Source organism: Salmo trutta, chromosome 33, assembly GCF_901001165.1.
Source record: "Salmo trutta chromosome 33, fSalTru1.1, whole genome shotgun sequence".
NCBI lineage: Eukaryota > Metazoa > Chordata > Actinopteri > Salmoniformes > Salmonidae > Salmo > Salmo trutta.
In genome coordinates this window covers 16,459,052-16,530,729 of record NC_042989.1, presented here as the reverse complement: position 1 = coordinate 16,530,729, position 71,678 = coordinate 16,459,052, and the positions used below count along the sequence as shown (strand labels likewise).

Genomic DNA, 71,678 nt, shown 5'->3' with positions numbered 1-71,678 from the left:
TTCACAAGGTCCTTTGATGTTGTTCTGGGATTGATTTGCACTTTTCACACCAAAGTATGTTCATCTCTAGGAGACAGAACGCATCTCCTTCCTGAGCGGTATGATGGCTGCATGGTCCCATGGTGTTTATACTTGCGTACTATTGTTTGTACAGATGAACGTGGTACCTTCAGGCAATTGGAAATTGCTCCCAAAGAGGAACCAGACTTGTAGAGGTCTACAATTTTCTTTTATGTCTTGGCTGATTTCTTTTTTTCCCATGATGTCAAGCAAAGAGGCACTGAGATTGAAGGTAGGCCTTGAAATACATCCACAGGTACACCTCCAATTGACTCAAATTATGTCAATTAGCCTATCAGAAGCTCCTAAAGCCATGACATCATTTTCTGGAATTTTCCAAGCTGTTTAAAGGCACAGTCAACTTAGTGTATGTAAACTTCTGACCCACTGGAATTGTGATACAGTGAATTAAAAGTGAAATAATCTGTCTGTAAACAATTGTCGGAAAAAGTTCTTGTGTCATGCACAAAGTAGATGTCCTGACCGACTAGCCAAAACTATAATTTGCTAACAAGAAATTTGTGGAGTGGTTGAAAAATGAGGTTTAATGACTCTAACCTAAGTGTGTGTAAATTTCCGACTTCAACTGTAGATATATATATATATATATATATATATACAGTTATATATATATATACATACATGTATATATATGTATATATATATACATATATACATATATATACATATATATATCCATTGATTCTTGAAGAATATAATTTATTAATGCCTCATGAGCTTAGTTCACCTCATAAGCTTAATTCAACTGTCACACCATGATAATCCAAATTATAAGCTATTTTTTCATCAATGTTTGTAAACATTGTAAATGTAAACAAACACTGTATATATAGCCTCATAACATGGTTAAAACAATCATTTTGATATCATGGATGGTCAGTCCCTGCATCCATAGCTCTGTCTATTAATCTGAAAGTGGTTACATTTCTCCAGGCCATTCCTCAGCTTTTTACCAAAACAGAGGCTGGGCGACCGTTTTGTTATTGCTTCATCTGTGGATTTTCCCTTTAAACAGCTGCATATTATCAAGATATCAAAGTGTCACCAACAAAAAGTTAAACAATAGGCCTATAGCAAATGCAGCATATGGCATTCATTTTTCACATGTAAATAGCACTTTTCAGGAGTGCTCAAAGCATGCCATTCTATGAGCGTAGCATTTATTTTTCAACTCAAATCAATGAGCCCAATTAGTCCTCCATGACAACAAAATCATAAACAACAGAGGGCTGGCTAATAAGTCTTTAGTTTAGGAGTCATGCTCAGGTAAAACAATTTGGCTAATCTATTCTTCCATATTTCCAAGTCCTTTTCTTGAAGATCAAGGGGAATAACATTTATTGGAATGACTGGAATTCTATTAGACTTTGGTTTTTAATGTAAAGATATAATTGAATCCTATTATTATATGTAGTAGAAAGCAATGGGTTAAAAGAAGCCTACATAACCAACCCATAAAGTAAAATTTAACATCCATATATGGCCAGCTATGTAAACTTTAAAATTGATTTATCCTGCAATAGATGTCGTTCAATTGGTAACATACATTTTTGTCTTGTTCTAATGTCTCTTAAAGGGAAAGTAACGGAATGTAATCAGATGACGTTACTGAGTTTCTGTAATCCAACAGCTACGTTACTGATTTCAATTTTGGACAGGACAGGATTTTAAGGGGTCGTGGGACTTGTGCAAGAAAATGTTAATAAAATAAACATTATTTTGAAAGGTAACCGCCGCACCGATTATTGTTGTTGACTTTACACGTGCAGTGAGTCCGCAGTTGTGAAATGTTTGTTGACTTTACATTACTTTAAATGTCTAGCTAATTGACAAATACATTAATGTTCTAGCCACCCACACACACACTGATCCAATGAAATGTCAGATTTCTCGACACACACACACACACACACACACACACACACGCAAATCCAATAAACATTTCATTATGCCACATTGTTTAGTTTTAAATGTGACACGTCCAATCAGATAATACAGATCTTCTTCTGACAGCTAGCTTGAGTGACAGCTAACTATGCAGATTTGTTCTGCAGTTATTGCACATGTGGATAGTTAGCTGTCATTTAACTCATGTAGGCTAGCTGTCAGAGTAAAATCATGGACAAGTTTTTAAAACGTGCAGCTCCCTCATCTACTGCTGCTTCCAATATCAACAACAAGGCAGACAACCCGGTCCCAGTCAAGAAGAGAAAATACGACCCCGACTTCATCAAATGTGGTTTAACGTAGGGTGCATTCGTAAATTCGCTCTTACTACTCAGATTTCAGAGCACTCTCGTCTGAGTGCGCCAGAGCGCAGAATAACTGATGAATTTACGAACACACCCATATATAGAAGACAGACAGGGTGAGTAGACCCTAGTGCGTTCAATGCAACGAGCTGTTAGCTAATGGGAGCATGAAACCCTCCAAAATGAAACCGCATCTGGGCACCAAGCATCCAAGCCACAAAGATAAAACAACAGACTTTTTAAAAAGGAAATGTCAATATCTGGAGGCCTCACAAGATTCCTTGAACAAGGTATGCATGGTACATGAAAAGGCATTTTGCGCATCATACCTTGTGGCCCAGCGCATTGCTGAGTGCAAAAAAGCCCACATCAGCGCAGAGAATCTCATACTCCCTGCTGCGATTGATATGTACATTGAAATCTTTGGAGTCAGCCGCAAACAAACTTAAAACCATCCCCCTATCCAATGACACCACGAGGAGGAGAATCCAGGACATGTCTGAGGACATTGCGCGCAAGACCTCAGAGAGCATTAGTGCAAATGTCCATTACCCACTGCAGCCTGATGAATCCACAGATGTGGCTAACCATGCCATTCTAATGGTCTATGTCAGACACCAACTGTCACGTCCTGACCAGCAGAGGGAGTAGTTGTGTAGTATTTTGGTCAGGACATGGCAGAAGAAGTCTGTGTATGTGTGTTCTGGGATGTCTGTTTCTATGTTGGTCTGTGTGGCTCCCGATCAGGGGCGCTGGTTATCGTTGTTCCTAATTGGGAGTCATATATTAGGAGTGTGTTTGTCATCTGGGTTTGTGGGTTGTTTCGTTAGCACTGCTATTTTTGTAAGTATAGCCGGTTAGCCTGTCTTGAGTCGTGCTTGTTTATTGTTTTTCCGTGTTTGCGTGATTCTTTACCATTAAAAGATGAGTATTCACATCCCGCCTGCGATTTGGTCACTTCAACACGGCTATTTCTGTGACAGAACAACCCACCAAACCAAGACCAAGCAGCGGAGAAAGGAGCGGCAGGTTGAGAAAAGGGACTTTGAGTTGGACACTCGTGAAAAATGGACTTGGGAACAGATTCTGGCCGGAGGGGGCCCGTGGAGGAATGCTGGTGAGGACCAGGAACGCTACCGGGGTACACGACTGGCGAGGAAGCCGGAGAGGCACCCCCAATAATTTTTTTGGGGGGGGGGCACACGGGTAGTTTGGCTAGGCCAAGGAAGAGCCATAAGCCAGCTACCCGTGAGTATATGGAGGAGCGTATGGAGTGGAGGGCGCCCTGTTTCGCTGAGGTGCGCACTATCTCGCCCATACGCACGCACAGTCTGGTGCGCGCTATTCCAGCACCTCGCAGATGCCGTGCTAGAGTGGGTATCCAGCTTGGGAGGAGGATGCCTGTGCAGCGTGTCTGGTCACCGGTACGCCTCCTAGGACCAGGCTACCCTACGCCCGCTCTACGCACGGTAACCAGCAAGCCCCTGCACAGCCCAGTTCACCCTGTACTAGCACCCCGCTCATACAGGGCTGGTAGTTCCACCCAGCCAGGACGGGTTGTGCAGGAGGTGCGGTCAAGGCCACCTGTGCGCCTCCAGGGCCCAGTCTTTCCGGTTCCCGCCTCTCGTGCTGACCCGGAAGTGAGTACCTCCAGTCTGGCATGACCAGTACCAGCACCACGGATCAAGCTTCCCATGAGTCAGCCTAGTCCTATTCAGCCTGTTCCCGCTCCTCGCACTAGTCCTGGGGTGCGTGTATCCAGCCTGGTAGCTCTTCTACCAGCCCCACGCATCAGGCGTCCAGTGCGTCAGCCTAGCCTCGAGAGCTCGGCAACAGTGTGCAGCCCAGAGTATCCGGCAACAGTGTGCAGTCCAGAGAATCCGGCAACAGTGTGCAGTCCAGAGAATCCGGCAACAGTGTGCAGTCCAGAGTATCCGGCAACAGTGTGCAGTCCAGAGTATCCGGCAACAGTGTCTAGTCCGGAACCGAGGGAGTCTGCCTGCGACCCGGAACTGGGGGATTCTGCCTATGACCCGGAACCGAAGGAGTCTGACTACGATCCGGAACTGAATAAGTGTATATTTAACTGTGAACTAAATGAGTCTGCCTACAGCGTTGACCGGAAAGAGTCTGCCTACGATCTGCTACAGAGTGAGTCTGTCTACGATCCAGAACCCAATGAGTCTGCCTACAGTCTAGAGGGCAGTAGGCCAGAACCAGAGCCACCTCCAGGATAGGTGGGTTGGGGAGGGGGGGTGTAGCACAAGTCACCCTCCCTTCCTTCCCTTTTTGTTTATGCGGTATTAATTTTTGTTTTTTTGTTGTGGTATTGGGGATTTTTGTGGTTTCTTTTTAGGTGCATTCGGGGTATGCACCTTTAGGGGGGTGGGTACTGTCACGTCCTGACCAGCAGAGGGAGTAGTTGTGTAGTATTTTGGTCAGGACGTGGCAGAAGAAGTCTGTGTATGTGTGTTCTGGGATGTCTGTTTCTATGTTGGTCTGTGTGGCTCCCGATCAGGGACAGCTGGTTATCGTTGTTCCTGATTGGGAGTCATATATTAGGAGTGTGTTTGTCATCTGGGTTTGTGGGTTGTTTCGTTAGCACTGCTATTTTTGTAAGTATAGCCTGTTAGCCTGTCTTGAGTCGTTCTTGTTTATTGTTTTTCCGTGTTTGCGTGATTCTTTACCATTAAAAGATGAGTATTCACATCCCGCCTGCGATTTGGTCACTTCAACACGACTATTTCTGTGACACCAACTCTGCAGAGCCTGTCTTTAACACAATGAATATGTACTTTGGCTCCGTGGGACTGGCCTGGGATAGGAGCGTCGGTGTGACCACTGACGGGGCAGCTGCCATGACGGGAAAGCACTCCGGGGTATTAAAGCGGATCCTGGACAGAGCACCGAGTACGACGTGGAACCCCTGCTTCCTACACAGGGAGGCATTGGCAGCGAAGGACATGGTGCCTGAGCTCCACGCCCCGCTCCAGCATGTGATCAAGTGTGTCAACTATATCAAAAAGAGTTCCACGAAAAGCAGTTGTTTCCAGGCCTTATGTAGGGATATGGGGAGTGTGCACCAGCATGTGGTTTATCATGCAGAGGTCCGCTGACCGAAAATTTTGATTGTGAGGAATGGTTCACGCAAATTGCCTACCTGGCGGATATTTTGATCATCTGAATTCTCTCAAAGTGTCAATGCAAGGGAGGTGGCACAATCGATTTGAACAGAGGGACAAAGTGGATGCCTTCAAGATGAAGCTTACCATTTGGACAAATCATGTACCTAACGGGAGGACATTCATATTACATTTTATTGAACGGGTTAAAAACGTACACCTTTAAAAACACTTTTCAAGGTTGTGAAACTATTGACATGATAATTGATGATTAAGAATTCCTAATGATTTGTTGTTTTTTCAATTTTAAAAACTGGTATGTGTTACTGTTCATTAACATTGTTGGACTGGTATTTGTTACTGTTCATTAACATTGTTGGACTGGCATGTGTTACTGTTCATTAACATTATTGGACTGGTTTTGATGTCATGTTCTGAGTCTGATAATGTATTACATCCCACTCCTGAACTGGTCGCCTAATTAAATGGCTTATTTTCTTGAATTGATAATAAATGTTTTCAGTTAATATGGCTGTGTAATGACTTTCTTTAATACCATAATTGAGACAGAGTATACTTAGCAAGGGAACATAAAATGTAATCATCAACAGTCCATAATATTGGGTCGCGACTCAATTGTCATTGTCAAATTTGGGTCCCCGGGCAAAACCAGTTGAGAACCACTGTTCTAGGTGATTCTGTGCTTCCAACTTTGTGGCAACAGTTTCCTATTTCAGCATGACATTGCCATATTGCCATTGCCAACTCCATATTAATGCCCATGATTTTGGAATGATGTTTGACGAGCAGGTGTCCACATACTTTTGGTCATGTAGTGTAGCTACATGTAGTGTAGCTAGCTACTCTAACTTGATTGATAGCCGGAAATGGCTTCTTGGTAGCTATTTGTGTGGTTGGGAGTTGGGAACCTATCTGGGCTAGCTAAAGCCAACTTCATAAAATTGCCAAGTGGCTAGCAGTATTACAGAGACAAAAACATCTGAGGGGGCACGTGCCCCTGTGCCCTCTATGGGTATGGGGTATGAAGCCTCTGGGGGACATTATCCAATATCCTGATTGTGATGCACAGTAATGTGCTTTTTTCACATACATACATTGAATATGTGTTCAATTAGATCAAGCCTCACAAATGCATCTGAATTAGATTGTAATAATTGTGAGCTGCAAGATGATAGTACATTAGCTTTTGGCACAGGATCAAGCAACAACTCCAAACCAGAATCAATGCTAGGTCAAGAGAAACAAGAAAATGTTCTTCCCCCATCCTGTGCTCATCCAAAATATTCAGGCTATACCTCTTCTTTATGGATCTCATCCTTCTGAAAAGCACAGGAAGGAAAACATAACCTCATCTTGATCTAACAATAATTTATAATATCCTTAATGTAAACCCAGTTTAAATTCCATAAAGCCATTGTCACTATGTAGAATGTGGAAAAAAAATACTGTGTGCAGCTATGCAAAGTGTATGTGTCTTTAGCTCCATAGAGCAGCATATGATGTTACACGGATCAGTTCCAGAAAACCTCCTGTAAAAAGGTTGAAGTGTGTGGGATCTTGTGAGGAGATGCTCATGGCTCAGAGAAAGGTCACACAGGAGGGATTGTATTTAGGCACACAGTAAACAAACCTGAGGTTCCCAGACATATTGCCATCACATTACATTTGTAGCCTACAAAACACTGAAAACACCTCTCATGTACACAGATACATACTGTACCTATACACTTATACAAACAATTCCCATCCATGACTACCCCATTGGAATCTGGGCACCATGAGAGCATAAGTCATGCATATTTCTGCTTTTTCCACCGGTATCATAGAGGACACCCTTTTGTTTGCTATTTAAGCATAAAATCAATGCTATGCATCCCTTTCTGCATCTCTAGTCTCAACTTAACACAATGAAGAATCAGAAAGTCCTTCATGGACCATCTCAACAATAATGCCCTCGGTGCCCATAATACCCACATGAAAAAACACTACAGTTTACTATAGAATAATACAGTACTGTCAATGGAATTTTTCGATCCCAATGATAATAATTAACAATCAATAAGCCTTGACTAATTCCCAAGGTTTGTAAGACACTGGGTAAAGAATAATTAGGCAAGGACTCAGCTTTCTGCAAAAGGTCTGTACAGTTTATTCAGAGAACGTTCTGAGGTCCATTACACAAAGATGTTAATTTTATGCTCACTCCCAGCTTACGCACATACCTACACACAAACAATAGATATCCTACGCACATACATACACACGAACAGTATGTGAATTGTATCCTTCCCCGGACTTCTCACCACTGTTAATCACTACCCAGCGCTGCCTGTTCCTTTCCCCTGAGATTAGGGGGACCTTGAAGGTTACACCCTGTTTTCTCCTAAGTCTCTCCAGGTCGGGTCAAACACATGTCTACGGTTCCCTTAGGCCCACTAACACACACAACTAACACACACACATTTCCCTTCCTTCCGGGTCTTCTACTAGACCTTATGGGACGTACGTTTAGTACTTTAATTATTCATTACATAACTATTAATTACTAATCAGTTACGTTTCAGGGATGGATTCTTTATTCATTTACCTTTATTATATAATTCCCTTATCAAGTACTTACTATAGAATTCTTCAGTAAGCTGTTGTATACTGTAATAAATACTATAATACTGTAACGAGTGCGCTGAGAGTCGGGAAGCAAGTTCAGGGAGTGAGTGTTTTAATAAAATAAACAGAACATAATACAAAACAAGAAACACTAACAGCACACAAACATGGAACAGACACAATAATACCTGGGGAAGGAACCAAAGGGAGTGACATATATAGGGAAGGTAATCAGGGAGGTGATGGAGTCCAGGTGAGTCTGAAGACGTGCAGGTTCATGTAACGATGGTGACAGGTGTGTGCTATACCGAGCAGCCTGGTGACCTAGAGGCCGAAGAGGGAGCACACGTGACACTACCCCCTCCCCGACGCACGGCTCCAGCCGCATAACGCCGACCAAAATGACGATCCTGGGGACCAGGAGCGGACCGGTCACCACTGCTGAGGCGCGGGAAACCTGTCAATCCGGCTGAGATGTGGGAGCATGGCGACCTAGAGCGCCGGAGAGAGAGCATACATGACAAATACTATAGTACACACTGAGGTATCCCTTGTGTAGTACTTACTATAGAGTGTTGTAGTACACTGTAGAATAGTGTAAATACTACAATATTATCCGCAAAAAAACACTGTAGTAAATACTGCAGTAAATACTATGGTAATGCCCGCAAAAAAAAACACTACAGTCCGCAAAAACACTACAGTAAATACTACAGTATACTACAGTCTGCAAAAACACTACAGTAAATACTACATTATATACCACAGTTTTTTTTTTGTAAATAATACAGTATACTACAGTCGTGTCAGCAAAAACACTACACTGAATACTACAGTAAAGTTCGCAAAAACACTACTGTGAGTACTGGTTTTTCATGTGGGAAGACAGAGCTGCACAAAACGGTGTTACTCTAGGAAATTAGCTTTAATGGAACACCAGAAATACTGCATGCAATTCACATTGGAATCCTTGTCAATATAGAAAATCAACGATGTGGTTCTGTTTACTTTTCTCAGGTACATATGGTATAACTGCCCATGTCCTCACGGGAAATGATATATATCTGATGGTGCAGTAGTTGGACATTGTACATGTGAGAAAGCTGAGGCAGAGAAAGGTCAAATGAATTCTATCTCTCATTCCTCCATTTCCATGCTTTGTCTCCACATCAAACTGATACAGATCTGGGATTTGCTCCCTCACTGACACAATGTAACCCCTGTCCTGCGACTTACAATGGAATTGCAAAAGGGATAAAGTGAAAACATTAATTAATCCACCATAGTATTTTTTCTCTGCTTGGGACTTTGGAAGGGCAAGGTTCCATTACATGGCCATGCCAAGTATTTTAAATTAAAGAGCGATAAAGCATTGTTTATGTTGGTTTAGTGTAATGAAAAACATCTTAATCTTGTAATGCATCCAACTTTTTATCAGTGAGTGAAGACCTATAATGGTTAAAGTTCCAAATAAATAGGTAACGTATAGATAATCCTACCATTTTCTTTGGTTGGGTAACATCCCACTGGGCACAAACTGGTTGAATCAACATTGTTTCACCTTCATTTGTCAACGTGGAATCTACGTGGAAAATGCATTGGATTTGAAAAAAGGAATCAAAGTAAACGGTTGTTTTGAGGGTGAAATTTCAACCACAGGATTATGTCATCATGGTAACCAAATTTCAACATAGACAAACCTTGTATAAAATATGTTAAAACAACATCAGATCTTCAATGTTATATCCACTATCAGAAAATAAACTATAGACTGGGCAATTGATATATCTACAGCCACCCTTCGGTCTCTCATCCAGAGTTTTACCAAGCCCAGCCCTGCTTAGCTTTATTTACTATTCCAATTACAGCTCTGAGTTCACATGGCATGCCTTAAATGAGCTGGGGTTGAGGAATGCCAAAAATATTGTTCTTCATACTGTCTATCAACAAAACCTGAAAAGAAAGACTAATCATATCAGTCTTGTCAGCCTGTCTGTAAGCAACTGTATACTGTTACTACTAATTGACCGTAGGGTTTTGATTTTAACCATGTGGATGGATATACATATTTCCTCCCAAGTAATTGTTCTCATTATGTCAAACCATAAGAGTAGAGTCAGGCTGTGTATTTATTTCCCAATGTCTCAGGGCAAACGGAATTAAATGAAATAAAATAAATGTTTACTCACAGTAAATGTCCTTGATTGCTTTACCAACTTGAGGCCAATACATTATTCATCACCAGTCATTTTAAATAATATACAGTATCTCCCTATGGAGGGTCAAATGTTCATGTTGGGCCTGTCTAGTCATGTCTTGACAATCAATTATTACTTTGTCGAGTAGGCCAGTGTTACACAACTGTGACTAAAACACACATCTTAGAATTTAGGGCGCCCTCTGTCGGTTTCAGTTGCGTCTAGATTTTCGCTGTCAATGCACCTGCGTCAGGTAAGGTTAGCTCTGGGCTCCTACGCAATCTCTTCGTCATCGGAGCGGATCCAAAACAGTGGGAAGTAGTGCCGCGTTCAAAACAACTGGGAACTCGGAAAAAAATACGATGTTAAATCATGACGTCATTGATCTTCAGGTCGGAAAGTCGGAGTTGTATAGGCCCGAGTTCCATAGTTGGAATTTGGTTTGATGACCGTTCAAATCGTTTTTTTCCCAGTCGAGCTCGTTTTTTTCAGAATTCCCAGTTGTTTGAAACCCACTGAAATCGGAAGTCGAAGATTTCCGAGTTCCGAGCTCCCAATTCTTTTGAACGCGGCATAGGCTATTGTTTATTATCACCTTCCGGATTCTTAGAAACTTCCCCTGTTACAGACCCGCCACCGGTAAGGAATATTTACCCTGTTTAGAGGTCTCTCAGCTAAAGACTTCGTAGGATCTAACGGTGTAGACCTATCCGATACACTGTATCGTGAGTGTAATGTAGTACGTGATATGTTTTTTTCAAATTAGTTCAGTCTAACAACGGGTTAGCATTATATGTAGGTTGAGTTTCTTGTTTTATTAATCAGGTTTGTATAATTATCGTTTTAATTTGCACACATGCATGTTTTTGTGGCTATCATTACACTAATTCACTTCATGTCGTGGTTCTATCCTCTATTACATGTTGCACCGTATTATTATTTAAGTGTATGGGCTGCACAGGAAATCATAACAATAGAGAGGGAAGTCACTGATGGCCTTCTTATCGTCACAGTATTGCCTGATCAGTCCAGAAGTTGGGGGCGTCTGTGGATGTGGACGGACGGATAAATTGTAATTTCTTCCATTATCTGATCCTTGTCCTAAAACAGACTTATCTGTTCAATGGAGGAACCATTATTTTTTGCTTGCGGGGATTTGGACGACTGGTCTGTCCAAACTGCTTGGGAACAGAATGACGCCGAGGTGGACAGTGCGTTTGGAGACTGGAGTTCTGCCTGTAATGGCAACAAGTCGGATGCAGTTGAAAGATCATCATCTCTGTCTTCACCCATGAACATGGACATCTCTAAACTCTCAACAAAGGTGAGAGTGCTCCAGTCTTTTTGATCATTACAAGTTTACTTTACTTAAGAGGAAATTATTACCTGTGAATTGTGATCTATATAGGAGCTGTCTTAATTGCCATTTTCCTAATGTAGGCTAATATATAAACAATGTAAAAATATGATATATGTGATATATTTTTCTATACAGCTGGAGAATGGCAATGTGAAGAAATCATGTGTAGTTTTCCAGGAGTGCTTCCAGGTCTTGGGTGAATCTAAAGAGGCCAACTGTACTGTACGATCTCTGTCCCAGCTGATAGAAAACACGCAGCCTTTTCAACCGACAGCTACAATATGGTGTCTAATTCATCTTTTTTTTTTACTGTAACTAAAAACATGCCTCTGTATATGTATGAAGCTTCACTTCTGTGTTCCATGAGATTGTATCTGACTTCTCTTCTCTCTTGCTTAGTGACTGTGGCAGCTTGTGGAGCCATCTGGTGGCTGAGCCCAGCAGGCTGAGGCTGTCAGAGCCAAAGCCCAGCTTACACTGCCACAGCCACAGCAGAATGGTTTCTGCCCTCAGAATCACACCTTCAAATTGCATCTCTGACCAGGTGAGATGGGAAGGTGGGGAATGGGGTCCTTAAAATGAATACACCCAGCCTAGTTGGATGAATGTCTTTACTTTTTGTGAAAGAATTGTGGGTTATTAATTGGAAATAAGATAGTCAGGTCCAAAATAATTGCCACCTTTTTGATAAAGATTTGCAAAAAATCTGAGCTATGTTGTATCCGGCCCAAAAATAGAAAATTATAGGATTTTATACTAATACAATTGCTGGGAGATCCTCTTAAGGATCGGCCCCTTTTTTTCAATTTTTGCTTAAAATGACATACCCAAATCTTAACTGCCTGTAGCTCTGGCCCTGAAGCAAGGATATGCATATTCTTGGTACCATTTCAAAGGAAATACTTTGAAGTTTGTGGAAAAGTGTAAGGTATGTAGGAGAATAACACATTAGATCTGGTTAAAGATAATACAATCTTTGAAATGCAAGAGAAAGGCCATAACGTATTATTCCAGCCCAGGTGTAATTTAGATTTTGACCACTAGATGGCAGCAGTGTATCTGCAAAGTTTCGGACTGATCGAATGAACAATTGTATTTCTGTTCAAAATTTTGTATCAAGACTGCCCAAATGTGCCTAATTTGTTAATAACTTTTCATGTTCGAAAATTTGCACTCTCCTCAAACAATAGCGTGGTATTCTTTCACTGTAATAGCTACTGTAAATTGGACAGTGCAGTTAGAGTAACAAGAATTTAAGCTTTCTGCCAATATCAGATATGTCTATGTCCTGGGAAATGTTCTTGTTACTTACAACCTCATGCTAATCGCATTAATTTACGTTAGATCAACCGTCCCACAGGGGACCCACTAATCCTGAAGAAGTTTTAACAAGTAATAAAAACTCTCAAAAAGATTGGGGTAAATATTATTGGCATCCCTGTTTTCAATACTCCAGGACCCTCCCCTTGTAAACTTAACCTCTATGGGCTAGGTGGCACCAAATCGTCCCACCTACGTAACAGCCAGTTGAATCCTGTGGCGCGATTTTCAAAACGTTTGAAATGCTATTACTTCAATTTCTCAAACATATGACTATTTTACAGCTATTTAAAGACAAGACTCTCGTTAATCTAACCACACTGTCCGATTTCAAAAAGGCTTTACAACGAAAGCAAAACATTAGATTATGTCAGCAGAGTACCCAGCCAGAAATAATCAGACACCCATTTTTCAAGCTAGCATATAATGTCACAAAAACCCAAACCACAGCTAAATGCAGCACTAACCTTTGATGATCTTCATCAGATGACACACCTAGGACATTATGTTATACAATACATGCATGTCTGTTCAATCAAGTTCATATTTATATCAAAAAACAGCTTTTTACATTAGCATGTGACGTTCAGAAAAAGCATACTCCCCGCAAACTTCAGGGGAATTTACTAACAATTTACTAAATTACTCACGATAAACGTTCACAAAAAGCATAACAATTATTTTAAGAATTATAGATACAGAACTCCTCTATGCACTTTATGTCCGATTTTAAAATAGCTTTTCGGATGAAGCACATTTTGCAATATTCTAAGTACATAGCCCAGCCATCACGGGCTAGCTATTTAGACACCCGGCAAGTTTAGCCTTCATCAAAATCATATTTCCTATAAGAAAAATGGTCTTACATTTCCTGTTCTTCGTCAGAATGCACTCCCAGGACTTCTACTTCAATAACAAATGTAGGTTTGGTCCCAAATAATCCATCGTTATGTTCCATCAGCGACGTTTTGTTCGTGCGTTCTAGACACTATCAGAATGGTAAATCACGGTCGTGCGCATAGCGCATAACGTGACAAAAAAATTCTAAATATTCCATTACCGTACTTCGAAGCATGTCAACCGCTGTTTAAAATCAATTTTTATGCAATTTATCTCGTAGAAAAGCGATAATATTCCGACCGGGAATCTGCCTGTCTGTAAACAGAGGGAAAAACCGAAAGCCGGGGGCGGGGCAGGTCACGCGCCTAAGCCTTTGTCCTCTGATAGACCACTTAGCAAAAGCTCTCGTGTGTTTCAGCCAGGGCTTTGAATTACGTCATTCAGGTTTTTCCCGGGCTCTGAGACCCCATTGGAGACGTGGGAAGTGTCACGTAACAGCAGAGATCCTGAGTTTTTGGAAGAGATGTCAAAGAAAGCAAATAAATGGTCAAACAGGCCACTTCCTGTAAAGGAATCTCTCAGGTTTTTGCCTGCCAAATGAGTTCTGTTATACTCACAGACACCATTCAAACAGTTTTAGAAACTTTAGAGTGTTTTCTATCCATATATAATAAGTATATGCATATTCTAGTTACTGGGTAGGATTAGTAACCAGATTAAATCGGGTACGTTTTTTATCCGGCCGTGTAAATACTGCCCCCTAGCCCCAACAGGTTAAATGGTCATCTCTATTCTATTATCTATATTTCTATGATTTCAATTGGTTTCCTATGGAGGATTGACTGTATAATTGAAAATAACAGATATTCCCATTCAAGTCAACATTATCTCATGTGTGGGCCTCCAACCATCTTTGTGGTACCATTTGAAAGTTGAAATTTCAATTTGATTCCCATTTATCAGCCAAACATGACACCCACCCTGTATTCAAGAGCATGTTGTGTTTCAACCGATGGCGGTATGTTCCCCAATGCTGGAAGGGGGGCCTGAGTAAAAAAGTTGTGGAACCCCTGCACTAGATGATGCTCCAAGATTCCACACTGGAGGAAATATATTTGCCAAGTCGTCTGCCTCGTGTTCTGCATAGACAATGCAGTGCCTTCAGAAAGTAGTTATACCCCTTGAATTATTCCACATTTTGTTGTGTTACTGCTTGAATTCAAAATGTATTACTTTTTTTTTTCTCACCCATCTACACACAATACCCCATAATGACAAAGTGAAAATGAAATACAGAAATGTCATTTACATAAGTATTCACACCCCTAAGTCAATACATGTTAGAATCACATTTGGCAGCAATTACAGCTGTGAGTCTTTCTGGGTAAGTCTCTATGTAACCGATGTGAAATGGCTAGTTAGTTAGCGGTGGTGCGCGCTAATAGCGTTTCAATCAGTGACGTCACTCGCTCTGAGACCTGAAGTGGTTGTTCCCCTTGCGTTGCAAGGGCCGTGGCTTTTGTGGCGCGATGGGTAAAGATGCTTCGTGGGTGTCAGTTATTGATGTGTGCAAGGGTCCCTGGTTCGAGCCCAGGTTGGCGCGAAGAGAGGGACGGAACCTACACGGTGACATCTATGAGCTTTGCACAACTGTATTGTACAATATTTGCAAATTATTATTTTTTTTTAATTCTTCAAGCTCTTTCAAGTTGGTTGTTGAACATTGCTAGACAGCAATTTTCAAGTCTTGCCATAGATTTTCAAGTTGATTTTAAGTCACAACTGTAACTAGGTCATTCAGGAACATTCAATGTCGTCTTGGTAAGCAACTCCAATGTATATTTGACCTTGTGTTTTAGGTTATTGTCCTGCTGAAAGGTGAATTTGTCTCCCAGTGTCTGTTGGAAAGCAGACTGAACCAGGTCTTCCTCTAGGATTTTGACTGTGCTTAGCTCTATTCCGTTTATTTTTATCCTAAAAAAATCTCCCAAGTTCTTGCCGATAATAAGCATACCCATAACATGATGCAGCCACCACCATGCTTGAAAATATGAACAATGGTACTCAGTGATATGTGTTGTTGGATTTAGCCCAAACATAATGCTTTGTATTTAGGACATAAAGTTAATTTCTTTGCCACATTTATTTCAGTATTACTTTAGTGCCTTATTGCAAACAGGATGCATGTTTTTGAATATTTGTATTCTTAACAGGCTTTCTTCTTTTAACTCTGTCATTTAGGTTATTATTGTGGAGTAACTGCAATGTTGTTGATCCATCCTCAGTTATCTCCTATCACAACCTTTAAAGTGTAACTGTTTTAAAGTCACCATTGGCCTCATGGTGGAATCCCTGAGCTGTTTCCTTCCTTTGTAGTGGCTGATTGTATTCATACACCATCCAAAGTGTAATTAATAACTTCACCATGCTCAAAGGGATATTCAGTGTCTGCTCCCCCCCCCCCCCCCCCATCTACCAATGTGTACCCTTCTTTGTGAGGCATTGGAAAACCTCTCTGGTCTTTGTGGTTGAATCTGTGTTTGAAATTCACTGCTTGACTGAGGTGCCTTACAATTATATGTATGTGTGGGATACAGAAATGACGTAGTCATTCAAAAATCATGTTAAACACTATTATTGCACACAGAGTGAGCCCATGCAACTTATTATGTGACTTGTTAAGCAAATCTTTACTCCTAAACTATTTTAAGCTTGTCATAGCAAAGGGGTTGAATAATTATTGACTCAAGACATTTCAGCTTTTATTTTGTAATTAATTTGTAAACATTTCTAAAAACATAATCCCACTTTTACATTATGGGATATTGTTTGTACTACAGTGACACAATCTACATTTAATCCATTTTAAATTCTGTCTGTAACACAACACAAATTTGAAAAAGTCAAGGGGTGTTAATACTTTCTGAAGACACTGTATATCAGGGTTCTATATCTGTGGTCTTTCCCTTCCATAGTGTGAGTCAGACTTTTTGGAAGATCATGAAGGAACTACAGAGACCTCTTGCCCCCCTGCTGCTGCTCTCATCAAAACCAAGGTGTGTGCATCCGTGTGTGTGTTGGGGGGGGAAGCTTCTCCTTTTTAGGAAGTGGGCATCACTGGGCATCTTTCTACTCTTATTGGCAGGGAGCACACCTGTAACCTCACCTCTGGCCTTACTCTCATCTCCACTCAGCTGCTGGCCCCCTCCTCCTGCCATGGTGACACCCCAGCTTTCCTCTACCAAATCTCCCAGCAGTGGCTGACTCAATGCAGCATCCAGCTGCAGCCTCAGCACCACAAGAAGCCTCCTGCACAGAACTATGGAGAAGGATAAGATGAAGATGCTGCTTAGCATAGCCCTACTGTACTGTTGTAGATGGGTGAAACGGGTTGGGTTGTTACCCGGGTGAGAACAAAGTATACACTTTTCGCAACATTTTATTTATACAGATTGTAAAGAAAATACATTCTATGATATTGTGTATTTAGTTTGCAGGCGTGTTCCTGGTTTTATATATAATATTTTGATACAGAGTGTAGTTACAGTGATACTATAAAATGTTCTATACATTTATTGAGTTATTTATTCAGTGTAACACCTGTTTTATACCACTATTGTCAAGAGCAGAGGGAACAATGCAATTCTTTGGAAGACTTTGGAAGTCACAGTCACAGCACTCCACTAGAGGGCATACTGGCTTCCTCATAAGTCCCAAACCCCATTTTGCAAACATACAGTGCATTCAGAAAGTATTCAGATCCCTTGCCTTTTCCCACATCTTGTTACGTTACAGCCTTATTCTAGAATTGATTACACATTTTTTTTCTCATCAATCTACACACACTACCCCATAATGACAAAGCAAAAACAGGTTTTTAGAATTGTTGCCAAAGGTATTAAAAACAGAAATACCTTATTTACATAAGTATTCAAATCAAAAAATCAAATCAAACTTAATTTGTCACATGCGCCGAATACAACATGTGTAGACCTTCAGACCATGCACCTCAAAACAAGCTTTGTCCATATATTTTGTTTTGTAGAATACCCATCTCTAAGTCTCACTGTAGAAACCTGGCTTGCAATCTAGGGCAGTGCATGGTCCAAAAAAAAGTAATTGTGTCTTCCCACTGTGGATACATTTTTATGGAAATTTGGATTGCTTGTGCTTTAACTATTTATGGCATTATTGGTTATTGGTGTCCTCCACTTCTTAATATTTCCATAGTTTGGTCCTCTGTTTTTCTTTACCTGCCTTAATACTCAAAACCATAGACATGTTTCATGTCATTGGCCATTTTGTAAGTAAGACTGCAGGGTATCATTGTGCTAATCAGCACAAACCAGTATAACAGAGAGGTTATTACATGTGTACAACTGCATCTCAGACAGTTCTCTTCCATTTCAACCACCAGGATTTGCTTTTCCAGACAGAGAAAACAAGGGGTTAGTGGAGATGCACACTCCTCCCACATGTCACTTGTTTGGCTGGTGGGTTGAGTCTATGAATAGAATTGAAATACAGAGAGAAAAACCATCACCTTTTTCCAAGTAGGCCCCTCCTACATGACAAGTGATGTAGCCCTACACTTCCCTCCCCCTCTCTCTCTCTCTACTATCTCCTCTCAGCTAGTGCACTAGCGGGATGTCAGAGTGAATTTAGATTACATCTCGTTGCAGTGCAGTGGCGGAAAAAAGGCAAAGGGACATGGAGGAAGGAAGGAAGGATGATCCTGGGTTGTATTGTGCCTTATATGTCACTCACACACACAGAGGAAGGCATGGGTGCATTGGACCATCTTTGTTTTGGGTGGGCTGGTCAAAATAAATTAATAATACAAATAATGGACTTTTTTTAAGGGAGATGGCAGATGGCCCTTGGGCCTGTTAAGATTATGATTTTTGTGCAATTTCTCTATTGTCATACTAATATATTTGAGCATTTGCCTGATCAGTGGACAACGGCCAGTCCCCCCTACCAAGATAGGCCTGCCCGGTTTTCTGATTGGCTGAGGTGGTGCAAAATTCACGTTCAAAGTCAAACGCACATCAGCAAAGAGACCTGCTCTGACTCTCTTGTCATCAGTCAGCCCAGATCATGGCTTGTAAAAAACAGAAAGGTAGTGCTAAAAAAAGTTAAGAGACCAAAAAAAGGCTTGAGACCACAGCTGCTTAATGTATGAAATAAACCAACTCATTTTCTAAAAGTTCTGGTTCGGCTGGTCGAAGTGTTGTGACAGATGCTGCTACAGAAGACAGTGCAGTCGAGGTATGGAGAAAGCCTAGCTACTGTGTTACTCTTTCTCAGTTTTCATCCAAATGCCCACAGATTTTAATGCAAATATTCAAACATCAGCATAAAAACTCCAAGGGGTTTCCATCAAATTGACTTGTTGCGGATAAAAGGCTGTGCGTGATGATGTAGTGCACATAATAATACATTTTCCATTGCATGTTTAACTTTACTGATGATTTTCTCACAAAAAAACATGAGTTATATAGCGAGTGTGCCCACTGGTATTGGCATGTGCTCTAGCCAACAGCTCTCAGACACTGTGCGAGTAGGCCAATAGCCTATGGATGAGATTATTATGGACAAGATTATTTTTATTTGTCAAATGGCAGCCAAGCATCGATGATCATGTCATAAGACCCTTTATGTTTATTGGAAAGGAGCACATCACCTTGCACTTTTCACCACCCTGTGAAGTTCATAATTTATACTGAACAAAAATATAAACGCAACATGTAAAGTGTTGGTCCCATGTTTCATGAGCTGAAATAAAAGATACCCGAAATGTTCCATTCACACAAAGTTTATTTCTCTTATCTTTTGTGCACAAATGTGTTTACATCCGTTAGTGAGCATTTCTCCTTTGCCAAGATAATCCATCCGCCTGACAAGTGTGGCATATCAAGAAGCTGATTAAACAGCATGATCATTACACAGGTGCACCTTCTGCTGGGGACAATAAAAGGCCACTATTATGTGCAGTTTTGTCACACAACACAATGCCACAGATGTCTCAAGTTTTGAGGGAGAGTGCAATTGGCATGCTGACTGCAGGAATGTCCACTAGAACTGTTGCCAGAAAATGTAATGTTAATTTCTCTACCATAAGCCGCCTCCTACGTCGTTTTAGAGAATTTGGCAGTATGTCCAACCGACCTCACAGCCGCAGACCACGTGTATGGCGTCATGTGGACGAGCGGTTTGCTGATGTCAAAGTTGTGAACAGAGTGCCCCATGGTGGCGGTGGGGTTATGCTATGGGCAGGCATATGCGACGGACAACAAACACAATTGCATTTTATCAATAGCAATTTGAATGCACGGAGATACCGTGACGAAATTCTGAGGCCCAATGTTTTTTCAGTTATCTGTGACCAACAGATGCATATCTGTATTACCAGTCATGTGAAATCCATAGATTAGGGCCATATGAATTGATTTAAATTGACTATGTTCCTTATATGAACTGTAACTCAGTAAAATCTTTGAAGTTGTTGCATGTTGCATTTATATTTTTGTTCAGTGTAATAGCTATTAACACTTAGGAGTGACAGGTAGACAGACAGTGATAGAGAACAAGAAGAAGCATAGACAGAGTGAGAGCAGAGATGATGCAGAGGAAAACTGCAACAGGGAGGCAAAAAAGGCACTGCATATATGGTGTCAGCAGTGATGTGGGCTGTTGAGTCTCAAATGCCAGGGACTAATTTTTGTCCCAGTCCGCCACTGGAGGAAGCCGCTCACTGCTCAGCTGGATGGATATATTTGCAAACTTTCCTTATTGTAACTCAAATACTAAATTTCTATAGAACTATTAAGTCTTTAAGGCATTATTTTTTAAAGGGAAAAGTGGTTGATGTGAGAACAAGGAACTTCCTTTGATTATACAGAATAACTCAATATTATCACGCCTCAGGATAAGACCCAGATGCAGACAGTTCGAATAAGACATTTATTATAAAACGAGGCAGGCAAAAGACAGGTCTTGGGCAGGCAGAGGTCGGTAGGCCAAGGCAGAGTCCGTAAGGTACAGAGCGGCAGGCAGGCTCAGCACAGGTCAGTAATCCAGGGCAGAGTCCGTAAGGTACAGAGTGGCAGGCAGGCTCAGGGTAGGCAGAGGTCAGTAATCCAGGGCAGTGTCAAAAGGTACAGAACGGCAGGCAGGCTCAGGGTAGGCAGAGGTCAGTAATCCAGGGCAGTGTCAAAAGGTACAGAATGGCAGGCAGGCTCAGGGCAGGCAGAAAGATCAAAACCAGCATAACTAGAAAACGGTCTCAAGAAAACAGAAAACCTAAAAACACACTGGTAGGCTTGACGAGACAAGACAAACTGGCAACAGGCAAACAGAGAACACATAAATGCACAGGGGATAATGGGGAATATGGGCGACACCTGGAGGAGGGTGGAGACAAGCACAAAGACGGGTGACACAGATCAGGGTGTGACACAGACTTTACAAGTAGTGTTGCTCAAGAGAAGTAGAATTGGAATAATTAGATTAAATGCAAAGATGATGTACAATTTCAAGAAGATGTATTATATAACAAGACAAGCTCCACAAGTAGTGCATATTTTTCTTGTATTCTACTAACTGCCCCAAAAAGGGAATATTCTGTTCACAGTAGATACACAAGTCTCCGTCACCTGAATAAAACCATTGTGGTATGACAAAAATACTATCCACATTGTAAAAAATATATATTGTCATTTACAGTTCTTAACCCGACTAAGCCAGGTTATTCTGATGATGTTCAGATCCTTAACCAGGTCATGACCCCTGATGTGACCCCCATGTATCACGAGCTGAGCAGGATCTCCATAATGTGGTCCAGATCATTGAGGTCGGTCAGACACCGCTGTAATGTGCTGACCGAGATATATTTGGAGCACATCTTTAGTCCCTCGTTCCCCCAGGAGGCCATCCCGCTGGCCCATCAGGACAGGTAGCCGGCCCAGGCAGAGGGGAAATCAGAGGAGTAGTACATGAAGGTGTCCTTGTCCTCAAAGATGCCATCCGGGGCAAGGTCTGTGAGGCAGCCCAGGGAGTTTGGCGTCTTGCTCTTAGAAGAGCAAAGGGGTGCCGAGGGGCTTTGGATCTGTGGTGTCCAGAAGAGCTGTCCTGAGAGGGAGATGTAGGCAATATGGTGCGGCGAGGAGACACCCAGTCCGTTTCCTTGAGCACACTCTGGGTAGGTGAGTGGCCCGTCCTCCTCCCAAATACTGTCAAAGAGCAGGGAATCGTGGTGGACATCATTAAAAAGCAAGTCTGAGAGGCCAGGTATGTGGGCAGGTGCATCAGGGGAGAGTGACTGGGATGACAGGTCCAGACTACCTGGCCCTTCCCTCTGCATGTCCTGTTGAATCTGCCTCAAGGTATTCACCAGCAGCACAGGCTGAGTTCCACTCCTGTTTAACTGCGCTGTAGCTTATCCAGGCACAGGCTGAGCACCAGCTGGCGCTGCTGCAGGTAAGAAGACCCACCCTGAACCTGGACCTCAGCCTTCTCTGGCCCATAGACCATAAGCCCGTCTGCTTCATTACAGCTCCGCTTCCACTTCACGCCACGACCCAAAATGAATCTAGACAGGAAGGATATCTATCACTTTCATTGATCAACATTTAAGTATGAAATGTACATCTATACATAATTTGAGTCCTGTCTTCATACGGTTTTAAATATAGTTTGTGATAGAAGGCTCTTTCTTGTTCAGTGAGTTGATTGGCTACTATATTAGCCTACATATTCAACTTGTACTCGCTGTTTAGTGAGCTACTTAACCACTGTATTTATGAATTTGTTAATGTGTAAGAACTACTAAATATGAGCTTGAGTTTAGATTGATTGATGCATCTAGATTTGTATGTTCATCATTTACAAAGACAGTTTATTCAGTGTTGACACTACTCTGGTAAGCAAGTTAGGCCCCAAAAACTAATTTTCACCAAGTCAAATTAATTTATTGTGTTAGAGGTTTCATGATGCTTGTATCGAAACCAAAGTAGATAATTTTAAGATTGGTCTATACATCAGTTGGAGTCTCTATAAGCTTCAATATGAGGTCCTAAACCTAGCATGAAAGTGCATCCTTGTAGCTGTGTCTTCAGATATGTTTAGCCAATGGCCATGTGGTAAGTTGAGCCAATGGCAAGTTGAGCAAATTGAAGTGTTTTCTTTCCAGGCATAATGCAAGGCATTATTGCTCAGATATGAGGTATGTTAAAAGTATAAAATTACAAAGTGTTTGTTAGGTGTTAAACCTGTGTTAAAAGATGCTTACAATTATTAAAATACAAAAATGCGATTTTGATTGTGTTGAATTGTTTGGGAAGTAAAGATATGGTAGTGGGGTAGTGGTAATATTTAATTCAGTACAGAAATTTGTAGGCTGCTTAACTTACCCTGTTCCGCAGCGCAACTTACCCCATACTAAACACACTTTTTTTGGACAACCTGTTTTCAAAAATGAAACGTTTAAATTCATTCTGATTATTTCCAAGAATACACAACATCCTGAAATATATGTAGATATCTTTGTTAGAAAGAATACTATACTTCCCTTGACAGAGTGATGCTGAATGTAAAAAAATGTCTTAACTTACCCCTCTCCCCTAGGCAACTGGACCTGTATTATGGAGCTACTGCATTTGATAGCACTGTGCACTTAATCGAACTCCCTCAATATTATAATCGTCAGTGGGTGGTCTTAACCACTCACAGGGCTGGGAAATGTGCAACACATTCTCTAGGGTTGGAACTTTTTACATGCGTTGAAATACACTGTATCCAGTCTACTACGTAGTGGTTCTCTAAGTGCAAACCAGACTTGTGTTACTGTTACAACGGTGGTTGTATCAGGAATCAAGGTAAGACCCAGATGCAGAAACGTCGAATTGACAATGGTTTAATATTCCAACAGGGGCAGGCAATAAGACAGGTCAAGGCATGCAGAGGTCAGTAAACCAGAGGTGGGGCAAAGGTACCGGACGGCAGGCAGGCTCAGAGTAGGCAGAGGTCAACAATCCAGAGGTGGGGCAAAGGTACAGGTTAGCAGGCAGGCTCAAGGTCAGGGGCAGGCAGAGTGGTCAGGCAGGCGGGCTCAGAGTCAGGACAGGCAAGAGTCAAAAACCAGGAGGGCGAGAAAGAGAGACTGGGAAAAGCAGGACCTGAAAACAAAAACGCTGGTTGACCTGACAAACTGGCAACAGACAGAGATCACAGGTATAAATACACAGGGATAATGGGGAAGATGGGCAACACCTGGAGGGGGTTGGAAACAATCACAAGGACAGGTGAAACAGATCAGGGTGTGACAGGTTGTAACAACCATCCAAACACAGTTACAGATGGATGCATGGAATAGGAACAGTGACAGTGCCTTCACTGTCACTGAAAGTATTCACACCCCTTGACTTTTTCCACATTTTGTTGTGTTACAACCTGAATTAAACATTTATTAAAATTAGATTTTGTGTCACTGGCCTAAACACAATACCCCATAATGTCAAAGTGAAATTTTAGTTTTTAACCCCTTTGTTATGGCGAGCCTAAATAATTACAGGAGTAGAAATGTGCTTAACAAGTCACATAAATTGCATGCACTCACTATTGTGTGCAATAATAGTGGCGAACATGATTTTTGAACGACTACCCAGTCACTGTCCCACACACAAACTGTAAGGTCCCTCAGTCGAGAAGTGAATTTCAAGCACAGATTCAACCACAAAGACCAGGGACATTTTACAATGCCTCGCAAAGAAGGGCACCTATTGGTAGATAGGTTAAAAAAAATGACACTGAATATCCCTTTGAGCATGGTGAAGTTCTCAATTACATTTTGGATGGTGTATCAATACACCCAGTCACAACACAGATACAGACGTCCTTAACTCAATTGCTGGAGAGGAAGGAAATCGCTCAGGGATTTCACTATGAGACCAATGCCGATTTTAAAATAGTTACATGGCTGTGATAGGAGAAAACTGGATCAACTGGATCAACATTGTAGTTCCTCCGCAATACTAACCTGAATGACAGAATGAAAAGAAAGAAGCTTGTACAGAATAAAAAAATATTCAAAAACATGCATCCTTTTTGCAATATGGCACTAAAGTAATACTGCAAACAATGTGGCAAAGAAATGAACGTTTTGTCCTGAATACAAAGCGTTACGTTTGGGGTAAATCCAACATAACAAATCACTGAGTAGTACCACTTCATATTTTCAAGCATGGCGGTGGCTGCATCATGTTATGGGTATGCTTATCATCAGCAAGGACTAGGGAGTTTTTTTTTCTTCTTTGTGTTATATTCTCCTACATTCATTTCACATTCCACAAACTTCAAAGTGTTTCCTTCAAATGGTATTAAGAAAATGCATATCCTTGCTTCAGGTCCTGAGCTACAGGCAGTTAAGATTTGGGTATGTCATTTTAGGCGAAAATTGAAGAAAAAAAAGGGTTGATCCTTAAACTAACAGATACATTTTATCTAATTAAAAAATAAAATAAATGACACAATTAACTTTGCACCTTTTATTATAAAAAATATTTACAAAGATGCTACATTTTCTTAATATAAAAATGCATATACTTTACAATTGTTGAAATTCTAGTTCCTGTTTGAAGCAGAGTGACATCATTCAGAGAAGAGTGTTGCGGTAGTAATGACCGGAGTAATACTGTCGGATTTAACTGGTACGGTTTGCCTGAGTAATCTCTTAATCATGATAAGAAGACAGTTTGAAAAATCTTTAGAAAGACAGTTGCTTGTACATCCCCAAAAAATGGTGGGGAAAAAACATTTTTTGTTGTTGACATTTCTATGGATGAATTCTGTACAAAATATCATTTCACAAATGAACTGCATAGTGAATAGTAAACCCAGGCCCATAGTTCTTTTTGAAAAGGGGGGGGGGATTTGGGTAGACCCATGTGATATATAAAATATATCACATGGGTCTACACGATTCAGTTAAAAGCAACTTGGCATGTTTGTGTCTATTTAATAAATTAAATAAATTAAAAAGTAATAACTTAATGGGTCAACCCATAATTCTTAATTTGTAATAACACAAATATCAGAAAATATGGCTTCTTAATGCTGATATCAAGTAAGAGTTTCTGTTAATACTTGAACAAATCTAGTCTAGGTCGTAAGAGATGGATTCAAATCAAGCAGGGGGAAAAAACGTGCCTGAAAAAGCAGGACAGTCTCTGTCTTGAGACAATTACTTTATACCAAACCATAGGAAGACTGGTCAAATCGGGCTACATTAACATTTCAAAATCTCTGTCAGATTAAAAATAGGAGGGGGGGAGGGGATTAGATGTAGTCATACTGGTACATTTCCCAAACTGTATGTTGCAAAAAAATATATTTCAATATACATATATACGTACAATATCCATCTATTTCACTAATATTTGTTTTAGTCTTTAGGAAAATATACATTGCTTCAAAGGTTTGGATGTTCCGGTCTCTATTCTTGTGTAGTGTAATGACATTGTTCTTCAGTCCATACATAACAATAAATTAAAACAAAACTGGAAAAATAGATTGTATGATAAAAGGAAACATAGAAAAGTATGTAAATAAGAAAAATCATAATGGTATATGCTGTAATCTCTGCCCACTAACAGATGCACACCTGCATGTGGTAACACTGAATAAGTTATTGATTTCATAAACCCTCAACGTCTGAATGTATAATAATAACACCATATCCATGTACGCACCATGTGCATTGTCTGTAAAGCGTCTACCAAGTCTGTATGAATGGGAATGTGTTGTTTCTCAGGAGCCCACTATGATCTCCATGATGTGGTCCAGTTCATTGAGGTCTGATCGGCAGCTGGTGCTGGAGCTGAGGGGTGAGGGCCCATGGGAGGACAGGCTCTCCAGGAGGTCGTAGGGCCCCATCTTAGGCGCACTCTGCATGCCTGTCAGCACCGTGTCAAGGTCGTAGTAGGACGCATCCACGTCTGAAAACAGTTCCTCCAGGGCAGGGTCGGGGCTGGGCGCAGGGTTTTTGATCTCGAACGTACCAAAGACCTGCTCTGCTGTCCTGGAGTCCTCCACAAGCCTGTCACTGTCTCCCTCCTCCGAACCAGACCCACACTCCTCACTGTCCTCATCTTCCTCCTCATCTTCACCATTCTCCTCTTCCCAGCAGGGGTCCATGCCAAAGGTGCCTGGCAGGTAGGAGGTTGGGGCTTGGGGGGAAACCGTGGACATGGTCACCCCCCCCTCGCCCTCCTCCTCCACCACCACCTCCTCCTCCTCCTCTGCAGGGCAACCCTCTGACCCCACCGCTGGGAAGGGCTTGAGTACCTGCTCCCCCTGGGTTGCCTCGGTCTGCCGACACAGCACCTCGGTGGCCACCAGGCGGTCTGCAGAGCACTGGGCAGCAGCGTTGGCAGCACTCAGGGCCTGGGTCATGATCTGCCAGGTGCCGTCCTGGGTCATCTCCTCCTGGATCTGCCTCACCGTGTTGGCAATCAGCACTGAACGGCACAGGTTGGGCTCCACCAGCATGTGGCACAGCTGCAGCTTGATTAGGGACATGTCCAGCAGGGACTGCCGCTGCAGGCTGTAGGATGACAGCATCCTTACGGCCACCGAACTCGGTTGGTTTACATCCTCACCGCCTGCCGCAGGTTCATCCCCGGAGTCAGAAAACTTGCGCTTCGTGCCCTTCGGGAACATTTTGGCTCTCTGGGGTGAGGGGAAACGGAGAGTGTTATTGACGAAAAATCTGTCACAAAAACGTTACCAATCTGACACAAACACACATGGTATCATGAAAGACTGTTGTTTTGCAGAATTTTACTTATCAAAAGTACATTCTAAAAATGAATGAACTTATGTGTGGTGTTATGTTTGAAGTGTGTGGCATAAGGACAAACTATTAAGGTGATAAGCTGAATTTCAATTGGTAAGAGAATTCTGTGATGAAGAATCTCTAGAAGGTTAGCTAAATATTCATGTAGTGGCCTACAGTATAAATGGCTTGTTTTTCTGAAAGTTTGCTATACCTTTCCTGTTGAGAGGCACAGGCATTAGCATAGCAGCTTGGTCCCGGCTGCAGCGCTTCAGTACTTTTGTACAAGCAACAAGCAGCTTTTGTTCTGCACCCTTTCTGCCCATTTTAGGCCAGTCTGAAGCAAGGCTCCTGCTGGGCGGAACAACCACACTTTTAACAGACCCACTGAACCACCGAAAATACAGCATGTTACCAACCACCTGCCATCACTGTGGTCAAAGTCAGGACAGGTCAGACTTTTCTCAAAAAAACACAATCAGCTCATGTACACACACCATCCCACCCCACTGCCACCTGTCGTCAGACATCTCCTAATTATGGGCAAAAGTGAGTTAACAACTTCACTCCGGTAGTACAAAAGAGAACAGGACACATACTGGGTGAGAAAAGTCAAATGAAACCACACAGGTTTAATGTGATATTATGTTTGAGATATGCACACACCATACCATGCTCCGAAAACTAGAACTGATAGAATGTCATTACAGGGAAAGGAGGAAAAGTTAACATTAACCTTCCCGATGCTGTATCTCTGCCTGAATGAGAAGATATCAGAAGACTTGCCTCAAAACAACAGGGTCGGCTGCTGGCTCCAAGGGACAAACAAGCCGGGGAGAGCAGAGTAGGGAGAGAACACAGGACATGAGCCTGGTGTGACTACATTTCCCATAAGACTAAAACAAAGGAACTTCTGTAAGGGAAGGCGTCCCCTCAGAGAGAGCTCTGGGTAGGGCATTGATTGGCGTTACTACTCTGCTACATGGATCAACCATCCACGAAGCAACAAAGGATATAAAAACAGGAGGTAAGTATGCAATAAAGAAAACTAAAAACAGACAAGAGACATAGTTTCAAAACAACAAACATTTGTAGTTAATATACTGAACAAAAAGAAACGCAACATGCAAAAAAAATTCTGAGTTACAGTTCATATAATGAAATCAGTCAATAGAAAAAATTAATTTGTCCCTAATCTATGGATTTCACATGACTGGGCAGGGGTGCAGCCTTGCAGCCAATCAGAACGAGTTTTTCCCCCCAAAAAAGGCTTTATTGCAGACAGAAATTCTCCTCAGTTTTATCAGCTGTCCGGGTGGCTGGTCCCAGACGATCCTGCAGCCGGATGTGGAGGTCCTGGGCTGGCGTGGTTACACGTGGTCTGCGGTTGGGCGTACTGCCAAATTCTCTAAAACAACGTTGAGGCGGCTTATGGTAGAGAAATTAACATTCAATTCTCTGGCAACAGCTCTGGTGGACATTACTGCATTCCGAATGCCAATTGCACGCTCCCTCAAAACCTGAGACATCTGTGGCATTGTGTTGTGTGACAAAACTGCACATTTTAGAGTGGCCTTTTATTGTCCCCAGCACAAGGTGCACCTGTGTTATGCTGTTTAATCAGTTTATTGATATGCCACACCTGTCAGGAGAAATGCTCACTAACAGGGATGTAAACAAATTTGTGCACAAAATTGGATATAAATAAGCTTTTTGTGCATATGGAAAATTTCTGGGATCTTTTATTACAGCTCATGAAAACTGGGACCAACACTTTACATGTTGCGTTTATATTTTTGTTCAGTATAGATTATTTTAACACTATACTTGCTGATAGCAAAAAAGCACACAGTTGATAATAGCAACGTTCCTAATTAGCAATGTCTTGTATCTATTCTAGAGCTGTAGGGGTACACTGTGGACATCACAGGGGCACAATCAGTCTGGCCAGGGGAGAACATTTTGCTTTGGTTCTACCCTAGTGGGCATCTTACCACTGGAGCAACAAATGCTATCACAAGGTGACACTTGCATTTACTGTATATTTTTACCATTGGAAGTAACCAGGAGAGTGCTTTGACTGTGTTAATGAACCTAACTTGAATGCAGACTTTATGGCCCACCACCTAACTATTGCTTTTACTAGATGGTGGTAAAGTGCTTCTAATGTCATTAGCCATAAATAAACTATGATGAAATACTCTGTCACACAATTGGACTGGTGCCCTTACTGAAATGTAAGATATTTTAACTGCAACAACTGAGCACTGCAAATGGACCTGCATCAGACCACAGATAAAATGTATGAACAGTAGGTTTTTGACACAAACCTCTGAAGTACAAGAAAACTGAAAACTTCAGCAAGTGTTTATGTGTTCCAAGTTGCTAGAACCCAAATGGTATTTGTATAGCTGCAAATGTTCTAGTCCAATTCATGAGGGGCGTTGCCAGGTACCCTATTAAAAATAAAAAATGTGCGGCAGACATGAATGTACTCTCTGTTTCTCTCTTTTTTTTACCTTAGTGAAGCCTGTCAAAAACAAAGGATAATTTCTAACTAAGAAGCAAAATACTACACAAGTAACAACAACACTGTGTTCATGTTAATTCACCAATCCCCACAAACAACGGGTTTCTACTAAGGAAGTCTAGCTGATTGGATATCTGAAAACAAGGAAAAAGAGGTGCAATCATTATGTGACAAGAATGAGTTACTGGTGCGAGGATGGGGCCTTATTGCTCCTTATAAAACACTGCAAACCTAAAAAGGACTGTTCAATACAAATCTGTTAGGCCATATCCATGGAAAAAAAGGGTCAAATAGGTTAATGCGGCTATAAAAACAAAACATAGATCAAGACAACATACAACACTTCAAGGTTGTCTTTTGCTGATTACTCCAATCAATGAGTCTGTCAGTGCCACATGTAAGGAGGGAACCTCCATCCTGTAGGCTGTGCTTGTTGCAAGTACCCTGTGTTATGTCTCAGTTTACACCACTAAACTTCAAAGAGCAACAACTCCACCAGAGAGAGATCCTCCTCCTCGTCTATGGCTCCACCTAGGAATTGGCTCCCCTCCCCCACAGTACTGACGTCGATATTTCCACGGCCGCTTATGGTTATTTGAATGGAGAAATTATCTGACTACCCAACAGTGCGAGGGTGCATCCTGCAATTCATAATAGGTTAATAAAAAATAAATTTACAAAATTAAATCAGTTATTTACATTGCACCCATTGCAATCGCTATTGGCCTTCTCTGGTAGCTGCACCGCATGCTTTGTCTAGCTCGAGCAAAAGGGAAGCTGGGGCGACAATGGAGATGAGGCCATTTTGAAATAACTAGCTAGCTAGCCAATTCTTACTCATCGAGATAAAATGGGGATAAATTATGACACCGTTTTCAAATTACAAAACTTCATTTTTTCCAACTAAATAATTTCTCAACTCTCCCAAACTGGTGTGTATACTTCTGCTTTACAAAATGGTTTAGCTACCTACATAAATGTGTAGCTAACATAGCTAGCCCCCCCACCCCGCCTCACCAGACTAACATTTGCTAAGAGTTTCGGGAATACATATTTCGTATCAATCCTAACAAATAAATACATTCAACGTACCTTCGTTTATTTTACTTTATTCCGGTGTTGGTCATAAGATCCTCTGTAGGATGCGGAGATCAGGCTGAGATGAGATCATTAATGCCACGGCTTCAAAACTACCTCGTCTTCACTGCTGCTTGTTACGGCCAGGGAGCAGGGAGGGTGGCGGAATGGGGGGAAGGATGAAGGGGGCGGGCTCCGTGCATCTTGATCGACATGCTGTCACTTGAATTAGAGCACCAGAACAAAAGGTATACTCTCAAAAGGCACAAAAACAACAACGCAACATGTAAATCAAAGCTCACGTGCGTTTCTTCACACAACTGCACAGACTGTAATCACTGCGGACCTCAGTACATATGGGAGGAAATGGTTAATTCACAGAAGAAAAAAATTCCACTGTGAAAAATGGTCAACATTAAATGCAAACAACTATGACGAGTTATACAGAATGTAATGACATTGAGCTTTTATTTATTATATTGTTCAAAATGTCCAAGGCTGTGGTTTACCAAGGAATCATTAAAAAAACATATTTTTTACAAATGACTCTGAGTTTGCCGTTAGTGGATGTGACTGTCCAAAAACTCAGTGGTGGCACCATACGGTGGCACAACACTGTTATTGCCAATATTGACTGATTTGTCAAGCGTCTATCCAGCCGGAAGAGCTGTCGATTTTATATGGTTTTGTATGGCTGTTAAAATAACCTTATGTCAGTGATTTCAATATAACATTTTTGCATTTGTGGGTACAAGTTAGGTTGTGTGAATGTATGCTTTTAACAAAAGAAAGTACACACATCTCATTTCAGAATCAATATTTTAGTCATAAATGTGGTTCAAGTAATCACAAAAACAAGGGGCAAATCATTACTGAGAGCTAAGGCTCTATACAAATGAGAACTTTTAAAGTTAAACATATCAACAAATAATTCTTACTAGTAACATAGTTACTAGTAACACCCAACATATTTGACTTATCTTATCATTATTGAATATAGTACTACAATCAAACAAATGCAACTATATACAAATAAACCCAATACAATTATATACATCAGAAATATTAATATAATTACCTGAAACCTGTATTCAAAAACAGACTTAAACACAGTTTGTAATTCCATAACATGTTGAGAAATGTAGGTTTTCTTCATAGGAATTCATGTACAACTTCATTTTTTGTAATTACTACGGTATACTAGGCCTATAGTTGTTTTATCAAAACATACATCCAACCCCAGAAAAATAGTCAAACATATTTTATGATGCAATATTTAAAATAAGGGGTTTCACAAATTCTGGGCAAAGCACATACACAAGACAAATGTCCTCACCTTAACCCAGTCCCCTAACATTAACAGTATTCAAGATAATGTCATAAAAGGTAAACAAATACAAATAAATAACCAAACAAAAACATACTTAGCCAGTTGCAACACATTGTTGGTCCCCTGTGAAACCGCTTCTTAAATATTTGTTGGATCTGACATTTTATTTGGTTATTTTACACTACATCAGGAGTAAGACATGAGTTAGGGGTGGAAATGGTTTGGGATATCATTGTATTAAATATAACTTAACATAAAATAAAATGAAACTACAGTCATTAATTATGATTGAACCAGTACATCCATGTTAATAACCATATAATAGAACATTTGAAACATTCAATAAAAATACTGCATAAAGTCATGCATCCCTGAAACTGTAAGGAACCACTACAATCAACAGCTCATTATTTTAAAATAACATATCAATGTCATTAGCAAAATTTCTGCATATAAAACTCTCTAAAAGCATTAATATCAAGTAGAAAACAATTAAACAAACCTTTTCAGTAGCAACGTCTTTCAAGAGATAAGCACAGACAGCCAGGAGTGTTGCAAAGAGAAGCAAATGGTCTACATTTCAGTGCAAATAGAAATTCAGAAAAAAGCCTCTCCCTTGTCCACTGACTACCACAACCCCATGACCAGATAAGAATCACATGCGGTCAGAACAACAGGACCGTGTCTGAGGTCAAGATGTGGTCAGTAGAATAATAACGTGCTTTGCTGGCCTCATGCAACACACTCTGCTCGGCCACTAGGCCTACTTATGAGTCCTCTAAGGCAGGAGAGCACAATGTAGCAATATTAGTATACTGTATATAAAATCTCAACTATCAAAAAGTTATGGTTAATATGCTGCAGATAACATGACAATACACATTGTCCCGGACTACCTGTAGAGTGCATCACTCAACCAGCATTCATTAAGAAGAAAAGCTCTCTCTCTCTCTGGCAGAACCTCCATTGGTTTTGCTCGACTCTTCATGTCCTCTCCTCCATCCACTGCTCGCTTGCTTTTGAAAAAGGTCAAAGGTAATCGAGGAGTGGAGGCGAGGAGAGGAAATGTGGAAACAAATCCACTTGTAGGAATTGAGACTCTCCTTCTCCACTTTCACATTATCAGGCAAATTATATTTACAGGGGTGCAATCCCAAAATAAATGTGTAAAGTGATAAAAACAAATGTAGCTTGTTGTGCTCATGCTTTTCTCCTTTGAGAAAACAACAGCTGATTCAAAGGGGGTGTGGCAGATTTTTAAACACTCCTGCGCTAGCCGCCGGGAGGATACTCTTGTGCATCCTCGGCCAAAGTAGGTAATTGAGGAGGTGAGCATACTTCTCCGTTCGCCTACTAACGAATTGACACTCTCCTCGACCACTCAACCACTCATCGTTTTCCGGGTTACAGAGTAGGAGTATGAAAAGGATGGACTTTTTCCCATTCTCTCTCCTCCCTCTCGCCTTTTTTCTCTCTCTCACTCCCTTCGGTCCTCATCTAGTTCCTCCTCAGAGAGCGTGTCATGAGGGGTGGAGGGGCGGGGCACGACATGACCTTTGACCCCTCCTTTTCTGTTCTGCAGGAAGTCCTGGATCTCCCCCGGCAACAGGCGGAACTTCTCCTGGTACTCCGCCTCCACCGCACCCTGCAGCTGGGGTCAGAGGTCAGGGGTTAGAGTTAGGCATTTGCGGTTTATGGTAATCCAAGATGGCGCAGCAGTAAGACGTGTTTGTTTTCGTCCCATGTAAATATTGTATTTTGCGGGGGGTTTTTGTATACATTTCAATCTCTTTTTTCCATTTTCAAAATAAATATACATTCCTGCATCCCGCCTCACCCAATGTGGTACGGGTCAGCAATTTTTCTTTAGACGTTATAACTGGAACCTCCATCATTAGTTAGCCAGCTAATTAGCTACTAGCTATTTAGTCATTGTTAGCGGTCTTACCTTTAGCTCGGACTCCTGCAGCTTTAGTCTGGATAGCCCGGACAATACCTGCAAGTCTGCACAGCGCGATACCAGCCCTGAGCATGTCGGACTGCTTTTTTCCACTACATCACCGGATTCCTGCCGCAAGCTCTGGACCATTACACCAGATCTTCGCAGCTAGCTAGTTGCTACCGAGGAGCTATTGTGGCTAACGCCCTTGTCCAGAAGCATGCACCATTTAGCCCTGAGCTAGGTCCATCTCCCGGCTAGCAAACGAAGTACACCAACTACAACACTTCTCTTGCCAATTGGTCTGGACCCTTTGTCGACACGGAGCCCTGCCGATCCATCACGACTGGTCTGCTGGTCTGCTGACATAACTCGGCCGATTTGCTCTCAACCGGCCTCTGCGTCGTGGATGTTTGGTGATGATCCATCTGCTAGCCCCGGCCTGCTAGCTCCCTGAACGCCGTGTCTCCCGCTCGCTCAGCGTAGTAATCAACTATTGAACGGTTCCCTGTTTCATCTCGTGCTGCTCATTGGACCCTATGATCACTCGGCTATACAGCCGATGCCTGCTGGACTGTCCATTAACACGGTACTTCATTTTGTTTATCTGTCTGCCCCAGTCACAAACTCAGATCCCGTGTGTAGCTAACTGATCCTCCCTGCCCATTCATCGCCATATACCCGTTGTTGTTGTCCTAGCTGTTTACCCATTGTTGTCTCACCCGTTGTTGTCTTAGCTCTCCCAATCAACACCTGTGATTGCTTATGCCTTTCTCTAATGTCAATATGCCTTGTATACTGTTGTTTAGGGCAGCTCTCGTTTTATTTTACTGTGGAGCCCCTAGTCCTGCTCAACATGCCTTAGATAGCTCCTTTGTCCCACCCCTCACACATGCGGAGACCGCACCCAGCTTAACTGGCGCCTCCAGAGATGAAACCTCTCTCATCGTCACTCAATGCCTAGGTTTACCCCCACTGTACTCGCGCCCTACCTTACCCTTGTCTGTACACTATGCCCTGAATCTATCCTACCACGCCCAGAAATCTGTTCCTTTTATTCTCTGTTCCCAACGCACTAGACGACCAGTTCTTATAGCCTTTAACCGCACCCTCATCCTACTCGTCCTCTGTTCCTCTGGTGATGTAGAGGTTAACCCAGGCCCTGTGTGTCCCCAGGCGCTCTCATTTGTTGACTTCTGCAACCGTAAAAGCCTTGGGTTCATGCATGTTAACATCAGAAGCCTCCTCCCTAAGTTTTCTTTATTCACTGCTCTAGCACACTCTGCCAACCCTGATGTGCTAGCCGTGTCTGAATCCTGGCTTAGGAAGGCCACAAAAAACTCTGAAATTTCCATCTCCAATTACATTTTCCGTCAAGACAGAACTGCTAAAGGGGGCGGAATTGCAATCTACTGTAGAGATAGCCTGCAGAGTTCTGTCATACTATTCAGGTCTATGCCCAAACAGTTCGAACTTCTACTTTTAAAGATCCATCTCTCCTGAAATAAGTCCCTCACTGTTGTCACCTGTTATAGAACCCCTCAGCTCCTAGCTGTGCCCTGGACACCATATGTGAATTGATTGCCCCCCCATCTATCGTCAGCGTTCGTACTGCTAGGTGACCTAAATTGGGATATGCTTAGCACCCCGGCCGTCCTACAATCTAAGCTAGATGGCCTCAATCTCACACAAATTATCAAGAAACCTACCAGGTACAACCCCAAATCCTTAAACATGGGCACCCTCATAGATATCATCCTGACCAACTTGCCCTCGAAATACACCTCTGCTGTCTTCAACCAGGATCTCAGCGATCACTGCCTCATTGCCTGCATCCGTTATGGGTCCGCGGTCAAATGACCACCCCTCATCACTGTCAAACGCCCCCTAAAACACTTCAGCGAGCAGACCTTTCTAATCAACCTGGTCCGGGTATCCTGGAAGGATATTTACCTCATCCCGTCAGTAGAGGATGCATAGTTGTTCTTTAAAAGTGCTTTCCTCACCATCTTAAATAGGCATGCCTATTTCAAAAAATGTAGAACTAAGTACAGATACAGCCCTTGGTTCACTCCAGACTTGACTGCCCTTGACCAGCACAAAAACACCCTGTGGCGTACTGCAATAGTTTCGAATAGTCCCCGTGATATGCAACTTTTCAGGGAAGTCAGGAACCAATACACACAGTCAGTTAGGAAAGCAAAAGCTAGCTTTTTCAAACAGAAATGTGCATCCTGCAGCACTAATTCCAAAAAGTTTTGGGACACAGTAAAGTCCATGGAGAATAAGAATACCTACTACCCAGCTGCCCACTGCACTGAGACTAGAAAACACTGTCACCACTGATAAATCCACAATAATTGAGAATTTCAATAAGCATTTCTCTACGGCTGGCCATGCTTTCCATCTGACTACCCCAACCCCGGCCAACAGCTCTGCACCCCCCGCAGCAACTGGCCCAAGCCCCCCCGCTTCTCCTTCACCCAAATCCAGACAGCTGATGTTCTGAAAGAGCTGCAAAATCTAGATCCCTACAAATCAGCTGGGCTAGACAATCTGGACCCTCTCTTCCTAAAATGATCCGCCGCAATTGTTGCAACCCCTATTACTAGTCTGTTCAACCTCTCTTTCGTATCATCTGAGATTCCTAAAGTTTGGAAAGCGGCTGCGGTCATCCCCTTCTTCAAAGGGGGAGACACTCTAGACCCAAACTGTTACAGACCTATATCCATCCTGCCCTGCTTTTCTAAAGTCTTCGAAAGCCAAGTGAACAAACAGATCACCGACCATTTAGAATCCCACCGTAACTTCTCCGCTATGCAATCTGGTTTCCGAGCTGGTCACGGGTGCACCTCAGCCACGCTCAAGGTCCTAAACGATATCATAACCGCCATCGATAAAAGACAGTACCGTGCAGCCGTCTTCATCGACCTGGCCAAGGCTTTCAACTCTGTCAATCACCGCATTCTTATTGGCAGACTCAACAGCCTTGGTTTCTCTAATGACTGCCTCGCCTGGTTCACTAACTACTTCTCAGATAGAGTTCAGTGTGTCAAATCGGAGGGCCTGTTGTCCGGAGCTCTGGCAGTCCCTATGGGGGTGCCACAGGGTTCAATTATTGCGCCGACTCTTTTCTCTGTATATATCAATGATGTCGCTCTTGCTGTGGGTGATTCTTTGATCCACCTCTACACAGACGACACCATTCTGTATACATCTGGCCCTTCTTTGGACACTGTGTTAACAAACCTCCAAACAAGCTTCAATGCCATACAACACTCCTTCCGTGGCCTCCAACTGCTCTTAAATGCTAGTAAAACGAAATGCATGCTCTTCAACCGATCGCTGCCCGCACCTGCCCGCCCAACTAGCATCACTACTCTGGACGGTTCCGAATTAGAATATGTGGACAACTATAAATACATAGGTATCTGGCTAGACTGTAAACTCTTCTTCTAGACTCACATTAAGCATCTCCAATCCAAAGTTAAATCTAGAATCGGCTTCCTATTTCACAACAAAGCCTCCTTCACTCATGCTGCCAAACATACCCTCGTAAAACTGACTATCCTACCGATCCTTGACTTTGACGATGTCATTTACAAAATAGCCTCCAACACTCTACTCAGCAAATTGGATGCAGTCTATCACAGTGTCATCCGTTTTGTCACCAAAGCCCCATATACTACCCACCACTGTGACCTGTATGCTCTCGTTGGCTGGTCCTCGCTACATATTCGTCGCCAAACCCACTGGCTCCAGGTCATCTATAAATATTTGCTAGGTAAAGCTCCGCCTTATCTCAGCTCACTGGTCACCATAACACCCACCCGTAGCACGCGTTCCAGCAGGTATATTTCACTGGTCACCCCTAAAGCCAACACCTCTTTTGGCCGCCTTTCCTTCCAGTTCTCTGCTGCCATTGACTGGAACGAATTGCAAAAATCACTGGAGTTGGAGACTTATATCTCCCTCACTAACTTTAAGCATCAACTGTCAGAGCTGCTTACCGATCGCTGCAGCTGTACACAGCCCATCTGTAAATAGCCCATCTGTAAATAGCCCATCCAACCAGCCAACTACCTACCTCATCCCCATATTTGTTTTTGTTTTTCTGCTCTTTTGCACACCAGTATTTGTACTTGCACATCCTCATCTGCACATCTATCACTCCAGTGTAAATTGCTAAATTGTAATTACTTCGTCACTATTGGCCTATTTATTGCCTTACCTCCTTACTTAATTTGCACACACTGTATACAGATTTTTCTATTGTGTTATTGACTGTACGATTGTTTATCCCATGTGTAACTCTGTGTTGTTTTTGTCGCACAGCTTTGCTTTATCTTGGCCAGTGTAACGCCCTGGCCATAGAGAGGGGTTTTTTGTTCTTTATTTTGGTTAGGCCAGGGTGTTACATTGGGTGGGTGTTCTATGCTCTTTTCCTATGTTGGTTTGTTTTGTTGATTTTGGCCGTGTGGCTTCCAATCAGGCACAGCTGTAGAGTGTTGTTGCTGATTGGGAGTCACACATAAGTGCCTGTTTTTCCGTTGGGGTTTTGTGGGTAATTGTTTCTGTTTCTGTTGAGATCATTTCCTAACAGGACTGTTTGGCTGTCGTGTTTTTTGTTCAGTTGTAGTGTTCTCTTTTTGTTCTAATTAAAAATCATGATGAACACTAACTCCGCTGCACCTTGGTCTACTCTCTCTCCCGGCAGCCGTTACAGCCAGGTTGCAGTTGTAAAGGAGAATTTGTTCTCAACTGGCCTACCTGGTTAAATAAAGGTTAAATAAATAAGGGCTACGGGGTTAAAGGTTAGAGGTCATGGCTTAGTTGGTGTGTCACCTTTGGTTTTTCATCCAGAATCTGCTGCTGGATGCCTTTGTGCTGCTCCACCAGTCTCTCTTGACGTTTTGACTGGGCGTCCTCCAGCTAGAGCAGAGAACAGAGAGGTTACCTTCAGTGATTGGACCACTCGATCCTGGAATCGCTATCACTTCTCAGGAAAATAACAGTACTTGACGTCACGAAGATGATTCATCAACAAGAGTTTTGAGTGATGTCTGTCCCCTAACTATTTCATCCTTACCCTCTTGATGTTCTGTACCACTTCATTCACATATGATTTGTTGATCTCCAACTTCTCCCTGACAACAGAAGAAGAAATACAATCATACACATAGGCAGTATTTCTATCTCTCTGTCACACGCACGCACGCACGCACGCACGCACGCACGCACGCACACACACACACACACACACACACACACACACACACACACACACACACACACACACAGAGAGTTCTCTCTTACTCTTCAGCCAAGTGCTTCTCTTTCGTCATTGCTTCTTTGATTTTCTCTGTTCTCCTCTTTTCCATTTTCTTTTTCAGGTCTTTCTTTTCTCTACAACGGTGGAGCATCACAAATGAGATATTTTATAGAATTGTTTACAATTATATCTCTATAATACACTCACTTTACGTCTCTGTTAAACTGACGTGTCACAGTCATGTCAAACTCACTTGTCACAAATGTCTTTTAATTTCTTCATCTGGTTGTTCTGGCTTTCCTCAGTCACCGTAGTCAGTTTCTCCATCAGCTGCAATAGTGGTGAGTATTAGAATGTATAGTTATATAGTGTATTAATGTGCGTGTGTGTGTTACCTGTTTGATATGTTCTCTTTTGAGGTATTTCTCGCTGTAGTATTGTTCCTGCCTCAGCTCCAGTAGCTGTTGTTGTTGTTGTTCTCTCAGCTCCCTCAGTTGGTCCTCTCCCTCCTCATCAAACTGCTTCAGTTCAGCCTCCCCTCCAGGCGTCAAACTTCTACAAGACACACATGTGCGCATACACGCGCACACGCACGCACACGCACACACGCACGCGCACACGCACACACGCACGCACGCACGCACGCACGCACGCACGCACACACACACACACACACACACACACACACACACACACACACACACACACACACACACACACACACACACACACACACACACACACACACACACACACACACACACACATACACACACACATACACACAAGGGACATGAGTCAGGGTTATGGACAACGCACACATACACACACAATGCAACACTCTACCTTATTTCCCCCCTCCACCCTACCTACCTTGTCTTACCATGTTGTTTAGTCTTCAGTAGAGCGTTGTGTCTGCGTGTGTGTTGGTTCTTAGCCTGGTTGTGTTTGGTGGTATGTTCCTTCACCATCTCCAAAGTCTTCTTATGGTGTCTCTTCACCACATCCTTCATCTCCCTGTAGTGTCTTTTCTGCTCCCGCATGATCAGCTTCTGTTGCCTGAGCTCCTCTAGTGTGGCCGCCTCCATATCTGAACCGGCAGAGACCACACAGTTGAGCACATAGACTACACACCACAGCCACAATGTCTTATACTGACCTCACACAATCCCTTCCCCTGATCCCTCTGACCTATCAGAACGCTCTGCACCATATCTTCAGTCTTCAACGCTGGTTTGGCTGGTTCTGAAAAGACAACAAAAACACTATTATTGGTTGGCGGCACACCATTTAAATGGGAAAATTAATTAATGTCAATACATCTGCGGTGACATAGTAGCAGTCTTGGGTGTGACTTTGGCAGACAGAAGTTGCACTGCCCTAACTTGTCCAAATCTGGACAAGAGGAATACCTATGTCAGAAGTCCAGGGTTACAGGGTTACCTGTGGCTGCAGGCTGAGGTGTGTTAGTAGGAGTCCTGGGTGTGACGGTAGGGCCGGGGCTGAGACCGTTCTCCAGAGGAGCAGGTCGTAGGTTCGCTTTTGGCTCAGTGGGCCCTGGCTGATCAGCATTAGCCTCAACCTTTATAACACAAAAACATCAACAACATTTAACATTACAATCAACACCAGCAACAACAGCAATGCAACAGTATTTCTAAATACATGTATATCGAGGAGAACCCGTTTTTACTGTCCATAACCCCCTTTCGACCACAAACCTCTTTGCTGGTCTCCTCCTCCCCTTCCTCTAGGGTGAGAGCAGCCAGCTGCTGGGACCGCTGCTCCAGGAGATTCACATACCGGATAGGGTTAGACAGCGCCTCGATCACATCTACACACACAAACACACACACACACACACACACACACACACACACACACACACACACACACACACACACACACACACACACACACACACACACTAGGGATTAGCCTTGATGCAATGTGGGCAAACTGACGAAAAAGACTACTTCTCTGAGGCCAGATATTCCTGCCACACATGCACATGTTCCTTACCACTGATGACTAAGCTGGTACTAAGCTTATATAGAGACCTCCAGGTCTAATAGGCATTGTCGTACACCAGACCTACCTGCAAAGGTGTCTGGGACATAATCCTTCACTTCAATGTAGACAAACACAGCAGGCAGAATCAGAGACTGGTTCTTCTCATTCCTCAAGCCGATGTAGCGATAACCTGAGACAGACAGAACATAGTTAATAACCTGAGGACAGGAGAGGACAACAGAGGACAATAAGGACTACAGAGAGAAAGAAACACAAAACTATTTGCAGAATCAGTGTTTACTGTTTAAAGTAAACACTGCCTTCCTTGTAGCTCAGTTGGTAGAGCATGGTGTTTGCAACGCCAAGGTTGTGGATTCAATTCCCATGGGGGGCCAGCACAAAAAATGAAATGTATGCATTCACTACTGTAAGTCGCTCTGGATAAGAGTGTCTGTTAAATGACTAAAATGTAATGTAAATATAATGTTGTTCCTGTTCCCAAGAAAGCTAAGGTAACTGAGCTAAATGACTATCGCCCCGTAGCACTCACTTCCTTCACCATGAAGTGCTTTGAGAGACGAGTCAAGGACCATATCACCTCCACCCTACCTGACACCCTAGACCCACTCCAATTTGCTTACCGCCCCAATAGGTCCACAGACGATGCAATCGCAATCACACTGCCCTAACTTGTCCAAATCTGGACAAGAGGAATACCTATGTAAGAATGCTGTTCATCAACTACAGCTCAGCATTTAACACCATAGTACCCTCCAAACTTGTCATTAAGCTCGAGACCCTCTGTTTCTGCTGCTAAAGCCACTTTCTACCATTCCAAGCATCTGCCTCTAACCCTAGGAAGCTCTTTGCCACCTTCTCCTCCCTCCTGAATCCCCCCCCCCCCCCCCTCTGCGGATGACTTTGTCAACCATTTTGAAAAGAAGGTTGACAACATTCGATCCTCGTTTGTTAAGTCAAATGACACCGCTGGTCCTGCTCACGTTGCCCTACCCTATGCTTTGACCTCTTTCTCCCCTCTCTCTCCAGATGAAATCTTGCGACTTGTGACGGCCGGCCACCCAACAACCTGCCCGCTTGACCCTATCCCCTCCTCTCTTCTCCAGACCATTTCCGGAGACCTTCTCACCTCGCTCATCAACTCATCCTTGACTGCTGGCTACGTCCCTTCCGTCTTCAAGAGAGCGAGAGTTGCACCCCTTCTCAAAAAACCTACACTCGATCCCTCCGATGTCAACAACTACAGACCAGTATCCCTTCTTTCTTTTCTCTCCAAAACTCTTGAGCGTGCCGTCCTTGGCCAGCTCTCCTGCTATCTCTCTCAGAATTACCTTCTTGATCAAAATCAGTCAGGTTTCAAGGCTGGTCATTCAACTGAGACTGCTCTTCTCTGTGTCACGGAGGCTCTCCGCACTGCTAAAGCTAACTCTCTCTCCTCTGCTCTCATCCTTCTAGACCTATCTGCTGCCTTTGATACTGTGAACCATCAGATCCTCCTCTCCACCCTCTCCGAGTTGGGTATCTCCGGCGCGGCTCACTCTTGGATTGCGTCCTACCTGACAGGTCGCTCCTACCAGGTGGCGTGGCGAGAATCCGTCTCCGCACCACGTGCTCTCACCACTGGTGTCCCCCAGGGCTCAGTTCTAGGCCCTCTCCTATTCTCGCTATACACCAAGTCACTTGGCTCTGTCATATCCTCACATGGTCTCTCCTATCATTGCTACGCAGATGACACACAATTAATCTTCTCCTTTCCCCCTTCTGATAACCAGGTGGCGAATCGCATCTCTGCATGTCTGGCAGACATATCAGTGTGGATGACGGATCACCACCTCAAGCTGAACCTCGGCAAGACGGAGCTGCTCTTCCTCCCTGGGAAGGACTGCTCGTTCCATGATCTCGCCATCACAGTTGACAACTCCATTGTGTCCTCCTCCCAGAGTGCTAAGAGCCTTGGCGTGACCATGGACAACACCATGTCGTTCTCAGCTAACATCAAGGCGGTGACCCGATCCTGTAGGTTCATGCTCTACAACATTCGCAGAGTACGACCCTGCCTTACACAGGAAGCGGCGCAGGTCCTAATCCAGGCACTTGTCATCTCCCGTCTGGATTACTGCAACTCGCTGCTGGCGGTGCTCCCTGCCTGTGCCATTAAACCCTTACAACTCATCCAGAACGCCACAGCCCATCTGGTGTTCAACCTTCCCAAGTTCTCGCACGTCACCCCGCTCCTCCGCACACTCCACTGGCTTCCAGTTGAAGCTCGAATCTGCTACAAGACCATGGTGCTTGCCTACGGAGCTGTGAGGGGAACGGCACCTCCGTGCCTTCAGGCTCTGATCAGTCCCTACACCCAAAGAAGGGCACTGCGTTCATCCACCTCTGGCCTGCTCGCCTCCCTACCTCTGCGGAAGCACAGTTCCCGCTCAGCCTAGTCAAAACTGTTCGCTGCTCTGGCACCCCAATGGTGGAACAAGCTCCCTCACAACGCCAGGACAGCGGAGTCAATCACCACCTTCCGGAGACACCTGAAACCCCACCCCTTTAAGGAATACCTGGGATAGGATAAAGTAATCCTTCTACCCCCCCCCACCCCCAAAAAATATATAGATGTACTATTGTAAAGTGGTTGTTCCACTGGATATCATAAGGTGAATGCCCCAATTTGTAAGTCGCTCTGGATAAGAGCATCTGCTAAATGACGGAAATGTAAATGTAAAGTTTAATAATTCCCAAAGGTTCTGTACAGCTGTAATCAGACAGCAAAACATTTCAGACATCACAGGTATATACATCCTACTTAAGACACTCCCTCTCTCCATCCTTAGTTTACGCCCAAGAGAAAGAAGGTAACCAGATACTAACCCTGATTACTCCCTTAAGGGGAACTGACCTCACCCCTCACCTCCTGACCTTACCCCTCCTTCACCTAATCCACAGATATCCATCTGTCTTCCCTATATCAACACATCGCTCTCCTCTCCTCCATCAAACACATTCCAAAGCCTTCTGGGTTGCTACAGATTCTTTCTATTCAAGGCTTCGTCTCTATCATTTATTTAATATCTCAATGTTCAAAGTTTAGCCGATTCCAACAACAACAACAACAAGACGGCCTACAGGGAGGAGGTGAGGGCCCTCGGAGTGTGGTGTCAGGAAAATAACCTCACACTCAATGTCAACAAAACAAAGGAGATGATCGTGGACTTCAGGAAACAGCAGAGGGAGCACCCCCCTATCCACATCGACGGGACAGTAGTGGAGAAGGTGGAAAGTTTTAAGTTCCACGGACAAACTGAAATGGTCCACCCACACAGACAGCGTGGTGAAGAAGGCGCAACAGTGCCTCTTCAACCTCAGGAGGCTGAGGAAATTTGGCTTGTCACCAAAAACACAAAACTTTTACAGATGCACAATCGAGAGCATCCTGTCGGGCTGTATCACCGCCTGGTACGGCAACTGCTCCGCCGACAACCGTAAGGCTCTCCAGAGGGTAGTGAGGTCTGCACAACGCATCACCGGGGGCAAACTACCTGCCCTCCAGGACACCTACACCACCCGATGTCACAGGAAGGCCAAAAAGATAATCAAGGACAACAACCACCCGAGCCACTGCCTGTTCACCCCGCTATCATCCAGAAGGGGAGGTCAGTACAGGTGCATCAAAGCTGGGACCGAGAGACTGAAAAACAGCTTCTATCTCAATGCCACCAGACTGTTAAACAGCCATCACTAACATTGAGTGGCTGCTGCCAACACACTGACTCATCTCTAGCCACTTAATAATAAAAATTGGATGAAATAAATGTATCACTAACCACTTTAAACATTGCCACTTTATATAATGTTTACATACCCTACATTACTCATCTCATATGTATATACTGTACTTTATACCATCTACTGCATCTTGCCTATGCAGTTCGGCCATCGCTCATCCATATATTTTTATGTACATATTCTTATTCATTCCTTTACACTTGTGTGTATAAGGTAGTTGTTGTGAAATTGTTAGATTATTTGTTAGATATTACTGCATGGTCGGAACTAGAAGCACAAGTATTTCGCTACACTCACATTAACATCTGCTAACCATGTGTATGTGACAAATACAATTTGATTTGATTTGATTTACCGGGCCGTATGGCTGGCACAGGGATAATACGGTGACCTATGAACTTTCCTCCTTCCTCAAATGCAGCAATCCTCAGAGAGGCCAATGTCGGGAGAACCACCTGCAAAAACACAATTAGACACAATCATACATGGATATACTTTAATATTATACACAGTTATACAGCTAAAATAATACAGTTTTACACAGTTAAACTGTTACACTTCAATATTATACGCTACCTATGGTTATACAGTTTGCCTGAATCATGAAGATTTGAGTTAGCTCTCGGAGCTAATGCCTAGGCTTTAGCTCAGAGGGCTAACAGAGTCCAGTCTTATGGCATTTAGGGGACCTGGGTTCAAACCCAGTCGGTCATACTGTTGTCTCACCTTCTTGAAGATGATTGGGTCCTCGTCCCAGACAGGGTTGATAGCGTTGCTTTGGGATGTCTTGGTCTTCAGGGCTTTTCTCCTGGTGTCCACAGGAAGACCAAACATGTCGAGCTCTACGTACACACCTACCTTCTTGTCGCTCAGAAACTGGCCTGATATTATCTGTAGGAGAGAGACGCTCAGTTTAAATGGGCTAATTTTATATCCACACTTAGTCAAAACTACAGTAACTGGTTAATTGGTTAACCTTGACAGACAGTGTGTTGGTTGGGTTATGGTTATGGTTAGAGTATTCTGTAACGTCTACCTTGACCTTGACTGTGTTAGCCACAATGCCGTCCACGGTGCTCTCAGCGAATGGGTCAAAGTGTTTGTCTGGTCGTCTCATGAACTCTGGTTTCAGTCTGTAGCCGCTCTTCCCATTGTATTCATACATGCCCAGGTTCAACTGCATAGACAGATCTGAGAGAGAGAGAGAGAGAGAGGGATAAAGAAAGAGAGAGAGACAGAGGTCATGGGGAGGTCAGAGGTTAAGAGAGGTCAGGGGTCACAGGTGAAGTAGGCAGGCCTCACCTATAGTTTGGAAGTTGAGTGCCACCAGCTGGCAGCCAGCGTTCCAGAAGAGTTGTGGCATGTAGTTGGAAGAGTCCACCCTAGTGCCTTTAGGGTAGATACGACTCAACTGCTGCTTGTTATATCTGAGAGGACATGTTAAAGACATGACATTACATTATAGTAAGAACACTCTTACTAGAACACTCCACCCGGCACAGACAGAAGAGGACTGGCCACCCCTCAGAGCCTGGTTCCCCTCTAGGTTTCTTCCTAGGTTCCTGCCTTTCTAGGGAGTCTTTCCTAGCCACTGTGCTTCTACGTCTGAATTGCTTGCTGTTTGCGGTTTTAGGCTGGGTTTCTGTATAGAACTTTGTGACATCGGCTGAATCCATAAATACATTTGATTGATTGATTGATCTTAGAACCAACAAGGGTTCTTTGACTGTCCCCTAGGATAACCCTTTGAAGAACCCATTTTGGTTCCAGACAGGACCTTTTTGGTTCCCATGTAGAAGCCTTTCCACATAGGGGTTCTACATGGAACCCAAAAGAGTGCTACCTGAAAAGAGGTCCTCCTATGGGAACAGCCACAGAACCCTTTTGGAACCCTTTTTCTAAGAGTGTAGAGTAGGGCCTGTATATTAGTCAACTGCATTGATGAGACTTAACTGCTGCTAATCTTCAATGGAATTAGCTAAAATAAGTAATCAACCACACTACAAACTAATACTGAAGTAGAGTTAGGGTTCTGGGTTATTGTTGGGGTTATTTAGAGGGTAGCTGAATCTTAAGGATACTCCACAAACTCCACGGGCGACTTCGTGAGGTGCTCCAGAGCTTTAGTCTCCACAAATGATGACATTTGAAAGCTGCGATTAACCTCTGGGGAAAGAACATAATGGTTTATTATGCATTTGTGTGTTTATGCGCTCATATATGTGTATACACTGAGTATACAAAACATTAAGAACATTTGCTCTTTCCATGACATAGACTGACCAATTGAATCCAGGTGAAAGCTATGATCCCTTATTGACGTCACTTGTTAAATCCACTTCAATCAGTGTAGATGAAGTGGAGGAGACAGGTTAAAGAAGGAGTTTTAAGCCTTTTCACAATTGAGGGTGAATGGGCAAGACAAAACATTTAAGTGCATTTGAATGGGTTAATGTAGTAGGTGACAGGCACACTAGTTTGTGTCAAGAACTGCAACACTGCTGTTTTTTTTTACACTCAACAGTTTCCCATGTGTATCAAGAATGGTCCACCACCCAAAGGACATCCAGACAACTTGACACAACTTTGGGAAGCATTGGAATCAACATGGGCCAACATGTCTTCCATGTGAATGTGTTCCTAATGTTTGGTATACTCAGTGTATATGCAGTGAGCCAGCATACTTTTGGACGCCTCGAAGGAGTTAAACTTGGTGGGCTGGACGTAGTTGACCAGAGTGGACATCTCCTCTGTGGCTACGGCTTCCCGCTCCTCTGCTGTCCCCTGGAGACAAAGTCATCACATAACAGGCAGCCATGTTACCCTAACCCTGACACTCCCATCTAACCTACATCAGCAGTGTTAAAGGGTAACCAAGTAACCATGGTAGCAGAGTACAAGCTACTGAACTCACCTCATCTGATGTCTTCTTACAGTCATCGTCATCATCATCGTCATCATCATCGTCTTCAGCCTCTATTTCTCCTGAAAGAATGTTTACATTTTCATATACTCTAAAAGTGTTTTTGTTGTTGTTGTCATTTCTTATAAAAGGCTTCTAGAGAGCCTCACCAGCTGTGATGATAGTGATGAAGACGATGAACATGATTATTATTATTATTATCAGAATTTTTATGCATTAGAGCACACTTGCAGACAGCCTCACCTTCTGTAATGTTGCTAGGAGACGAGGGTTCATCTGTTGCCTGTTCTGCTGCTACGCTCTGGTTGGTTGGCTGCTCTGCCATTCTCTTGTTGCCATGGGCAGCCGAGGGCTTGTGGGATTTCTTGTTCTTAATGAGGATCTTACCTATCAGCTCCTGAGGACTTGGCAGGGGTACCCCAGACTCCAGCTAACACACACACAAACAAACAGACACACACACAAGCAACGCGCACACATATCAGTGTACATGCATGCAAGTGTGTGTGTGTGTGTGTGTGTGTGGGGGGGGGGGGGGGGGGGGGGGGGGTTGCGCATGTGTCCTAAAAACGTACAGGATATTTCTCCAGTGGGTCAATCAGTAGTGCATCTCCAAAAATCGACCTACAGTATTCTGCCATCTTGGCTTGTTGCTTTGGCCTGTTAGGATTAGAGGTCAGGGGTCAGGATTAAAGAGCAGTTCACCAAATATTTTCTAATATATTCGCCTATTAATATATATGTTTACTCACGAGTCCACATGGTTTTCGAAGGACAGGATGACAGGAAAAGGAGAGGTTTTGAAAGCACATTCAGCGATGGCCTCAATCACCTCCTGTAGAGTAAAAGGAGAAGTTATAATAGTTGGTTAGTTGGTTATAGTTGGTTATTACACATATATACACTGAGTGTACAAAACATTAGGTGTGTCAAGAACTGCAACGCTGATGAGTTTTTCACGCTCAACAGTTTCCCGTGTTTCAAGAATAGTCCACCACCCAAAGGACATCCAGCCAATGGCAGGCCAGTGGTCAAAAACGGGTAATTGATGAAAGAAGAAAAAGGAGGCTGACATGAATTGTGCAGAGCAACAGATGGGCAACAGTTTGTCAACGGACAGTACAACATTCGTGCCCAAAGACCCAGAAAAGAATGCACAACTCATCGTACATTGACACAAATGGGGTATGGCAGCCAACGACCTTATAGAGTTCCACTTCTTTTAGCAAAAAACAAGAAACTGCCGTTGCAGTGGGCTACGGAACGAAAACACTGGACACTGGAGAATTGGAAAAACATTGCCTGGTCTGGTGAATCCTGGTTCCTGCTGTTTCACGCTGATGGGAGGATGAGGGTATGAAGAAAACCACATGAGCACATGCATCTATCCACTGGTGGAAAAAGTACCCAATTATCATACTTGAGTAACAGTAAAGATACCTTAATATGAAATGACTCAAGTAAAAGTCAGTCACCCAGTAAAATACTACTTGAGTAAGTCTAAAAGTATTTGGTTTCAAATATACTTAAGTATTAAAAGTAAATGTAATTGCTACAATATACCCAAGTATGAAAAGTAAAAGTAAAAATATAAATAATTTCATATTCCTTATATTAAGTAAACCATACGGCATAATTTTCTTGTTTATTTTAATTTACAAATAGCCAGGGGCATGCTCCAACACTAACACATAATTTACAAATGAAGCATATGTTTTGTGAGTCCGTCAGATCAGAGGTAGAGGATGACAAGGGATGTTCTCTTGATAAGTGTGTGAATTTGACAATTTTCCTGTCCTGCTAAGCATTCAAAATGTAACGAGTACTTTTGGGTGTCAGGGAAAATGTATGGAGTAAACAGTATATAATTATCTTTAGGAATGTAGTGAAGTAAAAGTAAAAGTTGTCAAAAATAGAAATAGTAAAGTACAGATAGCCCAAAAAACTACTTAAGTAGTACTTTAAAGTATTTTTACACTACTGCATCTATCACGCACCCTGTCAACATTGAAGGCAGGTTGTGGTGGTGTCATGGTGTGGGGTGTGTTTTCATGGCACGCATTGGCCCCTTGATAAAAGTGGAGCAATGTTTGAATGCCCCAGGATATCATTGCCATTTTTACATCATTTAGCAGACGCTCTTCTCCAGAGCAACTTACAGTAATGAGTACATACATTTATTATTTTTCACACTGGTCCCCCGTGGGAATCAAACCCACAACCCTGGTGTTGCAAGCACCATGCCCAACTAACTGAGCCACACATTGCCAATCAGGTGCATCCCTTCATGGCAGCAGTGTATCCATCAGTGAAAATATTTTACGGTATATATTTTGACACAAAGCTAGGATTGTCCAGGAATGGTTCCACGAACATGACAGTGAATTCAGCTTACTGCAGTGGCCTGCCGTGTCCGATATAGACTATATCTGAATAAAATGAACAGTTTTAGAAGCAGAGACAAGGCAGAGACTAATGTAGCCTTGACACAGACGAATGGAGTTAGCCTTGATGCAGGAGATTTCAGAGCATGTGTGTGTTTGTGTGTGCGTGCGAGCGGCGTGCGACGTGTGTGTACCTTAAAGCAGATCTCTGAGGTCATGGTGAAGCCGTGCGTGATGACTGGTTCCTCTTCTGTGGTCCGTCCTTTCCAACAGTCTAACTCCACACACCGACAGCCTGCCAACATCACTTGACGGTACATCTCCACTGACGAACTACCTGCCAGCTGCCCCGCTACACACACACACATACACATACACACACATATTTATAAATATATATAGGCCTACACACAGATTAGATTTGTGTGAGTCAACAAATAGTGTGTGTGTGTGTGTGTGTGTGTGTGTGTGTGTGTGTGTGTGTGTGTGTGTGTGTGTGTGTGTGTGTGTGTGTGTGTGTGTGTGTGTGTGTGTGTGTGTGTGTGTGTGTGTGTGTGTGTGTGTGTTAGTGATGCCAGGGTCAGCTATTTGTTCAATGGAAGAAGTTTGGAACTATCAAGACTCCTCCTAGAGCTGGCCGCCCAGCCAAACTGAGCAATCGGGGGAGAAGGGCCTTGGTCAGGGAGGTGACCAAGAGCCCCATGGTTACTCTGACAGAGCTCCAGAGTTCCTCTGTCAAGATGGGAGAACCTTCCAGAAGGACAACAATCTCTGCAGCACTCCACCAATCAGGACATTAAGGTGGAGTGGCCAGACAGAAGCCACTTCTCAGTAAAAGCACATGACAGCCCACTTGGAGTTTGCCAAAAGGCACCTAAAGGATTCGTAGACCATGAGAAACAAGATTCTCTGGTCTGATGAAAACAAGATTGAACTTCTTTGGCCTGAATGCCAAGCGTCACATCTGGAGGAAACCAGGCACTGCTCATCACCTGGCCAATACCATCCCTACAGTGAAGCATGGTGGTGGCAGCATCATGCTGTGTAGATGTTGTTCAGCAGCAGGGACTGGGAGAATAGTCAGGATCGAATGAAAGATGAACGGAGTAAAGTACAGAGAGATCCTTGATGAAAACCTGCTCCAGAGAGCTCAGACTGGGGCGAAGGTTCACCTTCTATCAGGACAACGACCCTAAACACACAGCCAAGACAACGCAGGAGTGGCTTCTGAATGTCATTGAGTGGCCCTGCCAGAGCCCGGACTTGAACCTGATCAAACATCTCTGGAGAGACCTGAAAAATTCTGTGCAGCGATGTTCCCCTTCCAACCTAACAAAGCTTGAAAGGATCTGCAGAGAAGAATAGGAGAAACTCCCCAGGTGTGCCATGCACATAGAGTCATACCCAAGAAGACTTGAGGCTGTAATTGCTGCCAAAGGTGCTTCAACAAAGTACTGAGTAAAGGGTCTGAATACTTATATAAATCTGATATTTCAATTTTGTATTTTTTATCATTTTCAAAAACATCTCAAAATGTGTCTTTGCTTTGTCATTATGGGGTATTGTGTGTACTGTAGATTGATGATTTTAAAAAAACAATTTAATCAATTTTAGAATAAGGCTGTAAGATAACAAAATACTTTCTGAATGCACTGAAGATATGTTTCCGGTTATAATTTATATTTGTTCATCAACTTATCTATCATTACATACATGCACCTTCTCTTCTGTCATTATGTTTCCTTAGAAGACTAAATAAACCCTTGCTCACCAGAATAATGTCTTAGCTCAATAGAATGAATGCTTCATTCTAATTGATATCGGTAAAGTTATCTCTGTCATCTCTGCTTCTTTTGCGGAGCAAAGACATTTGGGGACCTGGGAGAAAATACAATAACTCGACAACAACAAAAACCAGGAAAGATTTTCTATGCAAAATGTCCAAATGACATCAGTTTGACCGGTTGTAAGGAAATAGAAAGCTATGAAAATGACCCAAGATGTTTCTGATAAGATTTCAGTTTGGCTTGGATGTGTCACATATACTCCCTCTCTGGCCTCTAGGTCACCAGACTGCTGATTATTACACACACCTGTCACTATCGTCACGCGCACCAGCGCTTATTGTCACCCACCTGGACTCCATCACCTCCTTGATTACCTGCCCTATTTATGTCACTCCCTTTGGTTCCTTCACCAGGCGTTATTGTTTCTGTTTCATATCTGTGTGCTTTTTGTGTTTCTTGTTTTGTATTATGTTCCATTTATTTATTAAATATGAACTCCCTGTACTTGCTTACAGAATAACGCCTCACCAAAGGGAAGCATCAGGCAGTGTTTTTTTTGTGTGTTGGAGGTGACATCAGGTCTGGGTTCCACTGCCGGAGCAACCAAGGATGCCTCAGCCTGCCTTACAGGCTTTTATGCCTCAGCCGGTACATCAGGGTGTCAAGACTCAGTTGGCGGGTCAAGTGTCTGTTGCCGAGTCTACCGATGATGCCTCAGCTAGCTCGTCAGGCTTCCATGCCTTCCAAGGCTCAGCAGGCTCCTGCGCTTCAGGCTGCTAGTCTGGTTCCTGTGCCCCTACGGAGGCGACAGATCCGCTCCTGATCCCCGGAACGTCCCTCTGGTCGGCGTCCTGCGGCTGGAGCCGCGTGTCGGAGAGGGGATGCTGTATCGTCTACTCCTTCTTTTGCGCTCTAGGTCGCCGGGCTCCTGCGCCCCAGCCGGTTCAACAGGTTCCCGCACTTCGGGAACCTTCCCTCTCTGGCCTCTAGGTCACCAGACTGCTGATTATGCACACCTGTCACCATCGTCATCCTCTTACCACTTCAAATCTTTCCCAAACATTACTTTTCTTGCACTCCCTTGTCTTTATTTTTAACTCTCCATTTCACAGCGTTTCTTTTATTGAATTACACTTGAGATTGTCCTTTTTGACTCTGTGGATCTACATTAACTTTTTCTGACCGTTTCCAAAAGCATTTTGTGATTGGCATAAAGGCTATTTGGCGTGCATAGGCTACAGTTAGGCCCTAAAGCGTAGGCATACGCACTAATGCCAGATAACCTAAAATAATGAGAGAAAAACCTCAAAGTAGCCTATAAATATAAATGGCACAAGAATTATACATTTATGATACAGTACATTATGGATTTAAGGTATTGTGTTCTCTTTATTCAACCCACCCACCAGCCACCCACCCACCCCTCAACCACACAATATTTCATGACCCTAAATCACTAATGTGTGTGTGTGTGTGCGCATGGGCGTGCATGTGTGTACCTGTGAGGTAGGTGTTATGTGAGGAGTTGATGAAGTAGTGAGACAGAGGGAAGGTCATGTCTTCAGACTGGTCCAGCTTCTCAGGAGGAATCACTCCGTTCTCATCAGACACCAGGTACTTGCTGAGCCCCTCCAACGTGATCAGGCCTACAGAACACACAGGCACACACATGCACACAATGGAGGATTACAGTGCATTAGGAAAGTATTCAGACCCTTTTACTTTTTCCACATTTTGTTACGTTACAGCCTTATTCTAAAATGGATTAAATAAAATAAATCATCAGCAATCTACACACAATTGTCACGTCCTGACCAGTAAAAGGGGTTATTTTGTCATTGTAGTTTGGTCAGGGCGTGGCAGGGGGTGTTTGTTTTGTGTGTTTCGGTGTATTTGGTTTAGGTTCTATGTTTTCTATTTCTATGTTTAAATCTAGTTTTCAATTTCTATGTTGGGGTTTGGTAGGACCTCTAATTAGAGGCAGCTGGTTGTCGTTGACTCTAATTGGAGGCCATATTTAGTTGGGGTTTGTTTCACTTGTGTTTTGTGGGTGGTTGTTTTCCTGTTTAGCCTGTGTTGCCTTACGGAACTGTTTCGTTGTTTTGTTTATTTTGTTCAAGTGTTATCTTTAAATAAATTAAGAAGATGAGCACTTTACCCGCTGCGCCTTGGTCCAATCCTTACGACACCTATGACAACAATACATTTACATTTACATTTAAGTCATTTAGCAGACGCTCTTATCCAGAGCGACTTACAAATTGGTGCATTCACCTATAATATCCAGTAGAACAACCACTTTACAATAGTGCATCTAAATCTTTTAAAGGGGGGGGGGGGGGTTAGAAGGATTACTTTATCCTATCCCAGGTATTCCTTAAAGAGGTGGGGTTTCAGGTGTCTCCAGAAGGTGGTGATTGACTCCGCTGTCCTGGCATCGTGAGGGAGCTTGTTCCACCATTGGGGTGCCAGAGCGGCGAACAGTTTTGACTGGGCTGAGCGGGAACTGTGCTTCCTCAGAGGTAGGGAGGCGAGCAGGCCAGAGGTGGATGAACGCAGTGCCCTTGTTTGGGTGTAGGGCCTGATCAGAGCCTGAAGGTACAGAGGTGCCGTTCCCCTCACAGCTCCGTAGGCAAGCACCATGGTCTTGTAGCGGATGCGAGCTTCAACTGGAAGCCAGTGGAGAGAGCGGAGGAGCGGGGTGACGTGAGAGAACCTGGGAAGGTTGAACACCAGACGGGCTGCGGCGTTCTGGATGAGTTGTAGGGGTTTGATGGCACAGGCAGGGAGCCCAGCCAACAGCGAGTTGCAGTAATCCAGACGGGAGATGACAAGTGCCTGGATTAGGACCTGCGCCGCTTCCTGTGTGAGGCAGGGTCGTATTCTGCGAATGTTACTCTGCGAATACCTGGGGTTCCTCTTACAACTGGACCTATACCTGGCCCCCGTTCACCCAGCTCCCTCGGGAAGGAAGAGAGTGTCCGCCCTCGTCTCATGCCTCTCGGGGAGAGCTCTGGAGTGGGCAAACGCAGTGTGGGGAGAAGGAGACGCGGCGTTGGACCACTTCGAGGAATTCACCCGTCGCTTCCGGGACGTCTTCGACCATCCGCTCGAAGGAAGAGTGGCGGGGGAACGGCACTTCCATTTGAGGCAGGGGACGAGGAGCGCCCAGGAGTTCGCCCTGGAATTCCGGACCTTGGCCGCCGGAGCAGGGTGGAACGACAGGACCCTCATCGACCACTACCGATGCAGCCTGCGCGAGGACATCCGACGTGAGTTGGCCTGCAGGGATGCCATCATCACTTTTGACCAACTGGTGGATCTGTCCATCCGGTTGGATAACCTGCTGGTCACCCGCGGACGTCCAGAGGGGGCTCTGTCGGTTCCATCTTCCAGCACCCCCGCTCCGGTGCCCATGGAGCTAGGAGGGGCTGCGCATAGGGAGGCTGGAGGAGGGGGCTTCATGTGCACCATCTGTGGCCGCAGAGGGCACACTGCCGGTCGGTGCCGGGTTGGTCCCTCTGGGAGTCGAGGCAGTAGGCAGGGCACTCTGGCGTCACCCCAGGTGAGTCTGCACCACTCTCATCCAGAGTCCTCTGTTGTCCACCTGTTTGTACCTGTTTGTTGTCCACCTAATGTACCCATTATTCCTGTGGTTAGACCTTTTCCGGTACACGCTCTGGATAGTCGACCATTAGGGTCCGGGCTAATCAGGGAAGCCACCATCTCCCTGGCCATGGAGACGCAGGGGGGTCACAAGGAGAGAATCAGTCTCTTCCTCATTGACTCTCCTGTGTTTCCTGTGGTACTAGGCCTTCCCTGGTTGGCTCGTCATAACCCCACTTCCTGGCAACAGAGGGCTCTCACGGGGTGGCCGCGAGAGTGCTCGGGGAGGTGTGTAGGGGTTTCCATTGGTGCTACCATGGTGGAAAGTCCAGACCAGGTCTCCACCGTGAGCATCCCCCCAGAATATGCCGATTTGGCTCTCGCCTTCTGTAAAAAGAAGGCGACTCAATTACCACCTCATCGACGGGGGGATTGTACGATAAATCTCCTGGTAGATGCTGCATTTCCCAGGAGTCACGTGTATCCCCTGTCGCAAGCGGAGACGGCGGCTATGGAGACATATGTCTCTGAATCCCTGCGTCAGGGGTACATTCGGTCCTCCACTTCACCCGCCTCCACGAGTTTCTTTTTTGTGAAGAAGAAGGAGGGAGGTCTGCTCCCAAATCACGGTGAGGTACAGTTACCCGCTACCTCTCATCGCCATGGCGATTGAGTCGATGCACGGGGCGTGCTTCTTCACTAAACTGGATCTCAGGAGCGCGTACAACCTGGTGCGTATCCGGGAGGGAGACGAGTGGAAGACGGCATTTAGTACCACCTCAGGCCATTATGAGTACCTCGTCATGCCGTACGGGTTGATGAATGCTCCATCAGTCTTCCAATCCTTTGTAGATTAGATTTTCAGGGACCTGCACGGGCAGGGTGTAGTGGTGTATATCGATGACATTCTGATATACTCCGCGACACGCGCCGAGCATTTGTCCTTGGTGCGCAGGGTACTTGGACGACTGTTGGAGCATGACCTGTACATCAAGGCTGAGAAATGCCTGTTCTTCCAGCAGGCCGTCTCCTTCCTAGGGTATTGCATTTCCACATCAGGGGTGGAGATGGAGAGTGACCGCATTGCAACCTCCTGTAAAGGAGGTGCAGCGGTTTTTAGGATTTAGGGTTTGTAGGGTTTGCCAATTACTACCGGAGATTTATCCGGGGTTTTGGCCAGGTGGCTGCTCCCATTACCTCACTGCTGAAGGGGGTCCTGTACGTCTGCAGTGGTCGGTTGAGGCGGAAAGGGCTTTTGGGCACCTAAGAGCTGTGTTTACCTCGGCTCCCGTGCTGGCCCATCCGGATCCCTCTTTGGCATTCATAGTGGAGGTGGACGCGTCTGAGGCTGGGATAGGAGCCGTGCTCTCACTGCACTCGGGCACGCCACCGAAGCTCCGCCCCTGTGCTTTCTTCTCGAAGAAGCTCAGCCCGGCGGAGTGAAACTATGATGTGGGGGACCGGGAGCTGTTGGCTGTGGTTAAAGCTTTGAAGGCATGGAGACATTGGCTTGAGGGGGCTAAACACCCTTTCCTCATCTGGACTGACCCCCGCAACCTGGAGTACATCCGGGCAGCGAAGAGACAATCCTCGTCAGGCAAGGTGGGCCATGTTCTTTACCCGTTTTGTGTTTACCCTGTCCTACAGACCAGGTTCCCAGAATATGAAGGCAGACGCACTGTCCCGGCTGTATGACACAGAGGAGCGGCCCATTGATCAGACTCCCATACTCCCGGCCTTCTGCCTGGTAGCGCCGGTCATGTGGGAGCTGGACGCGGACATTGAGCAGGCGTTGCGTACAGAGCCCGCTCCCCTCCAGTGTCCCGTCGGGCGTCTGTACGTTCCATCTGCTGTCCATGACCAGTTGATCTATTGGGCCCACACGTCACCCTCCTCTGGTCATCCGGGGATCGGTCGGATGGTGCGCTGTCTGACTGGGAAGTACTGGTGGCCCACCTTGGCAAAGGAAGTGAGGGTTTATGTTTCCTCCTGCTAGTTGTGTGCCCAGTGTAAGGCTCCTAGACACCTGCCCAGAGGTAAGCTACATCCCTTACCCGTTCCACAACGACCTTGGTCACACCTGTCGGTGGATTTTCTAACCGATATTCCTGCCTCACAGGGAAACACCACGATCCTGGTCGTTGTGGATCATTTCTCTAAGTCCTGGCGTCTCCTCCCTCTGCCCGGTCTCCCTACGGCCCTACAGACTGCAGAGGCCCTGTTTACACACGTCCTCCGGCACTACTGGGTGCCAGAGGATATAGTTTCTGATCGGGATCCCCAGTTCCCGTCGAGAGTCTGGAAGGCATTCATGGAACGTCTGGGGTCTCGATCAGCCTCACCTCGGGTTTTCACCCTGAGAATAACGGGCAGGTGGAGAGAGTGAACCAGGATGTGGGCAGGTTTCTGCGGTCCTATTGCCAGGACCGGCCGGGGGAGTGGGCGGCGTTCGTGCCCTGGGTCAAGATGGCGCAGAACTCGCTCCGCCACTCCTCCACTCCTCCACTAACCTCTCCCCCTTTCAAAGCATATTGGGGAACCAGCTGGTTCTGGCGCCTTGGCATCAGGGTCAGACCGAGGCTCCGGCGGTGGACAACTGGTTCAGGCGCGCGGAGGAGACATGGGAAGCCGGCCGAGCCGCGCTGCGCCAAAAGACCAGCGCGGAACGTCACCGCAGTGATACCGGGTCTGGCTCTCGAACCGAAACCTGCCCCTCCGCCTGCCCTGCCGGAAGCTGGGTCCGCGGTTTGTGGGGCCATTCAAAGTCCTGAGGAGAGTGAACGAGGTGTGTTACAGGTTACAGCTTCCCCCCGATTACCGTATTAAGCCCTCGTTCCATGTGTCTCTCCTCAGGCCGGTGGTGGTTGGTCCGCTCCAGGAATCTATGGGAGGTTCCTCCGCCCCCTCTGGACATCGAGGGGGCCCCCGTGTACTCCGTTCGTTCCATCCTGGATTCGAGGCATCGGGCGAGGGGCCTTCAGTACCTCGTGGAGTGGGAGGGGTACGGTCCGGAGGAGAGCTGCTGGGTTCCGGTGGCGGATGTATTGGATCCTGAACTGCTGCGGGAGTTCCACCGTCACCGGCCGGATTGCCCTGCGCCTCGCCCTCCGGGTCGTCCCCGAGGCTGGTGTTGGCGTGCCGCTGGAGCCGCGCGCGAAGGGGGGGTACTGTCACGACTTCCGCCGAAGTCGGCTCCTCTCCTTGTTCGGGCGGCGTTCGGCAGTCAACGTCACTGGCTTTCTAGCCATCGCCGCTCCATTTTTCATTGTTTCATTTGTTTTGTCTTGTTCCCTGCACACCTGGTTTTCATTCCCTAATCACAATGCATGTATTTATTCCTCTGTTCCCCTCCATGTCTTTGTGTGAAATTGTTTGTTGTTATCTGGTTATTGTTACGCGCCAGGCTATGTTTCCATGTTCCGTGTTTGTGCACGTTGTATGTTTATTTGGTACATTAGCTTTGGTGAGTGTTTTTCGCGCTTTGCACTTTTGCCTTTTTGCTGGAGGTTTTGACACAGATTGAGTCTGTCTGTTTGTTCACTCCAGCCTGAATAAAGTGTGCGCCTGTTCACAACTCTCTGCTCTCCTGCACCTGACTTCGCCACCAGTACACACACCCTTGACAATACCCCATAATGACAAAGTGAAAACAGGTTTTTAGAAACTTGCTAATTTATTAAACATTTTAAACTGAAACACCTTATTTACATAAGTATTCAGACCCTTTGCTATGAGACTTGAAATTGAACTCAGGTGTATTCTGTTTCCATTGATCACCCTTGAGATGTTTCTACAACTTGATTGGAGTCCACCTGTGGTAAATTCAATTGATTGGACATGAATTGGAAAGGCACATACCTGTCTATATACAGTGGGGGGAAAAAGTATTTGATCCCCTGCTGATTTTGTACGTTTGCCCACTTACAAAGAAATGATCAGTCTATCATTTTAATGGTAGGTTTATTTGAACAGTGAGAGACAGAATAACAACAAAAAAATCCAGAAAAACACATGTCAAAAATGTTAGAAAATGATTTGCATTTTAATGAGGGAAATACTCTGGAGCTCCAGAGTTCCTCTGTGGAGATGGGAGAAACTTCCAGAAGGACAACAATCTCTGCAACATTCCACCAATCAGGACTTTATGGTAGAGTGGCCAGACGGAAGCCACTTCTCAGTAAAAGACACATAACAGCCTGCTTGGAGTTTGCCAAAAGGCACCTAAAGGACTCTCAGACCATGAGAAACAAGATTCTCTTGTCTGATGAAACTAAGATTGAACTCATTGGCCTGAATGCCAAGTGTCACTTCTGGAGGAAACCTGGCACCATCCCAACGGTGAAGCATGATGGTGGCAGCATCATGCTGTGGGGATGTTTTTCAGCGGCAGGGACTGGAAGACTAGTCAGGATCGAGGGACAGAGAGATTCTTGATGAAAACCTGCTCCAGAGCGCTCAAGACCTCAGACTGGGGTGAAGGTTCTCCTTCCAACAGTACAATGACCCTAAGCACACAGCCAAGACAACGCAGTAGTAGCTTCGGGACAAGTCTCTGAATGTCCTTGAGTGGCCCAGCCAGAGCCTGGACCTGAACCTGATCGAACATCTCTGGAGAGACCTGAAAATAGCTGTGCAGCAATGCTCCCCATCCAACCTGACAGTTTGAGAGGATCTGCTGAGAAGAATGGGCAAAACTCCCCAAATGCAGGTGTACCAAACTTGTAGCGTCATACCAATACTCAAGGTTGTAATCGCTGCCAAAGGTGCTTCAAAGTACTGAGTAAAGGGTCTGAATACTTATGTACATGTGATTTTTCCCCTATTCGTTTTTTCACATTTGCATACATTTCTAAAATCCTATTTTTGCTTTGTCATTTTGGGGTATTGTGTTGAGATTGATGAGGGAAAAAAACTGTAACGGTAAGACTGTAACGTAACAAATGTTGAAAAAGTCAAGGGGTCTGAATAATTTCCGAATGCACTGCATATACACAAAGACACTCATATCTCACACACCCAAGTATGCATACATGCATGCACGCAAGCTTACTCGTAGGCACAAACGCATGCACACAAAACACACTCACACACACCTTGTTTGAGCAGGCTGTGGTTGAGTTCATATTTCTCCATCAGGGTCTGTGTCTGAGAGGGTCTGAGAGGAGGATACAGAATCTCATTCAGACGAGGATCTCTCTGCCTCTCATTAATGAACTCTGTCATCTGATCCACCGACAGGTAAGCACCCTTAGCACCTCTACAGAAAGAGAGAGAGAAATAGTCAGGAATTAGTGACTGTACATACTGCTGAGAGAAGACTGAGCTGAGTTCTGGCTGAACAGCAGAGGATCGGAGAGGAAAGATCAGAAAGGGTCAGGGTTTAGAGCTGGGTGCCAGGAGGTAGTATCAGTACTTACTGCTGAGAGAAAACTGAGCTGAGTTCTGGCCGAGGACAGAGGTGGGAGAGGAAAGATCTGTAAAGGTCAGGGGTGAAGTCCTCAAGGGGAATAGAGTCACTCTGCAGAGGAACACAAATACCACTGAGATGATTCAGGTTTCAAGAAGTGATCATTTAAATAGTTGGCTTGCGTGTGAGAGGAAATAACTACCAGTTAAAATACCACCACTACCAACTTTAATATTGTATAGTTTGTTATATTATATAGTATTCCATAGTTATAATCTATACCCGTCCAAATGGTAGGTTGCAGTGTTCCAAAGCCGTCTCCACCCTCTTTTTGTCCGCTGAGAACATGCGGACGATGCTGGATAAAAGGGGCAGGACATGCACAATATAAACCAATCACATCCCGCCGGATTCACAGGAAGTTAATCAGCAGACACGGGAGGGACAATTAGTGTTCGAAGGTATGGGCCCTGAGCAAAGCGCTGCACAGATTCACTCATTTTGATCCTATAATGAGTAGTTATTTGGGATACCAGGTAATTTATATAGATCAGTGATTCTGCACAACACCTTGCTCAGGACGATCCCCTAAAATGATTGAGGAACCAATGGGATTCACTCACTTCTTCACTGGGATCCGCCCCTCTGAGTTTGGCTGCAGGGTCAGTCTGACATACCTGTTAGAGAAAGATTAGGAAAAAGGGAGACAGGAATAAATACACTTCTGTCACACCAACATTTCCAGTGATCTCCATTGCTATCACAGATCTGTCTGGCACCCGCGTTTCCTTTTTAAATGCCGTAAAGAAATACATTTTTCTGATAGACTCACGCTTTCTCCAGACTTGTTTCTCTGTTCATGTTGTGACTCAACAGGTTGGAGGCCAGAGAGAACAGCTCCTCAGCCCACTCCTATACAACACAGAGACAAAGAGAGGGACAGTGTGTGTGTGTGTGTGTGTGTGTGTGTGTGTGTGTGTGTGTGTGTGTGTGTGTGTGTGTGTGTGTGTGCACATGTATATGTAAATGTGTGTGTGTATGTGTGTGTGTGTGTGTATATGTAAATGTGTGTGTGTGTGTGTGTACCGTGGCCTCCTCCTCTTGCAGGGCCATGAAGTTGAGGTATGTGATGTTGACCATGTCCGGTCCTGTGACTATGGTCAACAAACGATTCTCTATACGACCAACTAGGTTCCCCACATCAAGCAGCTCACGCAGCTTTGCCTCCTAGAGAGGATAGAGGTCAGAGTTTAGGGGTTAGAGGTCAAGGTCACTGGTTAGACCAGGGGTGTCAGCTCCAGTCCTCAAAATGTGTTTTCATTTCAACATGGTACATCATTGATCAGTGTTACTGATTAGTGTTGCTGATTGGCTAGGGAATCAGACTATGAATCAAAGGCAGTGATGAAAACCAACGGGAGCCTGGTTTGACATGCTTGGGTCAAGATTCAGAGGTCCTGGGGGTTAAGTACCTTTGGTGTTTTGGTGCTCTTCCCTGTTCTGGCATCCTTTATATGGGTGATGTCTAACAACTCTGTCTCCTGCAGGAGAGATAGAAGGGAGAAAGACAGAGAGAAAAAAGGATAGAGAGATAATGAGGGAGAGAGTAAAGACATGAGAGAAGGAGTGCGAGGGGTGTTAAAATATTCATCACTCACTCACTCACTCACTCACTCACTCACTCACTCACTCACTCAAAAACACACACACACACACACACACACACACACACACACACACACACACACACACACACACACACACACACACACACACACGCACGCACACACACACACACACACACACACACACACACACACACACACACACACTAAGCCCCAGCAGGAAGCAGAATACACAGTGGGAGTCCCAAAGTGAGAGACAGCATGGCGTCTCCTCCACTTAGCTCCTGTGTGTGTGTGTGTGTGTGTGTGTGTGTGTGTGTGTGTGTGTGTGTGTGTGTGTGTGTGTGTGTGTGTGTGTGTGTGTGTGTGTGTGTGTGTGTTTGTGTGTGTGTGTGTGTGTGTGTGTGTACCTTGTTCTGGTCAGTCCAGTGAAGGAAGTATCCGTGTGGATCCACAGTCAGGGTGATGGGAGTCACTGTTGAGAGATCCTGACCACATGGAGACAGAGATTAGCACACACAAACTTGACATTGTTGGTTGTGATTATGCATGTAATGTGGTTGTGAATATGTTGTATTGTGTGTGTGTGTGTGTGTGTGTGTGTGTGTGTGTGTGTGTGTGTGTGTGTGTGTGTGTGTGTGTGTGTGTGCGCATGTTTGAAGCTGAGTTGGGTTTGACTAAGGCGTTGCATAAGCATGAATCACTCCGGTCCCAAATTACCTCTTTACTTAGAAATATATACTGACACACACACGTACGCACCAATGCACACACACACTCTCTCTCTCCCTCTTTCTCTCTCTCTCTATCTCTCTCACTCTATCTATCTCTCTCTTTTATGTGGTGGAACATTTCGGTTAACCGAGGAGGGATTTTAACCATGGCAGTTACCATAGCAACATGCCAGCACATTTCTCTGTATCCTTGCTCTGTGCTTAAAACCTTCAACATACCAACACACATTCTTGCAAACACGCACACGTACACACACGTACATACATGTACACACACACACACGCACACACACACACACACACACACACACACACACACACACACACACACACACACACACACACACACACACACACACATGTTACAACATATTTGCAACCACATTACATGTGTAATCACAACCACAAACGTCAAGTGTGTGCACATTTTCATCTTAAATGTCTAGCACTTATCATTCCTAAAAGGAGTGTTAACAACACACTGACACACTGATACTCACATCATCCCATTTCATGAATCGGCTGCCATTCTGCAGAGTATTGGGGACGGTCGAGGGTTTAAGCTTCAGAGCATGTGTCCCTGGCTGAGCCCCTGCCATGGTACACACACACCTTCAATCAGCAGCGCGGGAAGTCCTCTTTCCCTTTACGTCTATACTCTTTCTCCTCTCCTGTCTTGCTCTCCTCTTCTCTCCTCTTTAGTCAGTAGACTGAGAGGGTTGGATGATAGTGATCTGGTATTTACATCACTGAAACAAGCTGCATATCCATCTACAATCAACGGTGTCCTTTGCCCTGTCTAGTCAGTTCTGTAGAATCAACAGTATACTCCTTTTTAGTATAATGCGTCCTACTGTACTAGCTGACTGTCTTAGGGTTACTCTTCTAGTATCAGTGTCCTCTTGTATACCTAGTGTAAAACAGGATAATATAGTACTAGCTGTCCTGTTCTATCTGTCAGCTCGCTCTGTTAGACATAACTGCTACTGCCTCCACACACTGACTCACTCTGACATGCGTATGGAGCCTGCACGCCCACACACACACAGACACACACAGACACACACACACACACACACACACACACACACACACACACACACACACACACACACACACACACACACACACACACACACACACACACACACACACACACACACACACACACACACAGACACACACACAGACACACACATACACAGACAGACAAAGAGAGAATGATGATATGAAACCAATGTAGACAACTTATTGGATCCATAATAAATTGTATCTATTTTTTTATCAAATAATCATCAAAAACAATACAGAGGGTTTGGGCTCCCACGTGCAGCACCATACCATAGGACCATACTTACCTGTACAGGTTTTCCATCATGGTTGGTTGCAAGGGTTTGAATCCTAAAAAGCTTGACCTGTGGACAGTGCGCGTGTGTACAGGACTACTGCAGGAGCTATTTCAGCTTCTACTCTCCCACTCCATCCTCAAGGGGTGAAGAGTCCTGAGTGTGTGGGCGAGCTACAGCATTTATTTAGTTGATATGGTGTGTGTGTGTGTGGTTAATATAGTGTGTGTGTGTGTGTGTGTGTGTGTGTGTGTGTGTGTGTGTGTGTGTGTGTGTGTGTGTGTGTGTGTGTGTGTGTGTGTGTGTGTGTGTGTGTGTGTGTGCGTGTGCGTGCGTGCGTGCGTGTATGCATACAGGAACCAAAGGCTTATGTGTACCCTCTACTCTCATCCAGTACTAAATAAAGAATAGTGTTGTTACAATGTGGATGCGATGATGACTGGAGGAGAGAGGAGAGGACATACAAACAGGCAGACAGCGTGCCCTTTACATTTCTGCAGTACAATATACACACAATCAGTGTTTTGTTTCCCTGTGCCATGATTCTGGCATTGGACAAATCATCATAATTTATTATATATTTATTTATTTAACCTATATTTAACTAGGTAAGTCAGTTAAGAACAAGTTCAGAGCCTGTTTCAGTGGTGCAGTACACAAAAAAACATAATATGAAAAGATAGGAAACGTGATGGGCCATAGAATCCATGGATTCTATTTCTATGTGATGGGCCCTGTTAAGTGACTGTAACATGTGACACATTGAGTGACCAAATGATAATTGTGATGTTTCATCTAACCATTCATTTATCAGTGGTGAACCACCCCAAGGGCCACCCTCAGAGCCAAACTGGCAGCCAGCCGGTGGCTGAGCCTAAGACCCCTGCTGTCCATAATTTAGACACCAAAAAGTGGTGGCTGGCTCAGACTAAGGGTGAGGTATTCACTTTAATTCATGTCAATTTAAAGTAGTGGACAGTTGTATTTTAACTGTGAGAATGTTACTAATATTTTTGGAAATGTGTTTACAGAAGAAGCATGTACCACCTCCTCCCTGTTGGGGATGTATCCTGGGTATGTGGGGAACACTCTCATACCACCACCTCCCCCCATGCTTTAGAATACTGCCCACCAATCATCCTGCTAAAATTCTTCCAACTAACAACAGGTATATGGGGCGGAAACTCTACAATGCAACTGATGCGACCACCACAAAGGCTCCAAGCCAGATGCTGAGGCCACTCCCTGGCCAGCTCCCTCCGACCCCGTGGTGCTAATGTCTATGCCATTTGATTGTGTTGGCATTCTACCCTGCTGAGGTATGATTCTGTACAATCTTTCCAAAATATATTAACTTTACTTGACACCCAGCGTCATACCACGTTATGACACTGTTTTATTTATTTTATTTCACCTTTATTTAACCAGGTAGGCAAGTTGAGAACAAGTTCTCATTTACAATTGCGACCTGGCCAAGATAAAGCAAAGCAGCTCGACAACATACAACAACACAGAGTTACACATGGAATAAAACAACATACAATCAATGATGCAGTAGAAAAAAATAAGACTATATACAATGTGAGCAAATGATGTGAGATAAGGGAGGTAAAGGCAAAAAATGCCATGGTGGCAAAGTAAATAAAGTATAGCAAGAAAAACACTGGAATGGTAGATTTGTAGTTTGAAGAAAGTTCAAAGTTAATATATAAATAATATGGTGCAAAGGAGCAAAATAAATAAAATAAATAAATACAGTAGGGGAAGAGGTAGTAGTTTGGGCTAAATTATAGATGGGCTATGTACAGGTGCAGTGATCTGTGAGCTGCTCTGACAGCTGGTGCTTAAAGCTAGTGAGGGAGATAAGTGTTTCCAGTTTCATAGATTTTTGTAGTTCGTTCCAGTCATTGGCAGCAGAGAACTGGAAGGAGAGACGACCAAAGGAGGAGTTGGCTTTAGGGGTGACCAGAGAGATATACATGCTGGAGCGCGTGCTACAGGTGGGTGCTGCTATGGTGACCAGTGAGCGGAGATAAGGAGGGACTTTACCTAGCAGGGTCTTGTAGATGACCTGGAGCCAATGTGTTTGGCGACGATTATGAAGCGAAGGCCAGCCAACGAGAGCGTACAGGTCGCAATGGTGGGTAGTATATGGGGCTTTGGTGACAAAACGGATGGCACTGTGATAGACTGCATCCAGCTTGTTGAGTAGGGTATTGGAGGCTATTTTGTAAATGACATCGCCGAAGTCGAGGATTGGTAGGATGGTCAGTTTTACGAGGGTATGTTTGGCAGTATGAGTGAAGGATGCTTTGTTGCGAAATAGGAAGCCAATTCTAGATTTCACTTTGGATTGGAGATGATTGATGTGAGTCTGGAAGGAGAGTTTACAGTCTAACCAGACACCTAGGTATTTGTAGTTGTCCACAAATTCTAAGTTAGAACCGTCCAGAGAAGTTATGCTGGACGGGCGGGCAGGTGCGGGCAGCGATCGGTTGAAGAGCATGCATTTAGTTTTACTTGTGTTTAGGAGCAGTTGGAGACCACGGAAGGAGAGTTGAATGGCATTAAAGCTCGTCTGGAGGGTTGTTAACACAGTGTCCAAAGAAGGGCCAGAAGTATACAGAATGGTGTCGTCTGCGTAGAGGGGGATCAGAGATTCACCAGCAGCAAGAGCGACATCATTTATGTATACAGAGAAAAGAGTTGGCCCAAGAATTGAACCCTGTGGTACCCCCATAGAGACTGCCAGAGGTCCAGACAGTAGGCCCTCCGATTTGACACACTGAACTCTGTCAGAGAAGTAGTTGGTGAACCAGGCGACGCAATCGTTTGAGAAACCAAGGCTACTGAGTCTGCCGATGAGGATGTGGTGATTAACAGAGTCAAAAGCTTTGGCCAGGTCAATGAATACGGCAGCACAGTAATGTTTCTTATCGATGGCGGTTACGATGTCGTTTAGGACCTTGAGCGTGGCTGAGGTGCACCCATGACCAGCTCTGAAACCAGATTGCATAGCGGAGAGGGTGCGGTGAAATTCGAAAAAGTTGGTAATCTGTTTGTTGACTTGGCTTTCGAAGACCTTAGAAAGGCAGGGTAGGATGGATATAGGTCTGTAGCAATTTGGGTCAAGAGTGTCACCTCCTTTGAAGAGGGGGATGACAGCAGCTGCTTTCCAATCTATGGGAATCTCAGACGACACGAAAGAGAGGTTAAACAGGCTAGTAATAGGGGTTGCAATAATTTCGGCAGATAATTTTAGAAAGAAAGGGTCCAGATTGTCAAGCCCAGCTGATTTGTAGGGGTCCAGATTTTGCAGCTCTTTCAGAACATCAGCTGAATGGATTTGGGAGAAGGAGAAATGGGGGAGGCTTGGGCGAGTAGCTGTGGGGGGTGCAGTGCTGTTGAATGCAGTAGGGGTGGTTAGGTGGAAAGCATGGCCAGCCGTAGAAAAATGCTTATTGAAATTCTCAATTATAGTGGGCTTATCGGTGGTGACAGAGTTTCCTATCCTCAGTGCAGTGGGCAGTTGGGAGGAGGTGTTCTTATTATCCATGGACTTTACAATGTCCCAGAACTTTTTAGAGTTGGAGTTGCACGAAGCAAATTTCTGTTTGAAAAAGCTAGCCTTGGCGTTTCTAACTGCCTGTGTGTATTGGTTTCTAACTTCCCTAAAAAGTTGCATATCGCGGGGGCAGTTCGATGATAATGCAGAAAGACACAGAATATTTTTGTGTTGGTTAAGGGCAGTCAGGTCTGGGGAGAACCAAGGGCTATATCTGTTCCTGGTTCTAAATTTCTTGAAAGGGGCATGCTTATTTAAGATGGAGAGGAAGGCATTTTAAAAAAATAACCAGGCATCCTCTACTGACGGGATGAGGTCAATATCCTTCCAGGATACCAGGGCCAGGTCGATTAGAAAGGCTTGCTCGTTGAAATGTTTCAGGGAGCGTTTGACAGTGATGAGTGGAGGTCGTTTGACCGCTGACCCATTACGGGTGCAGGCAATGAGGCAGTGATCGCTGAGATCTTGGTTGAAAACAGCAGAGGTGTATATAGAGGGCACGTTGGTTAGGATGATATCTATGAGGGTGCCAGTGTTTGCGGCTTTGGGGTTGTACCTGGTGGGTTCATTAATAGTTTGTGTGTCATAACCATGTCATAATATGTCAGAAAAGCTGACATAACTTGTCATAACCTGTCATAATATGGTTGTAACACTGTCATGACCCATATATTTACACATGTTGTGACATATATTTCCTTATTTTATGGCTGGTTATGACACCTGCATAAGAGTAACCAACCATTCAAATTAGTTTTTTCCCTGCCAAGAAGTTTCCTATTGTTGAAAGTTTATTTCTTAAATCCTTAGTTGTTGTTGTCATGAATTCTTCACAGTCATGTTTTTTTCATAATATTTTAAATAACATTTTATGACACTGTCATGAAGTGTTATGACCATCCTGTGTCACTTTACTTGGACTATCACGTACAGGACTATCACGTACTAATATACTTTATGACACTGTCAAGAAGCATAATGACCATCATAATCATATCAGCCAGATAGGCCTATCACGTACAGTACATGCCTTTATATCAGTCATCAGTCAAAAATAAGATTTCTTGTTCTGCTCCTGAAATCTGCTCCTGCATTCATCCCAGTCATCAGCAACAGAGCATTTTGGGTAGGTGCATGTCTGACATCAATGTGTGCGCAATTACAATGATAATTTAACATGGTCCATTTAAAAAAATATATATATATATTTACAACATAAACACACTGTTGACATGCAGGCTATGGTGTAATGGAATGTTTTGTGGGTTTTGACACTTTTAAGTAGGTGTCATAACCAGCCATAAAATAACGCAATACGTGTCACAACAGGTCTAAATATGTGTCATGACAATGTTATGACCATATTATAACAGGTTATAACAAGTTATATCAGTTGTTATGACATATTATGACATGGTTATGACAGTGTCATAACATGGTATGACGCTGGGTGTCAAGTAAAGTCTTACCTTAATGGTACATTTCATTAGCTGTGCTTTTACTTAATATGACACATGGCTAAAGTAGCAGCGATGTAAACTATTATTCCTTTTGTGCCACAGGCCATTTGCCCAGAGTGGATTTTTATATATATATATATTTGTAAATATAATAATTTGGTGATAGCTGAATAAAAGACTCAAGCATATCCCTCTCTCTGTCATGTTCACATTGCTTAGATGTGTGTTCTATCATAATTTACAAGCCCATTTTTGTTTTTTATCTTTATTTTACTAGGCAAGTCAGTTAAGAACAAATTCTTATTTTCAATGACAGCCTAAGAACAGTGGGTTAACTGCCTTGTTCAGAGGCAGAACAACAGATGTTTACCTTGTCAGCTTGGGGATTCGATCTCACAACCTTCCATTTTCTAGTCCAACGCTCTAACCACTAGTCTACCTGCCGTATGTTAAACAGTTGAGTCAGAAGTTTAAAACTCGTTTTTCAACCACTCCACAAATTTCTTGTTATCAAACTATAGTTTTGGCAAGTCGGTTAGGACATCTACTTTGTGCATGACACAAGTAATTTTTCCAACAATTGTTTAAAGACAGATTGTTTCACTTATAATTCACTGTATCACAATTCCAGTGGGTCAGAAGTTTACATACACTATGTCGACTGTGCCTTTAAACAGCTTGGAAAATTCCAGTAAATGATGTCATGGCTTTAGAAGCTTCTGATAGGCTAATTGACATAATTTGAGTCAATTGGAGGTGTACCTGTGGATGTATTTCAAGGCCTACCTTCAAACTCAGTGCCTCTTTGCTTGACATCATGGGAAAATCAAAAGAAATCAGACAAGACCTCTAAAAAAAAAAATTGTAAACCTCCACAAGTCTGGTTCATCCTTGGGAGCAATTTCCAAACGCCTGAAGGTACCACGCTGATCTGTTTAAACAATAGTACGCAAGTATAAACACCATGGGACCATGCAGCCGTCATACCGCTCAGGAAGGAGACACGTTTTGTCTCCTAGAGATGAACGTACTTTGGTGTGAAAAGTGCAAATCAATCCCAGAACAACACCAAAGGACCTCGTGAAGATGCTGGAGGAAACAGGTACAAAGTATCTATATCCACAGTAAAACGAGTCCTATATCGACATAACTTGAAAGGCCGCTCAGCAAGGAAGAAGCCACTGCACCAAAACCGCCATAAAAAAGCCAGACTACTTTTTGCAACTGCACATGGGGACAGAGAT

The 71,678-nt window shown here is 44.0% G+C and overlaps 3 protein-coding genes across 7 annotated transcripts; 1 reads left to right on the top strand and 2 right to left on the bottom strand.

Annotated features, from left to right (window-relative positions):
- The first annotated feature begins 10,295 nt into the window (after positions 1-10,295).
- Positions 10,296-17,376, top strand: si:dkey-229e3.2 (uncharacterized). Of its 3 annotated transcripts, none has more exons than XM_029729980.1 (6): positions 10,296-10,534; positions 11,392-11,605; positions 11,777-11,925; positions 12,041-12,185; positions 16,777-16,857; positions 16,996-17,376. In XM_029729980.1, exons 2-6 carry the CDS (start codon positions 11,405-11,407, stop codon positions 17,134-17,136), a joined length of 717 nt encoding a protein of 238 aa, XP_029585840.1. In that variant the 5' UTR covers positions 10,296-10,534; positions 11,392-11,404; the 3' UTR covers positions 17,137-17,376. The 3 variants fall into 3 exon arrangements, with proteins under 3 accessions (XP_029585840.1, XP_029585838.1, XP_029585839.1); XM_029729978.1 differs by lacking the exon at positions 10,296-10,534 and adding an exon at positions 10,577-10,920; XM_029729979.1 differs by lacking the exon at positions 10,296-10,534 and adding an exon at positions 10,957-11,106.
- Positions 17,377-25,332: 7,956 nt separating this feature from the next.
- On the bottom strand, positions 25,333-31,440 carry LOC115172492 (cell division cycle-associated protein 4). 2 transcript variants are annotated; one of them, XM_029729976.1, is made up of 3 exons: positions 31,258-31,440; positions 27,850-27,986; positions 25,333-27,529 (listed from the first exon to the last, which is right to left on the bottom strand). In XM_029729976.1, exon 3 carries the CDS (start codon positions 27,518-27,520, stop codon positions 26,609-26,611), a length of 912 nt encoding a protein of 303 aa, XP_029585836.1. In that variant the 5' UTR covers positions 27,521-27,529; positions 27,850-27,986; positions 31,258-31,440; the 3' UTR covers positions 25,333-26,608. The 2 variants fall into 2 exon arrangements, with proteins under 2 accessions (XP_029585836.1, XP_029585837.1); XM_029729977.1 differs by lacking the exon at positions 27,850-27,986.
- A 604-nt stretch (positions 31,441-32,044) lies between these two features.
- Positions 32,045-65,498, bottom strand: LOC115172491 (1-phosphatidylinositol 4,5-bisphosphate phosphodiesterase beta-1). Of its 2 annotated transcripts, XM_029729974.1 has the most exons (33): positions 65,422-65,489; positions 64,564-65,090; positions 63,740-63,817; positions 63,177-63,245; positions 62,791-62,931; positions 62,537-62,616; positions 62,328-62,381; positions 61,987-62,062; positions 61,715-61,815; positions 61,391-61,554; positions 54,191-54,337; positions 51,099-51,256; positions 49,273-49,355; positions 49,096-49,180; positions 48,764-48,950; positions 48,512-48,582; positions 48,282-48,381; positions 47,679-47,763; positions 46,900-47,024; positions 46,634-46,788; positions 46,324-46,488; positions 45,953-46,052; positions 41,882-41,986; positions 41,505-41,617; positions 41,227-41,365; positions 40,975-41,028; positions 40,657-40,873; positions 40,179-40,338; positions 40,037-40,113; positions 39,828-39,917; positions 39,601-39,658; positions 39,357-39,443; positions 32,045-34,223 (listed from the first exon to the last, which is right to left on the bottom strand). In XM_029729974.1, exons 2-33 carry the CDS (start codon positions 64,660-64,662, stop codon positions 34,050-34,052), a joined length of 3,597 nt encoding a protein of 1,198 aa, XP_029585834.1. In that variant the 5' UTR covers positions 64,663-65,090; positions 65,422-65,489; the 3' UTR covers positions 32,045-34,049. The 2 variants fall into 2 exon arrangements, with proteins under 2 accessions (XP_029585834.1, XP_029585835.1); XM_029729975.1 differs by lacking the exons at positions 32,045-34,223; positions 39,357-39,443; positions 39,601-39,658; positions 39,828-39,917; positions 40,037-40,113 and having other exon boundaries at positions 40,268-40,338; positions 40,667-40,873; positions 65,422-65,498.
- Between the last annotated feature and the right edge of the window lie 6,180 nt (positions 65,499-71,678).

Excerpts from the sequence above, each read along its gene's own strand:
- LOC115172491 (XM_029729974.1), bottom strand. The coding sequence starts at position 64,662 with ATGGCAGGGGCTCAGCCAGGGACACATGCTCTGAAGCTTAAACCCTCG. Across the intron at positions 47,764-48,281 it reads CTCCTTCGAGGCGTCCAAAA|AGGTTAATCGCAGCTTTCAA; the intron begins GTATGCTGGCTC and ends TTCTTTCCCCAG. Across the intron at positions 40,339-40,656 it reads AAACAACATGGTAAGACAAG|AAGTTTGACGCCTGGAGGGG; the intron begins GTAGGTAGGGTG and ends TGTGTCTTGTAG.
- si:dkey-229e3.2 (XM_029729980.1), top strand. The coding sequence starts at position 11,405 with ATGGAGGAACCATTATTTTTTGCTTGCGGGGATTTGGACGACTGGTCT. Across the intron at positions 11,606-11,776 it reads TCTCTAAACTCTCAACAAAG|CTGGAGAATGGCAATGTGAA; the intron begins GTGAGAGTGCTC and ends TTTTCTATACAG. Across the intron at positions 12,186-16,776 it reads CAAATTGCATCTCTGACCAG|TGTGAGTCAGACTTTTTGGA; the intron begins GTGAGATGGGAA and ends TCCCTTCCATAG.
- LOC115172492 (XM_029729976.1), bottom strand. The coding sequence starts at position 27,520 with ATGTTCCCGAAGGGCACGAAGCGCAAGTTTTCTGACTCCGGGGATGAA.